The following is a 72,089-nucleotide window of genomic DNA, read 5'->3' as shown; positions in this document are numbered from 1 at the left end:
TCTTACTTTCACAGGAATGGCCATAATCAAAAGATTAAAAAAAATAGATGGCATGGATGTGGCGAAAAGGGAACACTTCTACACTGCTGATGGGAATGTAAACTAGTATAACCACTATGGAAAACAGTATGGAGATTCCTTAAAGAACTAAAAATAGAACTACCATTTGATCTAGCAATCCCACTACTGAGTATCTATCCAGAGGAAAAGAAGTCATTATACAAAAAAAATACTTGCACAGGCATGTTTATAGCAGCACAATTTGCAATTGCAAAAATGTGGAACCAACCCAAATGCCCATCAATCAACAAGTGGATAAAAACTATATATAAACAAGTGGATATATATATATAATCGAATATATATAATAAATATATATAATCAAATATATATATATATAATCGAATACTACTCAGCCATAAAAAGGAATCAGTTAATGGCATTCACAGAAACCTGGATGAGATTGGAGACTATTATTCTAAGTGAAATAACTCAGGAATGGAAAACCAAACTCGTATGTTTTACTCATAAGTGGGAGCTAAGCTATGAGGATGCAAAGGCATAAGAATGACACAACAGACTTTAAAGACTCAGGGGGAAAGGGCGGGAAGAAGGTGAGAGATAAAATACTACACATTGGGTTCAGTGTATACTGCTTGAGTGATGGGTGCACCAAAATCTCACAAATCACCACTGAAGAACTTACTTGGGTAACCAAATACCACCTGCTCCCCAAAAACCTATGGAAATAAAAAATTTTTTAAAAAAGACTGAAAGGAACCTCAGAACTCATCCAGCCTCACCTTCCTCATTTTGCAAATGCAGGAGAGGGACTGAAGACATTGCCAACTTCACATAGCCTTTAAGAGGCCAACTCCAGACCTAAAATCAGGCCTTGTGACCCCAAACCCAAGTCCCCTTCTTGCCTTTTGCTATTACTCTGTCTCTTCAAAGGACAAGATAGAGCCAAGTTGGGATGGGGAGTGGTCACACCCACACCCAGATTCTACCCTCACGGGCACTGCTTTCCCTATGGGACCTATTTCTTTCATTTCCAGTGCTCACGTTATGGTCAAATCCTGGAAAAATGTGCCCTTTAAATCTTCGTGCACCCCTAGAACTAGCAGACATTAAAAGTAATAATAATGGGCTGGGAACACTGGCTTGTGCCTGTGGTCCCAGCTACTTGGGAGGCTGAGGAGGGAGGATTTTTTGAGGCCACAAGTTTGAAGCTGCAGTGAGCTATAATTGCACCACTGCACTCTAGCCTGAGTGACAGGATGAGACCCTTTCTCCCAAATAAAGGAAAAAGAAAAAAGTAATAATAACAAAATAAAAAGAGTAATTTACCAATTACTGAGGGAGTCTAGAAAGGTTAAGTATACCCCCTCTAAATTGGAAATAACAGTTTAAAAAATATTTTATTGGTAAAAAAATAAAATAAAAGCCATTTTTTATCCTGAGAGAGTATGTAGAACTTGAATTTTGGTTTAAAGCACTTATTACTAAGCTTAACGTAAATACTTTGGCAAATTGATTCTAACAAAGATATCCTTCTCATGACTTAAAAGAGCCACTAATTTTACTTTTGAAATATGTTTAATTTTTATATTAAAAGCTAGGATGGCTGGGCACAGTGGCTCACGCCAGTAATCCCAACACTTTGGGAGGCGGAGGTGGGTGAATCACCCGAGGTCAGGAGTTCGAGACCAGCCTGACCAACATGGTGAAACTCCGTCTGTACTAAAAATACAAAAATTAGCTGGGCTTGATGGAACGTGCCTGTAATCCCAGCTACTTGGGTGGCTGAGGCAGGAGAATCACTTGAACCCGGGAGGTGGAGGTTGCCATGAGCTGAGACCGTGCCATCGCACTCCAGTCTGGACATCGCAGGGAGACTCTGTCTCAAAAAAAAAAAAAAAAAAAAAAAAAAAAGAAGAAGCTAGGATGAGCCTATTATATAGAAAATTTGTGATCTGTATGTGCCTCCTCATCTATTGAGTGGTCAACAGTTTCTGAAACTTTCAGAAACACTACTATAAGAATACTTTTTCCAACTGAAGAATTTACAGATATTAAGTTTTCTCAGTGATTAAAATGAAATATATTGGAATAATCAGTCACTTACAATGGGGTTTTAAATGTTATTTAATGAACACATGTGAAGTTTCTTTTAAACTCATTTTAACAAGTTATTTCTATTGATTTTTCACTTTCATTAGAAAAAATATTAACATTTCTGTTACTACAAAGCTATGAATTTTACCTAAACACAGTGCTAATCTTAAAAGATCTGTATGCTTAGGATTATAGAAAGTCTATTCTCTGTTTACATTTAGAAGATAAATAACTGCTTTCCAGTAAACCAAATGGGGCAACTGTGACTCACAATCATAAGATATTAAAATACTAATACTATTTTTTTTCAGATAGAATTTCGCTCTTGTTGCCCTGGCTGGAGTTCAATGGTGCCATCTCCACTCACTGCAACCTCTGCTTCCTGGGTTCAAGCGATTCTCCTGCCTCAGCCTCCCAAATTGCTGGGATTACAGGCATGCGACGCCATGCCCGACTGATTTTGTATTTTTAGTAAAGACAGGGTTTCTTCATGTTGGTCAGTCTTGTCTTGAACTCTCGAACTCAGGTGATCCGCCCGCCTCGGCCTCCCAAAGTGCTGGGATTACAGGTGCAAGCCACCGTGCCTGGCCAAAATATTAATACTATTATCTAGGTAAAAATTTTAGGTATCTGCATGTTCAAGTTGTTTAAATTATACAATTCAGAAACTAAAAATTTTTATAAACTAAAAAAAGTAAAAATATAAAGTATCAATTTTTTTCAGTTATGAAATACTGTCAATATTTCTAGTTGACATAACGTGAGAATTCAGATGCTGTGGTTGTAGAAACTAGATATGTCATGGTTGACTGTTTTGCTTCTTGTCTTCCTATTTTACATAAACAAAGAAGCACAAGAAAGGCCAGAAATGCTATACCTTGATTCCAAACACACCAAGGCCCTTCTAGGGAGAATATGTGTGTGAGCATATTAACTTGAAATTTATGGCAACTTTTGTTGAAGTACAGTATTGTTTTTCTTTTTTTTGAAACGGAGTCTCACTCTGTCACCATCCTGTTTGAGCCCAGCCTGACCAACATGAAGAAACCCCGTCTCTACTAAAAATACAAAATTAGCGGGGCGTGGTGGCACAGGCCTGTAATCCCAGCTACTCGGGAGGCTGAGGGAGGAGAATCACTTGAACTCGGGAGGGGGAGTTTGCAGTGAGCGGAGATCGCGCCGTTGCACTCCAGCCTGAGCAACAACAACAAAATGTGATTGAACAACTTAACATTTTTCTCCCCAAAAAAGTAGAGTAACAAATTAACTCTATAGTCTAGTGTACAGTAAATAAATGAAAAACAAAGATATCGAGTCATTTATTTTAGCTGCACAATTGGGATTAAAACACTTCTTGGGCTACAGGCCAAGAGCTTTCAAATATGTTAGCTTATAGAATGTGGGGAGACCTGGTATAGAAACATTCACCCCTCGTGCCAGGCATGGTGGCTCATGCCTGTAATCCCAGCACTTTTGGAGGCCAAGACAGGCGTTATAACTTGAGGTTAGGAGTTTGAGACCAGCCTGGCTAACATAGTGAAACCCTGTCTCTACTAAAAATACAAAAATTAGCCGGGTGTGGTGGCAGGTGCCTGTAATCCCAGCTACTCGAGAGGTTGAGGCAGGAGAACCACTTGAACCCGGGAGGTGGAGGTTGCAGTGAGCCAGGATTGCACCACTGTACTCCAGTCTGGGCGACAGAGTGAGAATCTGTCCCCCGACCAAAAAAAAAAAAAAAAAACCAGAAACATCTGCCCCTATGCCCAAAGTGAGCATAATTCTCTTTCACTCCTAATTCCAACTATTAACTTAGAACTGGAGAAATGTAATATGTCATTATTCCACAAAGTGTTTTATTACTTTTATTTTAGATTCAAGGGGTACACATACATATTTGTAACATAGGTATACTGCATGATTTTGAGGTTTGGGTATTTAATAATCTCGTTGCCCAAGTAGAGTACATCATACCTGATAAGTAGTTTTTTCAAAGCTTATCTCCTTTTTTTTCTTTTTTAGAATTCCCAGTGTTTATTGTTTTTATTTTTGTTTCCAGGTTCACCCAAGGTTTAGCACCCACTTATAAATAAGAACATGTGGTATTTGAGATACTTATACACATGCAATACTATGGAGCCATAGAAAGAAAAAGTAATGTTCTTTGCAGCAACGTGGCTACAGCAGGCCTTTAATCTAAGCAAATGAACGTGAAACATCAATCTAAGATTCATATGTACCTGGTTTAAATCCATGCCTTTGCTATTGCGAATACTGCTGCAGTAAACATCTGAGTGCAGGTGTCTTTTTGGTAAAATAATTTATTTTTCTTTAAGCATATACCCAGTAACAAGGTTGATGGGTCAAATGGCAATTGTATCTTTAGTTCTTTGAGAAATCTCCAAACTGTGTTCCACAGGGGCTGAATTAATTTGCATTGCCACCAACAGTGTGTAAAGATTCCCTTTTCTCCACAACTACAACATGTGTTATTTTTTGACTTTTTAATAACAGCCACTTTAACTGTTGTGAGATGGTATCATATTGTCATTTTGATTGACATCTCTCTGATAATTTGAGATGTTGAGCAATTTTCTTGCATGTTTATTGCCAGTTTTTATGTCTTCCTTTGAGAAGTATCTATTCATATCATTTGTCTGCTTTTTCCTATTAAATTTCTTATAGATTCTATATATTAATTTTTATTGTACACAGTTTGCAAATACTTTATTCCATACTGTAGGTTGTCCATTTACTTTGTCAATAGTTTATTTTCCTGTGCAGAAGCTCTAGATTAGATGTCAATTTTCAATTTTTTTTTTTTTAAGACAAAGGACTCACCCTGTCACCCAGGAAGGAGGGCAATGGCATGATATCAGCTCACTGCAACCTCCACCTCCTGGATTCAAGCAATTCTCCTGCCTCAGCCTCCCGAGTAGCTGGGATTACAGGTGTGCACCACCACACCCAGCTGTTTTTTTGTATCTTTAGTAGAGACAGGGTTTCACTGTGTTGGCCAGGCTGGTCTCAAACTCCTGACCTCATGATCTGCCCACCTAAGCCTCTCAAAGTGCTGGCATTACAGGCATGAACCACTGCACCCGGCCTGTTGCATTTATTTTTAAGGTGTTAAATTCCTTCCAGAGGCCAGTGTCTAGAAGAGTACTTTCTAGGTGTTCATCTAGGATTTTTATAGCTTGAAGCTTCACAACTAAGTCTTTAAACTATCTTATGTTTTTTATATGGTGAGAGGTACAGGTTCAGTTTTTTTCTTCTGCATATGACTCACCAGGTTTCCGAGTACCATTTATTAGATAGTGAGTTACTTTCCCTTTGTTTATTTCTATTGACTTTGCCAAAAATAAGTTGTTTGTAGAAGTGTAGCTTTATTTCAGGGCTTTCTCTTCTGTTCCATTGGTCTATATGTATTTTTTGGGGTTTTTTTTTGTTTGTTTATTTTATTTTATTTTTTTATTGATCATTCTTGGGTGTTTCTCGCAGAGGGGGATTTGGCAGGGTCATAGGACAATAGTGGAGGGAAGGTCAGCAGATACACAAGTGAACAAAGGTCTCTGGTTTTCCTAGGCAGAGGACCCTGCGGCCTTCCGCAGTGTTTGTGTCCCTGGGTACTTGAGATTAGGGAGTGGTAATGACTCTTAAGGAGCATGTTGCCTTCAAGCATCTGTTTAACAAAGCACATCTTGCACCGCCCTTAATCCATTTAACCCTGAGTGGACACAGCACATGTTTCAGAGAGCACAGGGTTGGGGGTAAGGTCATAGATCAACATGATCCCAAGGCAGAAGAATTTTTCTTAGTACAGAACAAAATGAAAAGTCTCCCAAGTCTACTTCTTTCTACACAGACACAGCAACCATCCGATTTCTCAATCTTTTCCCCCTTTCCCCCTTTTCTATTCCACAAAACCACCATGGTCATCATGGACCGTTCTCAATGAGCTGTTGGGTACACCTCCCAGACGGGGTGGTGGCCGGGCAGAGGGGCTCCTCACTTCCCAGTAGGGGCGGCCGGGCAGAGGCGCCCCTCACCTCCCGGACGGGGCGGCTGGCCTGGCGGGGGCTGACCCCCACCTCCCTCCTGGACGGGGTGGCTGCCTGGCGGAGACGCTCCTCACTTCCCAGATGGGGCGGCTGCTGGGCGGAGGGGCTCCTCACTTCTCAGTCAGGGCGGCCGGGCAGAGACGCTCCTCACCTCCCAGACGGGGTTGCGGCCAGGCAGAAGCGCTCCTCACATCCCAGACGGGGCGGCGGGGCAGAGGCGCTCCCCACATCTCAGACGATGGGCGGCCGGGCAGAGACGCTCCTCACTTCCTAGATGGGATGGCGGCCAGGAAGAGGCGCTCCTCACTTCCTAGATGGGATGGCAGCCGGGCAGAGACGCTCCTCACTTTCCAGACTGGGCAGCCAGGCAGAGGGGCTCCTCACATCCCAGACAATGGGCGGCCAGGCAGAGACGCTCCTCACCTTCCCAGACAGGGTGGCGGCCGGGCAGAGGCTGCAATCTTGGCACTTTGGGAGGCCAAGGCAGGCGGCTGAGAGGTGGAGGTTGTAGCGAGCCGAGATCACGCCACTGCACTCCAGCCTGGGCAACATTGAGCACTGAGTGAACGAGACTCTGTCTGCAATCCCGGCACCTCGGGAGGCCGAGGCTGGCGGATCACTCGCGGTTAGGAGCTGGAGACCAGCCCGGCCAACACAGCGAAACCCCGTCTCCACCAAAAAAATATGAAAACCAGTCAGGCGTGGCAGCGCACGCCTGCAATCGCAGGCACTTGGCAGGCTGAGGCAGGAGAATCAGGCAGGGAGGTTGCAGTGAGCCGAGATGGCAGCAGTACAGTCCAGCTTCAGCTCGGCATCAGAGGGAGACCGTGGAAAGAGAGGGAGAGGGAGACTATGGGGAGACGGGAGAGGGAGAGGGAGAGGGAGAGGATGTATTTTTTTGTATCAGAACCATGTTATATTGGTTACTGTAGCATGTAGTACAGTTTGAAGTCATGTAATATTAGGCTTCCAGGTTTATTCTTTTTAAGAATACCTTGGCTATATGGGCTCTTTTATTCTTTAATATGAATTTCAAAGTTTTTTTTTTCTAGGTTCACCAAAAATGGCATTGATAGTTTGATAGAAATAACATTTAATCTGTGGGTTGCTTTAGGGAGCATGGACACTTTAATTATATTGATTCTTCAAATTCATGAGGATGGAATGTTTTCCCTTTTTTTTTTTTTTTGAGACAGAGTCTCGCTCTGTTGCCAGGCTGGAGTGCAGTGGCGCAATCTCGGCTCACTGCAACCTCTGCCTCCTGGGTTCAAGCGATTCTCCTCCCTCAGCCTCCCAAGTAGCTGGGATTACAGGCACGCGCCACCATGCCCAGCTAATTTTTGTATTTTTAGTAGAGATGGGGTTTCACCATGTTAGCCAGGCTGGTCTTGAACTCTTGACCTCATGATCCACACACCTCGGCCTCCCAAAGTGCTGGGATTACAGGCATGAGCCACCGCGCCCAGCCATGTTTTCCATTTCTATGTGTTATCTCTGATTTGTTTCAGTAGTGTTTTGTAGTTCTCCCTGTGGAGATATTTTACCTCCATGACTTAATGCATTCCTAGGTATGTTAATTTTTTGGCGTGGCTATTTTAAATAAAGCTGTGCTCTTGATTTTATTGTCAGCTTGAATGTTATTGGTGTACAGAAATGCTACTCATTTGTGTATGTTAATTTTGTATCTTGAAACTTTGCTGAAGTCATTTTTTAGACTTAGGAGTCTTTTGGTGAAATCTCTAAAGTTTCCCTGGTAGAGAATTAAATTGACTTTCTTTTCTCCTATTTGGATGACTTTTATTTCTTTATCTTGTTGGATTGCTCTGGCTAGGACTTTCAAAACTATGTTGAATAGGAGTGTTTAGAGTGGATATTTTTATTTTTATTCTTATGACGAATGCATCCAGCTTTCACCTGTTCAGTATGATATTGGCTGAGAATTTGTCATAGATGGCTCTTATTATTGTGAGATATGTTTCTTCAATGCCCAGTTTGTTGAGGATTTTTGAACGAATATTGGATTTTCTTGAGTGCTTTTTCTGCATCTATTGTTATAATCATCTGATCTTATGAGTTTAATTATCTTCACATGGTGAATGACACTTATTGACTTGCATATGATGAAATATCTTTGCAGTCATAAAATAATACTCACATGATTGTGGCAAAATAACTTTTTGATTTGCTTATGAACTCAGCTTGCTAGTATTTCAGGAAGGATTTCTGTTTCAATGTTCACCAGGAATATTGGCCTGTAGATTTTTTTTGTTGTGTCTTAAGCAGATTTTGGTATCAAGATGATACTGATTTCATATAACAAGTTAGGAAGGAAACCCACTTTCATTTTTGGAATACATTCAGTAGAATTAGTACCAGATCATATTTGTATTTGTGGTAAAATTAGGCTGCAAATTCATCTGATCCAGGGCTTGTTTTATTTTGTAGGGTTTTTTTTATTACAAATTCAATTTTATTATACATTTAATACATTTTTGCTCTGTTTAAGACTTCTCTTTTTTCCTGATTAAATCATGGGAAGTTGTGTATATTGACACATAGGCCAATGGAGCAGAAAAGAGAGACCAGAAGTATATTCATGTATTTACAGTTAACTAATTTTAGATGTAGGTGAACATTTTCTAGGGAAAAAATAGTATCTTCAACAAATGGTGTCAAGAAAACTTTATATCCACATGCAGAGAAATAAAATGAGACCATATTACACTATATATAAAAATCAACTCAAAATAAATTAGATACTTAAATGTAAGGCCTGAAACTCTGAAACTACTATGAAAAATATAGAGTGAAATCCCCATAACATTGGTCTAGGCAGTGACTTTTTTAACTTAACCTCAAAATCTCAGGGAATCAAAGAAAAAATAGATGAGTCAGACTATTTCAAATTAGAAAGCTGCTGCACAGAATCTGATACGACCAACAGGATAAGACAACTAAAAAATGAGAGAAAATGCTTGCAAATCACATGTGACAAGGGGTTAATATTAAAAAAAAGCTTAAATGACTGTACAACAAAAGACAAATAACCATTAAAAATGAGCAAAAGGCTTAAATATTTTTCAAGGAAAGACATACATATGGCTAAGAGATATATAAAAAATGCTCAACATCAATTATCAGAAAAAAGAAACCAAAACTCTTTGAGGTATCAACTCATTCCTGTGAGAATTACTCTTATTACAAAGAAAATAGGTTGTGAAGAAAAGGGAATGCTTGCACACTGGTTTGAATGTGAATGAGGACAGTCATTATAAAAAACTAAATAAGATTTCTCAAAAAAATAAAATTTAACTACCATATAATACAGCAATTTCAGCCAGGCGCAGTGGCTCATGCCTGTAATCCTAGCACTTTGGGAGACCGAGGTGGGTGGATCACGAGGTCAGGAGATCGAGACCATCCTGGCCAATGTCATGAAACCCTGTCTCTACTAAAAATACAAAAATTAGCTGGGCGTGGTGGTGCATGCCTGTAATCCCAGCTACTCGGGAGGCTGAGGCAGAAGAATCACTTGAACCGGGGAGGTGGAGATTGCAGTGAGCCAAGATCGCGCCACTGCACTCCAGCCTGGCAACAGACCTAGACTCTGTCTCAAAAAAAAAAAAAAAAAATTTCACTATTGTTTATATATCCCAAACAAATGAAATCAGAATGAAGAAATAATTGCACTTCTACACTGCTTGCAACACTCTTCACAATTCCCAAAATATGGAATCAACAGTTCAACATTTAACGAATAAAGACAATGTAGTACATATTATGGAATACTATTCATCTTCAAAAAAGAAAATTCTATTATTTTCCATCACATAAATTAAACTGGAGAACATTATATTTGTTGAAATGAGCCAGGTACAGAAAGATGACCATTTCATGATTTCACGTACACATGGATTCTAAAAAACATAATCTCGGCCAGGTGCGGCGGCTCATGCCTGTAATCCTAGCACTTTGGGAAGCCAAGAGGGGTGGATTGCCTAAGCTCAGGAGTTCGAGACCAGTCTGGGCAATGTGGCAAATCCCTGTCTCTACTAAAAATACAAAAATTTAGCCAGAGGTGGTGGTGAATGCCTGTAATCTCAACTACTCAGGAGGCTGAGGCAGGAGAACCACTTGAACCTGGGAGGCGGAGGCTGCAGTGAGCTGAGCTCGCACCATTGCGCTCTAGCCTGGGTGACAGAGTGAGACTCTGTCTCATAAATAAATAAATACATAAATAAACAAAATGTAATCTCATTGAAGTAGAGAGTAAACTGGTGACCACCAGAAGCCAGCGTATTTAGAAAAAAGGGAGGGTGGAAAGATGTCAAAGAATACATAATTATAGTTGGATAGAAAGAAGTTCAGGAGGCTTTTTTTTTAAAGTATGATGACTATAGATTATAATAATATATTAGTATTTTTGGAAAATGCTGACAATGTCATCTGCTCTCACCACAAAAATGTTAACTCTGTGAGGTAAAATTTTAATGACCTAAAATTAAGCATTTGACAATGTATATATACTTCCAAACATAATGTTTTACAGAACAAATACACATTTATTTATTGCAGACAGTAATGGTATGAAAGACACTGAAAAAGAGGTGTTTCTTATGGTCTCATGACTAACTACTCTGTTAACACAGTAAACAAGTTTGTATGCAAAATAACAGAAAACGTTTTAATCCAAAAGCTGCCATTATCTCCAAAAGTTTTCCATAGAAAATAAGAAGTTGGCTAGTTAGGTGACTAAGAATAAAAACTGTAGACTAAACTTCACTTATTAAAATAATTATATAAAGTAAGAGTGAGAAATTTTTCTGAATTGTACCTATCAATATAGAAAAGACATAGTATTCCAAATATTGAATCAACAGAGGTCATATTACTTTGCAACCTTGAATATTCACACTTTAAAATAGAAGATTCTGAAAAAAAAAAGTATGCTGTGCTATATCATGGAAAATTAAATTTAAAATTCTTCACTTACCATTAGCTCTCTTAAAAATTTAATTTCTAAGATCTATTTTCTAGTAAATTTAATATTTGCCACACTTTATGTAAGAATTTAATAAGATGCTTCTTTTAAAAACAGGGGAAAACAATGCTGATTTAATCCTCTCACCTGTGGACATTACACGCCTTTTATCTTAACTAATCTGAAAGTTACATTGATAAGCAAACTCTCTAGTTATAACCAATTTTTCAGTGCATTAAAAAATAACAACTTTCTCATCAAAGCCTACAAAGTACCATGTGAATTGATATGGCATGAAGACAACAGTGAGAAAACGGTGGCAATAACACAGAAAAAGAAGGACTGTGTTGAATACACTGAAGACACATAAGATAAACAAAACTGAAGATAATTAGGAAATTAAAAAAAAAAAACAGAGCAAGATTCAGCTTTGCAGCCTGAAAAAAAAGTTCTCTCCACATAAAAAATCAATGTTAGTTCTTCACTATTAATATTTTCCATCTCTGATTTGAAGTTAGTTACAAACTAACACCAGCAGAAATACATATGGCTCATTATGGAGCATCTGTTACACCATAAGCAATGTCATGTTTGTTTGCTACATCTATATATAAAAACATTTTCATGACTTATGAAGTCTTTCTAGTTCTTACCTGAACTGGCTCAATAAATAAATTTACTTATGTCATCTATAACAAGACAAGAGAATACTAACTAAAGAAAAGTAGGCTTATATAGGATTCTGCAATGGAAAGAAGAAATAGAATGTTCTAACTAAATAAAATATAATACACAAATTTTGGAAACACATCTAGAAGTTATTTTGTGTGTACTCCTAAACTTTATAAAAATCATTCTTATAATCCATGACCAGCTCACATGATGAATACCTGATAAATTATAAAAGAAAAAAGCATAAGTAACAAGAAAATTAAAGGTGTAGCATGAGTATCACGCAAGTATAAACAAAAACTTTGCATGGGGAGATTCTAAATCGTAAGCCAGATTTTACAGAAATGAATTCAATGCAAAGCAGAGGGTATAGATTTGCTTTCAGCATTTTTGAGGTTTTCAGTTGTCTAGTAAATTAGTCACCTTTTAAAAATTATTAGTTTTGGCCGGGCGCGGTGGCTCACGCCTGTAATCCCAGCACTTTGGGTGGCCGAGGCGGGCGGATCACGAGGTCAGGAGATGAAGACCATCCTGGCTAATGCGGTGAAACCCTGTCTCTACTAAAAAATACAAAAAAATGAGCCGGGCGTAGTGCTGGGCTCCTGTAGTCCCAGCAACTCGGGAGGCTGAGGCAGGAGAATGGCGTGAACCCGGGAAGCGGAGCTTGCAGTGAGCCGAGATCGCACCACTGCACTCCAAGCCTGGGCGACAGAGCAAGACTCCGTCTCAAAAAACAAAAAGATTAGTTTTGTTCCAATACTGCTCTTGTCTTCTGAAAATAGGTACAAGCTAATACACAAACACACTTACTTGCTCCATAATTTTCTCATACCTAAGGTTCATTTTTAGAGTAATATATGTGTATAGTTAAGTGTATGTAAATCAAAACTAAAATGCTGTATGTTTGCAGGCAGAGAGGTCACGTTCAAAGAAAAATATATAACATTTTTAAAATGTTTATTCAGAACTCAGAATTTTCTCATGATTTATTTATACTTGTATATAATTTTTATTATAACCATAAAATGACCCTGTAGTAATGACTGTACATTCTAAAGTATCTAAAAGTGCAGAATTGGTTTGTAATACAAAGGAGAAATGCTGGAGTTGATGGATATACATCTTTTGCCCTGATGTGATTAATACATAAAATTATATGCCTGTATCAAAATATGCCATACATGGTATAAAGATATACACATACTATGTATCCACAAAAATTAAGAGAAATAAGTTTAAATTTTAAAAAGAATAAAAATCTAACCTATGGGAACAATATTCTTTATTAGCAGTTTAAAGCCACTAGCAAAAATAATTATTAGAGATGTTAGCCCATTATGTTATCAAGTAGTATACTGTTACCCTCTTTTACCTAAACCCTTGAGTAATGTGGGATAGGTAAAGTCAGTGGCATGAAAACACTTCATTGAATGCACAATAGTTTTAACATGTTTAAAAAAGTTTAATTAAAAAACTAAGTTCACGCATAATCCAAAAATTTTTAAACACACTGCATTTTATTACATAAAAGTACAAATAGTAAAATGATATACTACTAATTCACTTTAATTTTAACTAAGATTAAAAATGGTTTTCTCTTACTATAATGCAGAAGAATATCGCTCTGAAAACCTACTTCATGGATCACTCAATATTATAAGTTAAACACAAACAGCCTCTTCACTCAGGTTTTCATCATGCATCTTACATTTTAATGTCCTTATTCTTTCATAGAAAGTGTCATAAATAATACCGACCTAACAGAAATGATTTCTCATATCTTTGATGCATGAAAAATTAATCACATGCTTTCACATGTGAATACAATAGGAATGAAGAGCATGAAGTAATTTGAGAGTTGAATTACATCATTATTTGCTTTTCAAAAACTAATTTTTCAAGAAAAAATATAATTTGAATGTAATTATACATCTACAAAAAAATTCTACTTCTTTTAAAGTTATATACACATTATTTACCTACCAACTTTAGTTTTAAATTATTTTCTATACTCAGCATTCTGATTTAGTGCAATGTCTGAAGTGTCAGTACCTTAGATATTTCTACTGTGAATTCTCTGATATTTATATAGACTTAATTTTGGATTAAATTAGTTTTATATTTACTGCACTTGCAAAAATATATTTTAGTATGAGGCCTCTGGTATTTTCTAAGCTGTAGTTTTTTTAAAAATGTTTTCACAAATGCATTACATTTACAGTGTTTTTCTCCAATATAAATTTTCTGGTGTTGAACAACATTTGAGCAACTGCTTCATGATTTTCCTCTAGTGCAAAATGGGTACAAAAGTATCTGTGATACAAGTAAAGGTACTACAACCCTCTTCGTATTTGTATTGTTTGTCCTCAAAATGAATACTCTTTTTTTGTTTTGTTTTTGAGACGAAGTTTTTGCTCTTGTTGCCTTGGCTGGAGTGTAGTGGTATGATTTCAGCTCACTGCAATCTTCGCCTCCCAGGTTTGAGCAATTCTCCTGCTTCAGCCTCCCAAGTAGCTGGGATTACAGGGGCCTGCCACCACACGCAGCTAATTTTTGTAAAATTTTTAATAGAGATGGGGTTTTGCTATGTTGGCCAGGCTGGTCTCAGACTCCTGCCCTCAGATGATCCACCCACCTTGGCCTCCCAAAGTGCTGGCATTACAGATGTGAGCCAGCACACCTGGCTCCTCTTCTTCACTTTAAAGGCTTATATTTTCTGAAAGATCTCTTGACAAAAATTGCATTTATAATGCTTTTATTACGTACTAACTCTCTAATGTTGAGTAAAATCTGAGCAGATAATAATGGCTTTTCCACATTCCTTGTATTTGTACAATCTTTCTGAAGTATAAATGCTTTCCTGTGCAATAAGGGGTGAGCATTTATTAAAAGTGTTGCCCCATTTTTTACACTTCCAGGAGTTTTCTTCAGTATGGATTATCTTACCTACAATCAAGTGTGACAACCATTTAAAGGCTTTGTGATATTTTTCACATTTCTAGGATTTTTCATCAGTATGATTTATGTTAGAAAGTTCGAGGTGTTGTCAAAATTATTGTCACATCATTCAGGTTTGTAAAGTTTTCAGTATTATCTTATGTTTAGTGAGGTTTGAGGATTGGTTTAAAGTATTGCCACATTATTCACATTTGCAGGGTTTCTCTCAAAGTATAAACTGTCTTATGTGTAGCAAGGTGTGAGGACCAGTTAAAGGCATTGCCACGTTTTTTACATTTGTAGGGTTTCTTTCCAGTATAAATACTCTTACATATAGTAAGAGTTGAGAATCAGTTAAAAGCTTTGCCACAGACTTCATATTTGTAGGGTTTCTTTCCAGTATGAATTTTCTTATCTACAGTTAAGGGTTAAGGAAGGTTAAAAGCTTTGCCACATTCTTCACAATTGTAGGCTTTCTCTCCAGTATGAATTTCTGTATAGTAAGGTATGAGCATTGGTTAAAAGCTTTGCCACATTCTTCACAACTATAGAGTTCCTCTCCAGTATAAATTATCTTATGTGTAAAAAGGTGTGAGGACTGATTAAAGGCATTGCCACATTCTTCTCATTTGTATGGCTTTTCTCCAGTATGAATTACCTTATGTTTAGTAAAAGTTGAGGACCAGTTAAAGGCTTTGCCACATTTTTCACATTTGTAGGATTCTCTCCAGTACGAATTTTCTCAACGTTCAGTAAGGTTTGAAGATTAGTTAAAAGCTTTGCCACATTCTTTACATTGTAAGGTTTCTCACCAGTATAAAATACCTTGTGTGTGTAGAAAAAGTTGAAGACTTGTTAAAGGCTTTAACACATTCTTCACATTTGTAGAGTTTCTCTCCAGTATGAATTTTCTTATGTGTAGTAAGCTTGTAGGATCAATTAAGTTTTGCCATATTCTTCACATTTGTAGGGTTTCTCTCCAGTATGAATTTTCTTATGTGTAGTAAGATTTGAGGATAGGTTGAAAGCTCTGCCATAATCGCCACATTTGTAGGGTTTCTCTCCAGTATGAATTATCTTATGTATATTAAGAGATGAGAACTGGTTAAAGCATTTGCCACATTCTTCACATTTGTAGGGTTTCTCTGAAGTATGAATTTTCTTATGTGTAGTAAGATTTGAGGATTGGTTAAAAGCTTTGCCACATTCTTCACATTTATAGGGTTTCTCTCCGGTATGAATTTTCTTATGTGCAGTAAGGGTTGAGGATAGGTTAAAAGCTTTGCCACATTCTTTACATTTGTAAGGTTTCTCTCCAGTATGAATTATCTTATGTCTATTAAGGGTTGAGGAGCAGTTAAAGGCTTTGCCACATTCTGCACATTGGTAAGGTTTCTCTCCCGTATGAATTCTCTTATGTATAGTTAGGTTTGAGAATCGGTTATAAGCTTTTCCACATTCTTCACATTTGTGGGGTTTCTCTCCAGTATAAATTATCTTATGGTTAGTAATGTTTGAGAATAGGTTAAAAGCTTTTCCGTGTTCTTCAAATTTGTAGAGGTTCTCTCCAGTATGAATTATCTTTTGTGTAGTAAGGTGTGAGGACTGGTTAAAAACTTTGCCATGTTCTTCACATTTGTAGGGTTTCTCTCCAGTATGAATTATTTTATGTATAGTACGGTGTGAGGACTGTTTAAAGGCCTTGCCAAATTCTTCACATTTGTTGAGTTTCTCTTTAGTATGAACTATCTTATGTCTAGTAAGTTGATAGGATTGATTAAAGGCTTTTCCACATTCTTCACATTTATAGGGTTTTTCTCCAGTATGAATTCTCTTATGTTTAGTAAGGGTTGAGAATCGGTTAAAAGCTTTGCCACATTCCTCACATTTATAGGGTTTCTCTCCAGTATGAATTTTCTTATGTTCAGTAAGGTTTGAAGACTGGCTAAAAGCTCTGCCACATTCTTCACATTTGTAGGGTTTCTCTCCAGTATGAATTTTCTTATGTCTAGTAAGGGTTGAGGATCGATTAAAAGCTTTTCCACATTCTTCACATTTGTATGGTTTCTCTCCAGAATAAATTTTCCTATGGTTAATTAGGTTTGAGTGTTGGTTAAAAGCTTTGCCACATTCTTCACATTTATAGGATTTCTCTGCAGTATGAATTTTCTTATGTTCAGTAAGGTTTGAAGATTGGTTAAAAGCTTTGCCACATTCTTTACATTTGTAGGGTTTCTCTCCAGTATGAATTATCTTATGTCTAGTAAGAGTTGAGAACTGGTTAAAGACTTTGCCACATTCTTCACATTTGTAGGGTTTCTCTTCCATTAGAATTTTCTTATGTGCAGTAAGTCTTAAAGATCGGTTAAAAGCTTTGTCACATTCTTCACATTTGTCGAGTTTCCCTCCAGTATGAATTTTCTCCTGTTTATTAAGGTTTGAGGATATGTTAAAAGCTCTGCCACATTCTTTACATTTGTAGGGTTTCTCCCCAGCATGAATTCTCTTATGGTTAGTAAGATTTGAGAATAGGTTAAAAGCTTTTCCACATTCTTTACATTTGTAGAGGTTCTCTCCAGTGTGAAGTATCTTTTGTGTAGTAAGGTGTGAGGACTGGCTAAAGACTTTGCCACATTCTTCATATTTGTAAGGTTTTTCTCCAGTATGAATTATTTTATGTATAGTAAGGTGTGAGGCCTGTTTAAAGGCCTTGCCACATTCTTCACATTTGTTGGGTTTCTCTTCAGTATGAATTATCTTATGCCTAGTAAGTTGTGAGGACTGGTTAAAGGCTTTGCCACATTCTTCACATTTGTAGGGCTCTTCTCCAGTATGAATTCTCTTATGTTTAGTAAGAGTTGAGAACCAGTTAAAGGCTTTTCCACATTCTTCACATTTGTAGGAATTCACTCTAGTATGAATTCTTCTATGCTGAGTTAGTTGTGAAAGCACGCAAAATGATTTGCTACATTCTTTACATTTGAAGTGTTTGTTTCCTGTATGTCTTCTCTTATATCTATTTGAATTTGAAAATTTATCAAAGACTTTCACATATTTATTACACTGGAATATTTTGCTTGGGGTAGCTGTCAAACATTGGTTAACTGTATTATGACCTCCTTTGTGCCCCGTACACTCATCCACATGTTTACAGCCTTTTCTTAACTGTAAATTCTCATATTCACATTTTCCATATCTTCTCAGTGTCACTTTCTGGAAAGAATCTTTTATGTTCTGCTCTGGCCAAAGGTCTTGGGCAAAATGAAAAGACATTACTGAAAGAAATAAAAATAATAAATTACTCCACTTGCTAGACTCAGATAAATGTACTTTACAAATCTAATCTATAAAATTATACAAACTACATAAGCCAGATTGCATAGCAAAATACCACAGGCTCTAATTTCTTCACAGACATATAAATGTAACAAAAACATAATGATCAAAATACATTTGTGGAAAATTTATAAATGAGTTCAGTGTGTGCAGTGCCCTAGGTGAGCACAATGCAAAGAGCCACACAGAAGAAAGAGACAAGTCTGTTTTATTTACCCAACAAAGCTCTTTCTGTTCCCCAATATAACATAGTGCCTTTAGAAGTAAATTGCCAACTCTTAGTGTTTTTTTTTTTTAAAGACAAGAAAAATAATAACAAACATATACATCTTTATTTCTGGCTTCTATGTGCCTTTGCAGATATTGGTTTCGGTCTCCCATGACATAGAGGGCTGAAAGAAATGGTGGTATACTTTGGAATGACATTTTGAGTTGCTGAGATCAAAGGTAAATGTTACAGCAGTGAAGAGACTGCAGTACTACAGACAGTTAACAGTTGTAGCAAGCGATTACCGACTATCAAGAAGAAACATGAACAAACTCTTAACTGAAAAAAAAAAAAGCTAGAAAATTTCAGACAAGACACATCCTAAGAACATGTCTGAAAGACTCTCAGAATCACTACTCAAGACAAATGGTTTCCAACTATGCCAGGACAAAGCTACATTATAAAGATTGTGACGGACAACTTGTTTTTAATTTCCAAATTTCAATTAAAGATTACAACGTATAAAAAATATTAGGGCAATACAGCCCCGCAAAAATTATAAAATTTTCAGAAAGCAACCATTAAAAAATAAAAATGTACAAATTAATTTTAAAATTTTAAAGTAAACTGAATAACACTCCATGAGTGAATAGGAACACAAACAACTATTGAAAATCAGAAAAATGAGAATACCAACAAAAATATTAAAAATAGCAAAAAACAGAAATTGTGGAGGTAAAAATACAAAAAAAACTTAAAAATATAAAAGAAAAATTAATGTAAAAATAAAGACAACAAACTAGAATACACACGAAGATATTTATAAAACATATATAAGCAAAATTTCAAAAGTCACAGACAACAGAATCTTGCGAACTGCAAGATGAAAGTGATATGTCATTTATAATAATAGGCTTATAAGATAGCCAGTGAATACATCAAGAAAATTTTGCAGGTCAGAAGGGAAGTATGATATAGTCTAAGTGCTGAAAACAATAGCTGTCAAGTGAGAATAATACCAACAACTGTCCTGCCAAATAAAAGAAAAACACCTTCCAAAATAACAAAATTTGGCTGGGTGCGATGGCTCACGTCTGTAATCCCAGCACATTGGGAGACCAAGGCGAGTGGATCACTTGTGGCAGGAGTTCAAGACCAGCCTGATCAACATGGTGAAACCCCATCTGTACTAAAAATATAAAAAATAATTAGTGAGGCATGGTGGTGCACTCCTGTACTCCCAGCTACTTGGGAAGCTGAGGCAGAAGAATCGCTTGAACCCTGGAGGTGGAGGCTGCAGTGAGCCGAGGTCACACCACTACACTCCAGCCTGGACAACAAGAGTGAAACTCCATCTCGAAATAAATAAACAAAAAACAAAATTCTGAAAATGTATTTTGGCGCTGCCTATGCCCTACATATCAAAGATACTGAAAGGAGTTCCTTCCACTGAAAATAACATGATGCAAGAAAACAGCACATAATCATATGAAAATATATGACTTTCAGCCAGGCGCGGTGTCTCGTGGTTTTGTGTATCTACACAGATATATTCTTTGTGGTTCCTTGGGGATTACATAAAACCTCTACAAGATAAAACAGGTGTGAGGTGGCACATCCTAAAATATATAACACAAAAATATTAAATTGCAAAACAAAATTAAAGCATGGAATGTAAAACTTATCGAATGCCATCAAGTATGTCAATATATTCAAGAAAGAAATATTAGAAGAAGAATATAGAAAAAAAGTAATAGAAAGGTTACTTGAAGACATAAAAGGCGGATAACTTCCCAAATTTTGATGTAATAAAAAAATTTTAACCAGTAAGACTTGATTCAAAATTATTCTACTTCAAACACAAAATATAAATAAAGACTTCCCAAAAAATGAGGTAGGCTGGGCACGGTGGCTCACGCCTATAATCCCAGCACTTTGGGAGGCTGAGGCAGACAAATCACCTGAGGTCGGGAGAGTTCGAGAACAGCCTGACCAACATGGAGAAACCCCGTCTCTACTAAAAATACAAAATTAGCTGGGTGTAGTGGCACATGTCTGTAATCCCGGCTACTCCGGAGGCTGAGGCAGGAGAATCGCTTGAATCTGGGAGGCAGAGGTTGTGGTGAGCCGAGATCGCACCACTGCACTTCAGCCTGAACAAGAGCGAAACTTTGTCTCAAGAAAAAAAAAAAGTACATGAAAAATGAAATACTAATCTGTTAACAAATACACAATATAAAATAATTTGTAATATCAACAACTGAAAAATATAGAGGTTTAGTTTTTGTATTTAATTGAAGTTGTTAAGAGTTTAAAAATATTGGCCGGGCGCAGTGGCTCACGCCTGTAATCCCAGCACTTTGGGAGGTTGAGGCGGGTGGATCATGAGGTCAGGAGTTCAAGACCAGCCTGGCCAAGATGGTGAAACCCTGTCTCTACTAAAAGTACAAAAATTACAGTGTGCCTGTAATCCCAGCTACTTGGGAGGCTGAGGCAGGAGAATCACTTGAACCTAGGGAGGCGGAGGTTGCAGTGAGCCGAGATCATGCCACTGCACTCCAGCCTGGGCGACAGAGTGAGACTCCGTCTCAAAAAAAAAAATAAAACTGTTTTAACTTTAAGATGTTTTATGTAATCTCCATTTTTCGTGACCATTATGAAAATATTTATAGAATGTATGAAAAACATTTTAAAAATAAAGTATGTCACTACACAATTAAAATTTAAATTGAAGAAAACAGAAGAAAAAACATATCTACAGGAAACACATAAAACAATAATAATAAAATGATAATAGTAGCTTCATTTATTTAAACAATCATTTTAAATATAAATTAACTAAACTACTTAATAAGAAGAAATGTAATCCCAATATTTTGGGAGGCCAAGGTGGGCTGAACACTTGATCCTAGGATTACAAGACCAGCCTAGGCAACATAACAAAACCCTGTCTCTACAAAAAATACAAAAAATCTAGCTGGGTGTGATGGCACTTACTTGTAGTAGAGATACTTGAGAGGCTGAAATAAGAAGATTATCTGAGTTTGGGAGGTTAAGGCTGCAGCGAGTTGTGATTACACCACTACAAGCCAGCCTGATTGACAGAGTGAAACCCTATCTTAAATATGAATGAGTAAGTAAATATGTTAAAAAAAAAAAAAGAAAATACCTGAATGACTTAAGAAAAAAGCATACAATATGCTGCCTATAAGAGACTAATTTGAGGCCTGGCACAGTGGCTAACACTTGTAATCCCAGTACTTTGGGAGGCTAAGACCAGCCTGGCCAACATGGTAAACCCTGTCTCTACTAGAAAAAAAAAATACAAAAATTAGCCAGGCATGGTGGCACACCCTTGTAATCCCAGCTACTCAGGAGGCTAAGGCAGGAGATCACGTGAACCTGGGAGGCAGGGGTTGCAGTGAGCCAGCCTGGGTGACAGAGCAAGACTGCATCTCAAAAAGAAAAAAAAATGAAACTCATATTAGCATTGAGTCAAATAGGTTGAAAATATCAGAATGGGGAAAATATCTTTATTCTATGCAAATAGTAACCACAATTGGGTGAGGTAGTCATAATTATATTAGACATAATATGCTTTAAGTGAAGTATTAGCATGAGACAAAGATTGATATTATATAATAGTAAAATGGGTTAATTCACCAGGAACATGTAACTATTATATTTATCTATATGTACATGTATATATAACAATAGGGCTTCAAAATATATAAAGAAAATACTGACAAAAATGAAGCAAGAAATACATAGCAACATAATTGTAGACATCAAGACCCTATTTTCAATAACAGTTCAGATAAAAGATCAATAACAGCAAACTTAGAAAACATTATAGACTGTATTAATTTTTTTACATATAGAATAATACCTGAGAGCAGATAACTTATAAAGAAAAAAATGGCCAGGCATGGTGGCTCATGCCCGTAATCCCAACACTTTGGGAGGCAAAGGCGGGTGGATCACCTGAGGTCAGGAGTTCGAGACCAGCCTGGCCAACATGGCAAAACCCCATTTCTACTAAAAATACAAAAATTAGCCAGGCATGGTGGCAGGCACCTGTAATCCCAGCTACTCCAGAGGCTGAGGCAGAAGAATCACTTGAACCCAGGAGGTGGAGGTTGCAGTGAGCTGGGATCACGCCACTGCACTCCAGCCTATGCCACTGCACTCCAGCCTGGGCAACAGAGGAAGACTCAGTCTCAAAAAAAAAAAAAAAAAAAAGGTTTATTTGGCTTGGTTTGACAGACTGCACCTGTACAAGAAGTGCATGCCAGCATCTGCTTCTCGTGAGGATCTCAGGAAGCTTACGATCATGGTGGAAGGCAAAGAGTAACTGAACATACACATATCACATGGTAATAGAGGAAGTATGAGGTGAAGGAGCTAGTTCATTTTAATGAATCAGCTCTCATTTGAATTAACAGAGTATAAACTTTTTGATTACCAAGAGGATGACGCCAAGCTGTTCACGAGGAATTTGGCCCCATGGCCCAAATACCTGCCACCAGGTTTTACATCCAACATTGAGGAGTACATTGCAGCATGAGGTTTGCAGAACATGGACATGCAAACCATATTACAGACCAACTAAGCTTAACAGACATGTATAAAACTTTTCAGTCAAAAGCAAGAGATGTACAATATTCTTTTTTTTTTTGAGATGGAGTCTCACTCTGTCGCCCAGCCGCGGTGGCATGATCTCGGCTCACTGCAAGCTCCGCCTCCTGAGTTCACACCATTCTCTTGCCTCAGCCTCCCGAGTAGCTGGGACTACAGGCGCCCGCTACCAAGCCCGGCTAATTTTTGTGTTTTTAGTAGAGACGGGATTTCACCATGTTAGCCAGGATGATCTCGATCTCCTGACCTAGTGATCTGCCCGCCTCGGCCTCCCAAAGTGCTGGGATTACAGGCGTGAGCCACCACGCCCGGCCGAGAATGTACAATATTCTTATTTGCACCTGGCGTATTCTGTTAGGAATCATACCAAGTCTTATGAAATTTAAAAATACCAGTGAACTGCAGGAGCTCATGAGACCAACGTGGGAGGATTACTGGGGCCAGAAGTTTGAGACCAGCATGGACAACTTAGTGAGGCCCTGTTCCTACAAATAATAAAAATATTATCCAGACATGGTGGTCCCATAGTATGTCTGTAGTCCCAGCTACTCAGGAAAATGAGGTGGAAGAATCACTTGAGCCCAGCAAGCTGAGGCTGCAGTGAGCCAGTCATGCCATCATGCCACTGCACTTTAGCCTGGGTGACAGAGTAAGATCCTGTCTCAAAACAATGACAACAACAAATAAATTTAAGAAGACCAAAATCATACATTCCATGTTTTCTGACAAAACTGAATAAACCTACTAATTAAAAGCAAAAGTAAAGCTGGAAAACTCAAAAATATATTAAAATAAAACACACTGTTCAACATAATCTTGCTCAAGGGTAAAAAAATTTAATTTTTAAAAGATGTCAATATAACATACAGTGGTGAACAAATTCAATATAATTTTTATAAAAATCTTAATAGCACAATTTTTTACAGAAATATTATTTAAAATTTTAAATTTTTATTATAAACTATAACACTCATGGAAAAAAACAAAGAGGCATTATACTTCCTGATTTCAAAACAATTAAAAGCTATAATAACAAAAACAATGTGGTACTGACACAGACAGATAAACAGATGAAAGAACAGAAGAGACCAGAAATGAACCCATCTGTATATAATCAAATGATCTTCTACAAAGTTGCCACAAGTACAAAAGAGAGAAAAGATAATCTTTTCAAAAAATAATGTTGAGAACTGGATATCAACACTGATGAAATAAAGTTGGATCATTTCTTTGAACCATTCTCTTTGAAAATACAAAAAATATTTTTAAAAAATACTTAGAAATAAAAAATAACAAATCTCTTAGAAAAGAATATAAAGAAAATACATGACATTGGTCTTGGCATTACTTTCTTAAATACAACATTAAATGCAAGAGCAACAAGCCAGGCATGGTAGCTCACACCTGTAATTCCAGCACTTTGGGAGGCTGAGGTGGGCAGATCACCTGAGGTCAGAAGTTCAAGACCAGCCTGGGCAACATGGTGAAACCCTGTCCCTACCAAAAACACAAAAATTAGCTGGGCATGGTGGCAGGAGCCTGTAATCCCAGCTACTGGAGAGGCTGAGGCAGGAGAATGCTTGAACCTGGGAGGCAGAGGTTGGAGTGAGCTGAGATCACACCACTGCACTCTAGCCTGGGCAACAAGAGCAAGACAGTCTCAAAGAAAAAAAAAAAAAAAAACAGAAAAATTCAACTATACTATATTTAAAATTAATGCACATCACAGACAACATTCAATAGAGTGACAACACCTCTTAGGAAATGAGTGAAAATATTTGCAAATCACATGTGATAGAAGTTAATATTACGAATACACAAACAACTCTTAAAACTGAACAATAAAGTTGAATTACTTCATTTAGAAATGGACAAATAATTGAATTAAATTTTCATCAAAAAAGATACACAAATTAGAAAACGCAACTGAAAGAACACAGTAAATTATCATTTGTAGAGAAATGCATAAAAATCACAATGAAAAACAAAATCACCTCACACCAATTAGAATGGCCATTATCAATTTTTTAAAGACACCAAATCTGTTGATGATGCAATAAAAATGAAACCCATATTAACTTCTGGTGAAAAACAAGAATGCAGCCATTGTTTTAAAATGTTATGTTTTACCGGCCAGGCGCGGTGGCTCACGCTTGTAATCCCAGCACTTTGGGAGGCCGAGGCAGGCGGATCACGAGGTCAGGAGTTCGAGACCACGGTGAAACCCTGTCTCTAATAAAAAATACAAAAAATTAGCCGGGCGTGGTGGCGGGCGCCTGTAGTCCCAGCTACTCGGAGAGGCTGAGGCAGGAGAATGGCGTGAACCCGGGAGGCGGAGCTTGCAGTGAGCCGAGGTCGAGCCACTGCACTCCAGCCTGGGTGACAAAGCGAGACTCCGTCTCAAAAAAAAAAAAAAATGTTATGTTTCTAAAATAATTAAAAATAAAATACTGTATCAAATAATAAATCCTATTTCTTAATCTGTATCCAAAATATGCAAAACAGGACCTGAAAGCCATATTTGAACATCTATGTTTATTGTACCAGTATTCACAAAAGCCAAAAGGCTGAAGGAACCCAGGTGTTCCTTTACTTATAAACACATCAAAAAATTTAACATATACATACAACAGGTGCTGGAGAGGATGTGGAGAAATAAGAACGCTTTTACACTGTTGGTGGGACTGTGAACTAGTTCAACCACTGTGGAAGTCGGTGTGGCGATTCCTCAGGGATCTAGAACTAGAAATACCATTTGACCCAGCCATCCCATTACTGGGTATATACCCAAAGGATTATAAATCATGCTGCTATAAAGACACATGCACATGTATGTTTATTGTGGCACTATTCACAATAGCAAAGACTTGGAACCAACCCAAATGTCCAACAATGATAGACTGGACTAAGAAAATGTGGCACATATACACCATGGAATACTATGCAGCCATAAAAAAGGATGAGTTCATGTCCTTTGTAGGGACATGGATGAAGCTGGAAACCATCATTCTCAGCAAACTATCGCAAGGACAAAAAACCAAACACTGCATGTTCTCACTCATAGGTGGGAACTGAACAATGAGAACACATGGACACAGGAAGGGGAACATCACACACCAGGGACTGTTGTGGGGTGGGGGCAGTGGGGAGGGATAGCATTAGGAGATATACCTAATGTAAATGACGAGTTACTGGGTGCAGCACACCAACATGGCACATGTACACATATGTAACAAACCTGCATGTTGTGCACATGTACCCTAAAACAAAGTATAATAAAAAATAAAAAATAAATAAATAAAAAAATCTTGTCACATTTTAAGATAAACTTTGAGAATATTATGTCACTAAAATAAGCTAGTAAAAAACTGATGGATACTACATGATTCCACTTACATGAGATAACTTAAGTAGTCACACTCACAAAAACCAAAAGTGGAAGGGTGTTTGTCAAGAGCTGGAAAAGGGGTAAAATGGGCAGTTGTTACTTAACGGGTATTGAATTTTAGTTTCACAAGATGTAAAATTTCTAGAAGTCTGTTAAATAACAATGTGAATATACTTAACATGCCTGAAATGAACAGTATATTTTTTTGAGACCAGGTCTCACTCTGTCACCCAAGCTGGAGTGCAGTGGCACAATTATCACTCACTGTAGCCACTAACTCCCAGGCTCAAGTAATCCTCCTCTCTCAATCTCCCAAAGAGCTGGGAAAACAGGTGCACACTACCATGCCTGGCTATTTTTTTAAAAAAAACTGTAGGCTGGATGCGGTGGCTCATGCCTGTAATCCCAGCACTTTGAAAGGCCGAGGCGGGTGGATCAGGTCAGGAGTTCGAGACCAGCCTGGCCAGCATGGTGAAACCCCGTCTCTACTAAAAACACAAAAATTAGCCAGCCATGGTGGTGCACACCTGTAATCCCAGCTACTTGGGAGGCTGAGGCAGGAGAATCACTTGAACCTGGGAGGCGGAGGTTGCAGTGAGCCAAGATCATGTTTAGCTGGGCAACAGAGCGAGACTCCATCTAAAAAAAAAAAAAAATTGTAGAGAGGGAATCTCCATATGTTTTCCAAGCTGGTCTCAAACTTTTGGGCTCAAGCGATCCTTTTGTCTTGGCTTTCCAAAATCCTGGGATTATAGATGTGAGCCACCACCATGCCTGGCCTTGAAATGTACACTTCAATAGATTTAAAACTGTATATTTTATGTAATGAGTTTTTACAACAATATTTTAAAGAAAAACTGAAAAAAAATAGAATTATAAATCTTTTCAAAAATTTCCTCAAATCACAAAACTGTTTCTCTCACACAAAGGAAATATAAATTCATCGTTAAACACACAGTGAAAAGATGATTTCCATGACTACTTAGACAAGCTAAAACCACCATTTAAAATCAGCTAAGAAAGAATATAAACAAGATAAGCCATAACCAAAATTTGGGTCATATTTATATATAAAACACGCACATATATAATCTGATTGTAATAGACATATGGCTAATTTATTTTTTAAACCCCACATTGACTTAAAAGTGTACAAACAGAATTGCAAATTATCTAAAATTACATAAATAAAACAAAACACAATAATCTGATGTTAAGAAACCTACACTGAAAAACCACACTAATATGGAACTACAAAACAATAAGAAAAATGTTTATTCATGAAATCTTTTTTGCAATATTGATGTACCATTAAGAAAGAATTTGTCTAGATAACTGCAATATTTAAGTGTGTACTCATGGAAGACAGGTATTTTGAATCACTGGCATGTGTTGTGTGGCAGTAAAAGTTCAGAGAAAATGCAGTATAATCATAAATAGAAGATGCTAATGAGAAAATTTTAATAAATGAGTATTTAAAAGGAAGTGGAGATAATTCTGATATTTAAAATATATGCTATTCTTACACAAAATAAAACTTCTGTAACCTTACTTTAGAAGCAAAGAATACCCTTACATTGCTAAAGAGAAAATATATGTGTATGTATATATATATTTATTTGTGTATGTAATATATATTTATATGTGTAAGTATGTGTGTGTGTGTGCGCACAGAATATGGTTAGAGTCTCTAATATATAAAAGTATTTGAGAATAAGTTATATTATTATTTAGATATAGGCTGAAAAAGTGGGTGAAAATCCTATAATTTGTTTATAACGACAGCTAGCTCAAATTTGTAAGTAACTATTTTAGTAAATATAGAATGCCTACTAATTATCTAATTTATTTTAGGTATAACTTGTAAATTCTAGTACATTGCCCTAAATGTCTGAATCTGAAGTTATAGACAAATTTGAAGTAGAAAATAAAAAACAAAAATGTATACAGAGTGACATCAGTAAGATGGAAAAATAAAAGGTGCCCTATTTTCTTATATTCCAACAGCAAAAACATTTATCAGCCATCCCTGACCAAAAAAAATGTGTTTATGAGAGAGCCAGGCATCATGTATCACACCTGCGATGACAGCTAAATGGTATATTCAGGTTGAAGAATTGCTTCAGACCAAGATTTAAAGACCAGCCTCAGTTATAAAGCAAGAACCCATCTAAAAAATAAGTGCCTTTAAAAACAAAAAACAAAAAAAAACAAAAAAAAAGAAAAAAAATAAATAAATAAAAAATAAGTGCCTTTAAGAGAGCTCCGAGATCCAGGAAGGGAGTTGTGAAACTCTGCTAGAGCCAAAGATTGAGAAGTGTTCCTTTTCAGAAGGCGGGTCCTTATTCAGGAGGCAAACTACAAGACCCCTGTACTTGGCTACAGACCAGGAAATGGCCCTCCCAACTTGGTCCCACTAAATCTGAACTCTGTCATCACCTCAAACTTCTCCCAGCCACAGTCTGCGAGAGGTCCTGTCTTTCCAGAGGCCTGGAGGAGAACACCCATTTGTAGCCATGCAGGCAGGCCTGCAGACCTTGGCCTCTACTGTGGTCCCTGAAACAGTTCAATGACTCAGTTCCAGCTCCCTGATCCACAGTTCGTGGTCAGTTCTGCCTACATAGAAACCCACACAGTGGCTGGGTGTGGTGGCTCACGCCTGTAATCCCAGCACTTTGGGAGGCAGAGATGGGTGGATCACCTAAGGTCAGGAGTTCGAGACCAGCCAGACCAACATGGTAAAACTCCGTCTCTACTAAAAATACAAAATTAGCCAGGCGTGGTGGCACACATCTGTAATCCCAGCTACTTGGGAGACTGAAGCACGAGAATCGCTTGAACCCGGGAGGCAAAGGTTGCAGTGAGCCAACATCACGCCACTGCACTCCAGCCTGGGCAAGAAAAGCGAAACTCCATCTCAAAAAAAAACAAACAAAAAACCCACACAGTGACCTGGAAAAATTCTCTCTGGTATTCAGTGAAAACCATACTCATCCACATCCTGATATAAGGCCTACCATATGCAGACCCGACTGCAAAAACATGCCCTAATATCTGCCCTGCAGAGCAACATCCTGAAGGACATTCAGTCTATCCAAAACTAAAATGGGAATTAAAACTACCCAAGCTTCTAGTAACAAGCCAATAAAGGTGGACCCTAGTGCAGACCTAGCATCCTTGTGACTAAGCTACAACCCCTCTCCACTACAAACCCAGAGGGCATCCCATCACCTGGGGGCTCAACAAAAGATCTTTACCTCCTAAAATTAGTTTATAAAAACTTAAAGAGGTTTTTGCTCTTTCAAATTCACAGACACCAGTGCAAAACTATATTGTGCCCATTGTCAATGCTTTTATCATAGCACTGAAAGTATGTGGCAAAAGAATTAGTTAAGAAAAAAAAAAAAAAACTGGCCAGGCGCGGTGGCTCACGCCTGTAATCCCAGCACTTTGGGAGGCCGAGACGGGCAGATCATGAGGTCAGGAGATCGAGACCATCCTGGCTAACATGGTGAAACCCCATCTCTACTAAAAATACAAAAAAAAAAAAAAAAAAAAAAAATTAGCTGAGTGTGGTAGAGGGCACCTGTAGTCCCAGCTACTCAGGAGGCTGAGGCAGGAGAATGGTGTGAACCCGGGAGGCGGAGTTTGCAGTGAGCCGAGATCACGCCACTGCACTCCAGCCTGGGCGACAGAGCAAGACTCTGTCTCACAAATAAATAAATAAAGAAAAATAAAATAAAATAAAACAACACTGAAATTGAAGACAAGTAAAAAGTTGCTGGTTGCAGATCATATACTCTTACATATACAAAACCATAAACAGTACATTAAAACCCATCAAAACTGATAAATATACTTAGCAAATTACCAAAATATAAAATTAACATACAAGTATAAATTATGGTTCCATCCACTCAAAACAAACTATCTGATAAAACAGAGGAAGAACACAATCCTATTTATAATACCATTAAGATAATATATTCTTGAGAACAAATTAAACCAAGGAGGTAAAAAAAATTTACAATGAAAGAAATTAGAGAAGACACAAATAAATTTTAAAATATTTTATGAATATGGATTGAAATAATAAATATTGATAAAGTGCCATGTTTTCCAAAGTGATCTATAGATTCAATAAACTCCCTATTGAAATTCCAGTGGCATTATTTTCACAGTAATGAAAAATACAATTCTAAAATCTACATGAAACTACAATAAACTTTGAAGAGCCAAAGCAATTTTGTGAAAAAAGAACAAAGCAGAAGAACATCATAGTTTATAATTTCAAACTATATTTCAAGACTATAGTAATAACAACAGAATGGAATGTGCAGAAAAATGAACAAACAAATAAAAGAAAACCCAATGGAACAGAAACCACTACTCACACATTTCAGATATGATGCAAAAAATAACTTTAAAAAGTTTAACATAGAGGTTTTCAAAATTATGCAGATGTATGTGTGTCCCCCAAAACAATAAAAAAGAGTCAGATTGTGCAGTCTCTTATATGCCATGAAAAGAACTTTGGCTGTCCCTGTGAACTTGAAGGAAGATCACTGAAGGGAAAGTAGAATCCTTAGAGAATTTAAAAGCATAAGACAGAAGATGCCCTATGTGACAGCAAAAGAAAAAAAAACTCAGGCTTTCCAGAAACTATTTCCTTTGGAACACAGCTTCCCAAATCATATTTTAAGGACTGGCTTTTTCTTTGACCTTTGACCTTTCATCTTTGTCATCTGTTGTATTCACTTTCACTCTCACCTACCTGGGGGTTTGGCTACCATCTCATGTCTTTTTATATTCCAGGGCTCTTTTTTTTGCTCCAGACAGGTGATCAGATATGGCTTAGAGACAGCAATACCTGTTTTATTGAAAATAAATATATAACATGAATCTTAATCATATTCTCCAATTACTAATCCAGTAAGGTGCTCAGTAAAGAGGATGTAATAGAATAAATACTAATTTATAACATATATTTCTAAATATTTAGAAAAATTTTAAATGTGTAGGTTTTAAATTTTACTATCTGGTACTATTGAATCAAAAATTGGTGTTGGAAATTAGATTTTAAGGCGTGGGCAACAATATTTCATGCCACTAAATTTCTGGAATTATCACTAATCTAGAGTGAAAAATACAGATTAGCTCACTAATGTGAAAAGTTCAGGTCAAGATGAAATATCTTGAAGGAATTATTTTCTACACAAAGAAATCTCAAGGATTTTCTTGAAAACAGAGATCTGAAACTCATTTATGCAAAGCATAAATTACCAGAAAACAGTCTACAGAAATAGAGAAATAAAACTTTAAGGGTATTTTAGGAATTGTGTATTGAAGTTATCCTCACCCAAAAAGACCAGGTTTCTGTAGTTCTCTAACAACACATTCCTATATAAATCCCGCTGTGCAGTATCCAGGCATTGCCACTCCTCCAGAGAGAATTCTATGGCGACATCTTTAAATGTCAGTGGTTCCTGAAAAACACAAACACACACACATTTACCAAGCAGCCATAAGCTGTCATTGAATTTTTAAAAAAATGTATAGGATAGTCGGGTACTATGGTTCATGCCTGTAATCCCAGCACTTTGGGAGGCCAAGGCAGGCAAATCACGAGGTCAAGAGATTGAGACCATCCTGGCCAACATGGTGAAACCCCGTCTCTACTAAAAATACAAAAATTAGGCCGAGCGCGGTGGCTCACGCCTGTAATCCCAGCACTTTAGGAGGCAGAGGCGGATCACCTGAGGTTGAAGAGTTCGAGACCAGCCTGACCAACATGGTGAAACCCCGTCTCTACTAAAAATACAAAATTAGCAGGGTGCAGTGGCACATGTCTGTAATCCCAGCTACTAGGGAGGCTAAGGCAGGAGAATTGCTGGAACCCGGGAGGCAAAAGTTGCAGTGAGCTGAGATTGCTCCACTGCACGCCAGCCTGACAACAGAGTGAGACTCCGTCTCAAAAAGAAAAGAATAAAAAAATGTATAGGATAAAAGCTAAATATAGACAGATGAGAGGGATACAGAAAAGAACAGTTTAATGTGGTTTAGAGAAATTTTCACTGTGTTTTTTTGTGACTTGTGGGAAACTACTGGATCTGCAGGAATAGAAAACACATTGCTAAATGGAATGTCTCTGCAAATACTGGTTTTAATAAAAAATTTTAAAAATTAGGACCCTAAAATGCATACTTTTCCCATTTATCTCCTTGTGGAATTCGGGAATTGTTAGCAACCACTCCAGAAAGGCACCAGCCAAAACTCTGATCTCTTCTAATCAGTTCTGTGAGGCAAGACTCCAGGGTGGGGCCAGACCTAAATAAAGCCTCCAAAAAGGGTGAATCTGAACAGAACTGCAGCTGGGAGTAAACCCTATATATTACTCTGCTCAACCCATTAACTGTGTAAATATACTAATTAGCCATTTAAACAAATCTCCTGGGATTTTCTAGGGTAATTTTATTATAAGATAAATATGTATTCTTAGCAAAGTAAAAGAAATAAAAATATTTAAAACTCTTGTGGTCATAAACATTCATTCAAATGATGACCTCAGAAGTCACAACGATATAAAGAAAGTGGCCCAAATAAAGCCCACACGTTTTCCCACACATCTATTCACTTTGCCAACCATATGATGCTTAATTCAACCACGTATTCAGTTGCTAGTCTAGACTAACAGTTCCTAGATGGTAGGGACCATGACTGCTTTATCTATTTTTCTAAGGGCCATATGAAATGGTAGCAATTAGTTTATCTGCTTGAGTCTCCAGACCTCCTCCTTGTTTTTCACCCAACTACTAGGAAACTGGGAAACTCTCAACTGGATACCAACCAAAGACATCTCTTGTATGAGGGGAGGAGCAAACACAGGATGTCTCATTTCTCTTACACTGAGACAGAGGCAGAATTAACCACTCTTGTCAACCTGACACAATTCTGCTCTGGACATCCTCAAATATCTCAAAGATGCCTAGGTGATTGTGAGAGAGTTCCCAGTGACCCTGGGCTGATGGCCCAAGGATAAGGCAGGCAGGAGAGACTCAGGCTGATTCTAAATAGAAAGTGGAACTGCCACAGTGGAGCTCCAGATTACGGGTCCTGATTAGCTAGCTCTTGGGCAAAAGGAAAGACAAAAATACTCTAGTCCAGTATTACATTTTACGGGTAGGTATAATTGTGGTCATGACTCTCGATACTTTGTGGCCTTCATCTCTCACCCCTAAGATGCTTGTTTACGCTTACAGAATCTGTCATCAGATTCTATTTACACCTGGATCCTCTCACATAACTGTAGCAGGTCACTGAACAAGATCTGAAAAGTTCTAAGAGCAACACTCTCAAAGGGAAGCTTTAAGATGTCTATGTTGACATCTCACAATGCAGAAAATGTCTCCTGTTGGTTTTCTGTACATTCTCAAACCAGAGTCTGGCCCTGTCTTGTAAATTCCGGGAGAGGCCAGACCTTATGTACAGATTCTAGGTGGGAGCAGCCTGCCTCTGCATTTTTGGGTGTTACAGCAAGTGGAGCACAACCAAAGGAGAGATCGCCTCATAGAGGCTGCTCTAGCACATTCTAAATAATATGTCTACTTGAAAGGAAAAAGCTGAAGCTACATGAATATAAGTAGAGAGTTTATTTGAGCCAAGATTGGGAATTGTAACCTGGGATCAAAGATTCATGTTGCCAGGAATCTACACTTTGATTAGCGCAGCTGCAAGTGGATTTGTAAAGGCAAAAAGAGAGGGAAAGAGGGTGGGCTGATACAAAGTTGTTTGTCAGAAACTCTCATTTGTTTACAAAAAAATAACATTGATTATTGATTGGATAAACATTGTTAAGCTATAGGGTGTGGGTTACAGGATCCAGTGTGTCATTATTAGTTTAATTTATACCTACTTGTGGCAATAGCAAGCAGTTTCAAGAGATAAATTCTTAGCTCAAAGAACAGAGAAATACATAACTGTGGTATTATTTTAATGTCTCTGAACCTTATAACTAAAAGAATTTGCATTTCTCAGATAAAAGGTTTTATTTTTTCCCAAATCTTAAGACCCTGATTCAGAATTTGGAGCTGCAAATTTAGTTCCTGGATGGGTGCAGTAGCAGTAGGTGTCATCCACACATTTGTGGGTATTTTAAGAAGAGGAAGGGGTTGGGTGTGGTGGCTCATACCTGTAACACCAGCACTTTGGGAGGCCGAGGCAGGCAGATCACCTGAGGTCATGAGTTTGAGACCAGCCTGGCCAACATGGTGAAACCCCCCCTTCCACTAAACATACAAAAATTAGCTGTACGTCTTGGTGCGCGCTTGTTAATCCCAGCTACTCAGGAGGCTGAGGCAGAAGAATCATTTGAACCCAGAAGGTGGAGGTTGCAGTGAGCCAACATCATGCCACTGCACTCCAGCCTGGGCAACAGAGTGAGAACCCATGTCAAAAAAAAAAAAAAAGAGGAGGAAGGGAAAAAATATGGAGATTCTCATGTCTACTTAATGCACACGTTACTCTGGGTTTCTGGGTCCCATGATCTCTGAAGCAGTTTCTGGTCTAAAGATACAAGAGTCATTGAAAGAGGTAAAACGGTTAACTGCTGCCCTGTGAAGTATGGAGAAATCTGGCCTAGCTCTCTAGAGGTGACTGTAGAGGACTATAACACCAAATAGACAGAGACACAATTCTGCCTGCATATTTAGGGGACAGCATGCATTTTGCAGCACAATTGTGAGTTGACTGGAAGCCTGAAAGGAAAAGCCTCCTCTGGATTAAAGCTTGGTTGGCACCTTATATGTTTATATCATGTGTGGTAATTCTAGACAGTGTTTGGAAAATATAAATAAAAGAAAAATTTTCTCCAGCTCCAGAGTAACTCCACAATGATAGAACAGAAAGAAAACCGTTTTATTACACAATTCAACCAGAATGTGACATGCATCACAGTCAATCTGCTTAAGAGACTGCAAAGACAGAAAGACGGTCACAATAATTAGTCCACAAGTAGAAAAATTTACAGCACATGTCATACATAGTTCATCATAAATTCACCTGGTAATTTGGGAGGTCATCCATATATGCTAATTGGTTATAATCAATGACAAAATACACTTTTCACATCTTCATGACAAAAGGTAATTTTGCAACTTAAAGCCAGGTGCCTCCTGCTTGCCGTCTCCTGGTAGCTTGTGTCCTCTCTTGACTCCTACCATCTGCCACTGAGGCAGAGCCCCCAGCACACAGCTCACACCTGGCACCCTATATATAACCCCAACTGCCACAGCAGCATTTCAATGCCACATCAGAGAATGAAGCCTGAGTTGCAGGAGGAGAGCCTGCAGGCCTCCTGGGTAGAATTGCACCTTCACAATAATGGGAATGGGTGCAGTGTTTAAGCCTCAGTTTTTTATTTATAATGGTGACATGGAAATCACTCTGCTGGATTTCCAGCATGAGTCCATATAGAGATAGCTCCAAGAGTTCTCACTATGACAGCCCACCTCATTAACAGACACCATGGGATAGTAATAGGACTTCCAAAACAGACACCCAATGCATTCAAGAGAAAAACAGCTCACTCTGAAAATGATTATATTGAGAGGGAAAAAAAAAGCAAATAAAAGCATCTTAAGAAAAAAACTCAGATTAGATATGATTGAACAAGTCAGCCAGAAAAACTTCCCCTAAAACACATTTCTCTGTAAAAACCCAAAGTGCACAGCTACCCTCAGTATGAAAAACATGAGCATTATGAATAACGGGGGGCATATTCTCAGCAGAATTTTGTAAGTGTGTGTTACAGCGTGGTCTGGATTGAAGACCCAAGCAGACTTTGTGTGAGCAACAAGGCCGTTTATTCACTTGGGTGTTAGTGGGCTGAATCGGAAAAGGGAGTCAGCCCGGAGGTGTGAGGGAGAGCAGTCTTTACAGGGCAAAGTGGCGGGTGGAAAATTACAACATGGTTTTGGGACTTGTTGACTCAAGAAGTTGATCAACCAGTTGGAACAGAAACCCATTGTTCTTCTTTTGTGGTTTTTGGTTGTTGCAGGTTTTCTGGTTCCAGGAAGTCTGGAGGCATATGTGCCGGTCACAGAGTTCTTAATGGCCCACCGTCAATAATGGCCTGCTGGCAATAATGCAGCCATATTTGTGGGATATGACATTCCTGTCTTTTTGTTTTAATAAGAAAAGAAGTGGACGGGGTGATGTTTCTCAGGGATTCTTCGAGCGGGACTTGGGGCGGCATGGACTCCTAATTGGGAGAGAGATCTTGGGGTGGGGGTGACATTGAGGGGCAGTTAGGAGTAGCATTTGTCGCATAGATTGATTGGTAATAGCTTGAATGAGATTTTGTAGGAACTGAGAGGCTAGATGGAAGAGGCAGGGTCCAAACAGGAGAAGGAGAATGATGGAAATGAGGGGCCCAGCTATAGGGAGAAGCCACAACGCCCAGCTCCAAAGATTGGTGTTAAGAGTCTGAAAGACGTTGTCTGATTTTAGAAGCCTTTTCATTTAACTGCGAGGCAGCATCTCGTACTAGTCCAGACTGGTTGGTGGAAAAACAATCTTCCCCTAAAAAGGTGCATAGCCCACCTTTTTCGGCGGTTAGGAGGTCTAAGCCACGGTGGTTCTGGAGAGTTACTGCTGCTAAGGAGTTGATTTGGGATTGGAGAGTAAGGGTGGATTTTGCTATGTCTTGTAGGCTGTCTGAGAGATCCTTTGAGAGTGTATGATAGTAGGACAGGGAAGGGGACAAACCTGCTATTCCGGTTCCTGTGGCATTGGTAATTCCTAGTCCTATAAGCAAGGGTATTATCTGCACAGCCCTATGCTGATGGACTTGGGCTCTGACAGGGACTGGTAAGGTTTGGTTTCCAGGGGCAATGTCAATTTTGGGGCTTAGGAAGATTAGGGTACAGGTGCTTGTCCAGTTAGTGGGGAGGCAGACATAGGTTGAAGTTCCACACAAGAAGAATATGCCTTGGCTGGGTAGGCAGAACTGGCTGTGTATGTTAAAAAGGTGTGTGAATTTGTTTTCATTTTCCCACACCCCTAGGGTACTTGCCAAGGCGGCCCCGGTGAGCGGCTGAAAAGGGATGTTTGGGATAAGCTGAGTGGCTCCCTGTGTTTTATTTTCCCATTGGAGGAAAAATCATTTTGTATCTACTAGGAGCCACTCAGAAGGGTAATCGAAAGAGGGGATAAGGAGGCATTCGTCAGTGGTGGGAGTGCTGCTGCAGGAGGTCCAGGGGTGAATGGTCATGCAGTGCGTATGCCTGCCATTACAAAACCCGGATTGTTTGTTAAGCAGAGAGGTGCTGATGACTTCTGGGAGCTTTGAGAAGCGGACAGGCTGTTTGAATGTAGCTGTTTGGGAGACCTGGAAGTTAATATAGTCAGTTGGGGCTTGAAGCTGCAAGGCGTAGTTGCACTGATGGAACAGTAGGTGACCTAGAGGTAGGCCTGATGACAGGTTGTGTTGGATGTATAAAGGGGCTTGGAAAGTTAAGACAGCGTTTGTAGTCACAGGGCCGTGTATGGGCTTTTCATTACTTGTGTAATGGGTGAGGCTGGACATGTAGGAGCGTAAAAGTTGAACTGCACGTCCTGTCAGGGTATTTTCGGTCATTTCATTGATGGAGAAGTTGGCCAATGACTGCATATGTAGGAGTTAGAAGGGGCTTTTTCCTTCATTACGAGGGTGGTAGGTTAAGCTAGTAACTACCCAGTTTTTTGTGGGAATGAGAGTGGCAACGTAAGTGGTAGCTGATAGAGAAATGCAAAGCCAGCGTCCTTTGCCAAAGAAGGGTTGGACTGGTTTAACAGAGAGTGGGTTAAGTTGAGAGTTTTGTAGAGGTAATTAGGCATTACTGGAAGTGGGAGTGCGGCCATGTCAGGTAGCCAAAGGAGCAGAAGGGATAGATAAAGAGTGAGTAGGAAGGTAAACAGAGGCGTCTCATCTGGGAAGAAGTTATACAGAGTGCCCTAAAAGATAAGATCATCTAACCAGTTTAAGAGAGAATCTAAGGTGGGAGTTTGGGGATGAAACCAGGAGATGTCTTGGCAAATAGAGTGGAGGAAGAGGGTGAAGAAGCAGGGCGGACAGGAGCAGGACATTTAAGTTTCTTCAGAGATTTGGGTGAGTTTTAACGAGGTCAGGGAGAGTACTTGCGACTTCCAAGAGGAGGAAGAAGGGTCAGGCTGAGTGTCAGATGGACCCAGCTTTACTCTGGAAGGGTGAATCCACTGAGGAGGATCTTGTAAGCGGACAGCTGTTGGGGTACCATAAACGACCAGGAAGGGTCCTGTCCACTGAGGTTGTAGAGATCAGGGGGTTAAGCTCTTTATCAGGATGGGCTGTCTGGCCAGAGTGTCCTCATATGGCTGGGTATCTGAGGTGGGTAAAAGAAGGTTAGCAGCCTGACAGATTTCATTCCTAGCCTGTTGGAGGACTGGTGTCTGGGATGAGGTTGGGCCCCAGTAGAAAAGTACTACCATGTAAGAGTTCGAATGGGCTATACCTGGTAGGTTCATGGGCGGTGGCTCAGATCCTGAGAAGCACAAGTGGTAGGAGAACAGTCCAGTCCTTTCGGAGTTGGAGGGCGAGTTTTTAAGAGGCCGTTGGCTCTTTCAACCTTTCCTGAGGAATGAGGATGGTATGGGGTGTGGAGATTCCACTGGATGCCAAGGGCCTGGGAAACTGCCTGGGTGATTTGGCTAATGAAGGCTGGACCACTGTCAGATTGGATGGAAGTAGGGAGGCCGAAACAGGTAATAATATCTGTTAGAAGAGAGGTAAAAACTGCTGCGGCCTTTTCAGATCCAGTAGGGAAGGCCTCGACCCATCTGGTGAAGGTATCAACCCAAACTAGGAGGTACTTATATTTTTTGACACGAGGCATATGAGTGAAGTCAATTTGCCAATCTTGTGTAGTAGTAAACCCTCAGGCCTGATGTGCTGGGGAAGGAGGGGGCCTAAGAAAACCTTGGAGTGGCAGACAGAACATTGAGAAGTGATTGCTTTAAGGACGGACTTCCACGATGAGAAAGAAATAAGGGGCTCTAGGAGGCGAGCCAAAGGCTTGTATCCTACATGGAAGCGGTCATGGAGGGATGAGAGAATAGATTGCGCTTGTGAGGCAGGAAGAAGGAACTTTCTATGATCTAAGAACCACTTGCCTTGTGAGTTGGAAAGGACTAGCAGAGCAGGTTTTCAGAAGAAGAGTAGTAGGTAGGGATAATAGATGAGAAAGAAACATACCGGTCTTTTGGAGCAGAGACTGGAACGTCTGCAGACACTGAGGTGTTTGCCACCTCTTTTGCTGTTTTGCTGGCATGGGCATTTCCTTTAGTGATAGGGTCTGTTGGTTTTTGGCATCCTCTGCAGTGGACAACTCCAGCCTTGGCTGGCAGAAGAGCAGCCTTAAGGAGGGCCTTTATGAGAAAGGCATTGATAATGGAAGACCCTTGTGTGGTTAGAAAACCTCTTTCCACCCAGATGGCAGCACTGTGATGAAGGATGTGGAAAGCATACTTGGAATCAGTATAAATATTGACGTGCATTCCCTTAGAGAGAGACAGCGTGAGTTAAAGCAATTAGTTCAGCTTACTGAGAGGTGGTGGAGGGTGGAAGTGCAGCAGCCTCGATAACAGATGTGTGGGACACAACAAACAGCATAACCTGCCTTGGCTGGTGAAAATTGGTTGGGCCTTGAAGAACTACCATCGATAAACCAAGTGTGGTCTGGGTTTGGGACTGGAAAAACAGAAATGTGAGGAGAGGGGGAGGATGCCATGTGTATTAAGGAGATGCAGTCATGTGGCTTAGGACATGTGTTGGGTGCTAAGTGAGAGGCTGGGTTGAAACTGGGTCCAAGAGCAATGGTTAGCATGGGGTTTAAAATAAAGAGCGAATAAAGCTGGAGGAGATGGGAGGAGAGTAGGTGTGTGAGGTGAGAGGAAGAAATGAGACTCTGGAGGTTGTGAGTGTTATAGAGGGTAACTGGGGTGTAACCAGTGATTTTGAGGGATTCTAGGAGTATTAGGGCAGTGGCCGCTGCAGCATGTAAACAGGGCAGCCAGCCTAGGACTGTGAGGTCAAGTTTAGATAAGTAGGCCACTGGTCGTGGGCCTGGCCCTTGTGTTAGGACCCCAACTGCACATCCCTTTACCTCTGCCATGTAGAGAGAGAAGGGCTGGGTGGAGTTGAGGAACGCCAGTGAGGAGGCTGTCTCAAGGGCTTTTTTCAGGGAGTGAAAGGATGAATGAGGGAAGGTTTGGGGTCTATGGGGTCAGCTAGGTTGCCTTTTGTAAGCTTATAAAGGGGTTTTGTTAAGAGGGCAAAACCAGGTACCTAGAGGTGGAAGTACCCAATGATGCCTAGGAAGGAGAGAAGCTGCTGTTTTTGAAGGGACTGGGGTCTAGGAGATTAGGTGAATACGGTCAGCGGGGGGAGTGCGGGTGTGCTGATGGAGAATTATGCTGAGATAAATAACAGAAGGGGAAGAAATTTGAGCTTTAGAAGGGGACATTCGGTACCCTTTAGAGTCTAAATGCTGAAGGAGTAGGAGGATATTCTGTTGGGAGGATTCCTAGGAGGGACTGCAGAGAAGATCATCGACATACTGGATGAGGTAGGAAAAGGAAGGCTGAAAAGAGAGTAGGTCGCAGGCAAGGGCTTGGCTAAAATAATGAGGGCTATTCCGGAAGCCCTGGGAAGAATGGTCCAGGTTAGTTGTTGGGACTGATGGGTGTCAGCGTCAGTCCAGGTGAAGGCAAAAAGAGGTTGAGAGGAGGGATGTAGGGGAATGGTGTAGAAGGCATCTTTTAGGCTGAGAACGGAATAATAGGTAGTGGTGGGAGGTATTCTGGACAAGAGAGTATATGGGTTTGGCACTATAGAATGGATGAAAAGTACAATCTGATTGATGAGACGAAGGTCTTGAACTAATCTGTAGGACTTGTCTGGTTTTTGAAAGGGAAGGATGGGAGAGTTAATGGGTACTAAGAGGCCATGTTGTAAAAAGTGGGTAAAAAGGCTTTAGGCCTTTTAGGGGTGGCATAGGGATAGGATACTGGCATTGGGCAGGGTAAGGATGGTTTGGCCTTAAAGGGATGATGAGGGGGGAGTGATCTGTAGCAAGGGAGGGAGAGATGATATCCCATACCCTGGGGTTGAGGAACGGAGACGTTAGAGGAGCTTGTGGGGATGGCGAAGGGTTGGGGAGAAGGGTGGCAAGGAGGTGTGGCTGTAGCCTAGGAATAGTGAGGGAGGCAGACAGTTTTGTTAGGATGCCTCGGCCGAGGAGAGGGACTGGACAAGCGGGGATGACTAAAAGGAGTGCAAAAAGGAGTGCTGATCTAGTTGACACACGAGTGGAGTCTGGAGAGGTCTGGAGGCTTTGCCGTCAATTCCCACAACAGTCATGGAGGCTAGGGAGACAGGTCCCTGAAAGGAGGGCAGGGTGGAGTGGGTGGCCCCCATATCGATCAAAAAGGGGATGGACTTACCCTCCACCTTAAGAGTTACCCGAGGTCCATGATGGTCCATGGGGCCTCCGAGGTGTTCGGGCAGTGTCATTCCTCAGCCGCCAAGCCGAGGAGATCAGAGAAGGAGTCAGCCAGGGGGCTGTGAGGTTAAGCTCCAGGAGCTCTAGGGATGGCAGCTTGAGTTGGACAGTCTGACTTCCAGTGAGGGCCTGCACAAACAGGGCATGGCTTAGGAGGAACCCCAGGCTGCAGGCATTCCTTGGCCCAGTGACTATTTTTATGGCACTTGAAGCATGGCCCTGGAGGGGCTGCTGGGCGCTGCGGTCTGGACGCCTTGAAATCCCTACAGGCCATTGGTGTGGCTGGGGTTCGTCTTATGGCGGAGGCAAGCATCTGTAATTCAGAAACACGCTGCCACCAGGTAGCCTCTTCCCTGTTACTGAACACCTTAAAGGCAAGGTTAATTAAATCCTGTTGTGGGGTTTGAGGGCCAGACTCTAATTTTTGAAGTTTTTTTCTAATGTCGGGAGCTGACTGGGTAATAAAATGCATGAGTCGGCCTTCTGGCCCTTGGCCCTTCAGGGTCTAAAGCTGGATTTATGGCCAGACGGGCCACAAACTGGGCTGGATTTTCGTCCTTGCCCTGAGTGATTTCTTTTAACTTATCATAATTGACAGCCTTATACGCAGCTTTTTGGAGTCCCTCTACTAAGCAAGTGATCATATAATCTCGCCCGGCCATACCAGGAGATCCTGTTTGATAGTTCCACTGGGGGTCCTCACGGGGGACCTCCCTGGCACCTTCCTGGAGACCTGGCTCAAGGCGCCAGTGGTCACCTGCATAGGACTGAGCTAGGGCCCAAACACCTTCCCATTCTTCAGGAGTGAGTGTAGAAGTGAGGATGACATTTAAGTCACTCCAGGTGAGGTTATCAGACTGAGTTAAATATTGAAATTCCTGGATATATTTAGTGGAGTCTTATGGAAAAGAACCTAAACACTGGCTGACCTGAGACAGGTCAGACAGGGAGAAAGAAATATGAACTTGGACTATCCCTTCAGCTCCAGCCACCTCTCAAAGGGGAAATAGTGGGGTGGGAGGAGGGGGATTTGAAGTGGGACCAAATTGTCAGCCAGTTCGGGTACGGGGCAGAGTAGGGACAGAAGGGATATAGGGAGGCATGGTATGGGTAGAAGGGGGACTGGGGTCTGGAGAAGGGTTGGGACCGGAGTCGGACGGGCAGGGAGGAGAAATATCGGAAGGGTCTGTGGACAAGAAGGACTCGCTGTCGCCAGAGGGTGGTAGGGGAGCAGATGGGAGGGACAGAAGGAGAATTTGAGACAAATTGCATTGGGAACAAGGGCTGGGGAGGGACCGAAGTGTAAAACATGCCTGGATGTATGGAACCTCAAACCATTTGCCCATTTTGTGACAAAAGTTGTCTAAGTCCCACAAAATAGAGAAATTGAAAGTGCCATTTTCTGGCCACTGAGAGCCACTGTCTAATTTATATTGGGGCCAGGCCATATTACAGAAGAAAATGAGATGTTTAGGTTCCAAATCAGGTGAAAGATGGAGGGGTTTTAGATTCCTAAGGACACAGTCCAAAGGACAAGGAGGAGGAATGGAGGGTGGAAGGGTGCCCATAATGAACAGCGGAGGACTGAAGAAACAGAGAGACAGGGAGAGAGAAACGAGAAGGAGAGCAACCACAAGGACCTTCAGCAGGTGTCCCCATCTGGGTTGTGCAGTGGATGAGTGGCCAAGGCACATGTCCCTGTGGTTGACCAGTCACCTAGGGAAGCCTGTCTTCCCAGAGATAATCCATGACCAATGTTAGATTTAGGAAACACGGACAGTGAGTGTCCTCTCCTCTCTAAGAAAAGGAAAGTTTGAGAAAGGATGGAGGTCTCTTACCTATCCGAAGGCAGAGGTGGGGCTTTTACAGAGCTGGTCCGAGGTACCGAGGTCGCGGGTGGGTCTCTTCAAGAAGTCAGGGAAAGGGGCTAGGGGACACGACTCCCAAAGGAGTTCCCCTATCCCGGATTTCAGCATCAAATGTGTGTTATGGCACAGTCTGGATTGAAGAGAAAACCCAAGCAGGCTTTGTGTGAGCTCGCACCCAAGTGAATAAATAGCCTCACTGCTCACACAAAGCCTGCTTGGGTCGTCTCTTCAATCCAGACTACACCATAACACAAAGTAAGGTTCCTCTTTCATCTCTGCTGCTCTCTTATCTTCTAGCCATTGAATGGGAGATCTATACTGGAATATGCCTGACAATTTCCACCAAAACATTTTGATGAACAATTGGAATATGACTTTGTTAATATAGTGGAATATATTTGAGCTTGCATCATGGGTAAGTGAAGAGCTATTATGGTTTTTGAGTGGCCACATCACCCTTATTTGTCTTGTAATAGCAGCATTCCAATTTAGTGAAATAAAAGACACTAAAATCATGCTTCCCTAATATTATCTCTATTGAATAAACTAGTAAGCATATCATACTAATATCTACTATAATAATTTGGTAGTAAATTTTCTTTCACATTGGATAAAATACCTAAGTATAAATAATTTTAGTGTACTAGTCATAATGTACGTAGGATTTTAAAATATTGTCTGTAACCATAATTCAATTAAAACACTTTATGTTTTGAAAGTATGAATAACAATATTAAAATGACTAAGGGATTCATTCAAAGTAAATATTGTGGCCTTATATTTATACTAGTGTAGAAAATACTGTTCAATTGATATGAATGCAGTTTGTCTACAAATGCTACACCCAACTATGCTAATTGTGCTGAAGTAATAAATAGAAACCAAAGAACAACTACATACTCCACTGTTCAGTTCACACACTGAACCTCGCTTTTGCAATGTAAGTATTTTAGCCTGCAAATAGTAGATAATTATGTTGGATAATCCATTTTCTGTCAAAGGAATTTACTCAGCATTTTTTAGTCCTCATTATTCAGTACTGCTAAATTTAATACTATCTTTGTGCTCAACTTTTGTGTGCTCTTAAAATGAGTTTTGATTTAAACAAATCTGTGTCTACTTTAAAAGATTAAAAAATTTTAAAAAATTTGCCAAAGCAAAAACAAAGCAATAAACCTGAGGTCTCAGATAAAGACAATCCCAAATCAAGAACAATGACCAAAAATTTATTTAGCTATTAATATAATTTATGTATCGTTCAAAACAACAAAGACAAAAATCTACGTATAATTTAAATCCTTTAAGAAAAAAGAGATTAGCAAAATATCCTCCCTTATTTTTCACATAGGAGAATAAAGCCTCTTATTTCTAATTTTTATTTTCTCCTACAACAGACAGGTCTCTGGACATGTTTTTGAACTCCTGGACATCCTTTTTTTTTTTTTTTTTTTTTTTTTTTTTGAGACAGAGTCTCGCTCTGTCGCCCAGGCTGGAGTGCAGTGGCTTGATCTTGGCTCACTGCAAGCCCTGCCTCGCGGGTTCACACCATTCTCCTGCCTCAGCCTCCCAAGTAGCTGGGTCTATAGGCACCCACTACCACGCCCGTCTAATTTTTTGTATTTTTAGTAGAGACAGGGTTTCACCGTGTTAGCCAGGATGGTCTCGATCTCCTGATCTCATGATCTGCCCGCCTCGGCCTCCCAAAGTGCTGGGATTACAGGCGTGAGCCACCACACCTAGCCGAACTCTTGGACATCTTAATTTTGCACACTGTATGCAACTGAAAGAATGTTATCAGAAAAAAAAATAGAAGAGAGAAAGGTGTTATAAAAAAAAATCCAGCGAGGTGCGGTGGCTCATGCCTGTAATCCCAGCACTTTGAGAGGCCAAGGCGGGTGGATCACCTAAGGTCATGAGTTCGAGACCAGCCTGACCAACATGGCAAAACCCCGTCTCTACTAAAAATACAAAAATTTGCCAGGCATGGTGATGCATGCCTGTAATCCCAGCTACTTGGGAAGCTGAGGCAGGTGAATGGCTTGAACCTGGGAGACGGAGGTTGCAGTGAGCCAAAATCATGCCACTGCACTCCAGCCTGGGCAACAAGAGTGAAACTCCATCTCAAAAAAAAAAAAAATCCATGGGTATGTTAATCAAGAAAAATGACAAGACAAATCTCAATCATTTTAGGAGGTTTTTTGCCAAAGTTAAGGATGTGTGCCCTGGAGACAAGTCTATGTCTTTCTTCCAAGATCATTTTGAGGACTTCATATTTAAAAGGAAAAGGGTGGGATGTTGGTAAGTATACAATTTTCATGTAAGAAGAGGATAGAAAAATACAGTCATTCATGCCTTTGTCTGGCTCAGTGAATCTGCATTTTTTTTAACATAAGATGACACAGACAAATAGGGCAGAAGAAAAATGCAGGGAACCTGAATTTTTACATAAGATAACATAGACAAAATGGGGCAGAGGAACAGATAGGCATCTGTGTCCGATGGAAAGGGGAGTGACTGAACCTATAAACTATCAATTTACATTTCTATGATAAAATTTTAACAGAAACACCTTGGGGTAAAGATCTGCAGCTCACTAGGAATTTTATTGTGGACACATATGGGGGGAGGTATGCAGCTTTTCATCTTTTAACCATCTTATTTAGGAACCAAAAGGGAAAGGCAGGTTTGTGTGACCCAGTTCTCAGATTAACTTCTCTCTTTGGCTTAATGAGTTTGGAGTCCCAAGATTTAATTTGCTTTCACAGGTGCACATGAATAAAGCAATTTCTTAGAGATTTATAAAGAGACTTAGATTCTGACACAATAATAGTGGGAGACTACAACACCCCACAGACACTAATAAATCACTGAGGCAAAAAATTAACAAAGATATCAGGACCTAAATGTAACACTTGACCAAATAGTCCTAATAGACAGCTACAGAACTCTTCATCTACAAACTACATAATATACATTTTTCTCATCACCATATGGCACATACTGTAAAACTGACCACAATCAGAAATAAAACAATTCTCAGCAAATTCAAACATCCCAAAATTATACCAACCACAAACTTAGATCATAGCCTGATAAAAATATAATTGAATACAAAGAAAACCACTTGAAACCATACAATTACATACAAATTAAATAACCTGGGCTGGGCATGGTGGCTCATGCCTGTAGTCCCAGCACTTTGGGAGGAAGAGGCAGGCAGATCACTTGAGGTCAGGAGTTTGAGACCAGCCTGACCAACATGGTGAAACCCTGCCTCTATTAAATATACAAAAATTAGCCGGGCGTGGTGGTGCATGCCTGTAATCCCAGCTACTCGGGAGGCTGAGGCACAGAATCACTTGGGCCCGGGAGGCAGAGGTTGCGGTGAGCCGAGATTGTGCCACTGCACTCCAGACTGGGTGACAGAGTGAGACTCTGTCTCACAAAACAAACAAACACCTGCACCTGAATGACTTTTTAGTAAATAATAAAATTAAGGGAGAAATCAAGAAATTCTTTGGAACAAATGAGAACAAAGTACTGCAACACAGCTGACACAGTGTTAAGAGGGAAATTTATAGCACCAAATGTTCACATTAAAAAGTTAAAAAGATCTCAATTTAACAAACTAACATTATAAATAAAAGCATGAGAGCAGCAAGAGGAAACCAACTTCTAAACTAGCAGAAGGCAAGAAATAACCAAAATCACATCTGTACCAAAGGAAATTTAGACATGAAAAACTATACAAAAGATCAAGAAACCTAGGAGTTAAATCTTTGAAAAAATTAATAAGTTAAATAAACCACTAGTTAATGACAAAGACAAGATCCAAATAAACACAATTAGAAATGACAAAAGAAGCATTACCACTGACCCCACAAAAACACAAATAACTGTTGAAGTCTGCTATGAACACCTCTATGCACACAAACTAGAAAATCTAAAAGAAATGGATAAATTCCTGAACAAATACATCCTCCCAAGACTGAGCAGAAAAAGAAATTGAATCCCTGAATAGACCAATAACAAGCTCCAAAACTAAATTACTAATAAATAGCCAAGCAACCAAAAAAGGCTCAGGACCAGAGAGATTTACAGCTGAATTTTACCAGATGTACAAAGAAGAGCTGGTACCATTTCTTCTAAAACTATTCCAGAAAATTGAGAAGGCACCCTTCCCAACTCATTATATAAGAACAGTATCATATGATACCAAAACCTGACAGAGATATAACAAAAAAAGAAAACTTCAGGTCAATATCCTTGATGACCATTTATGCAAAAATCATCAGCAAAATACCGGCAAATTGAATCCAGCAGCACATCATAAAAGCTAATCCACTATGATCAAGTAGACTTTATCCCTGGCATATAAGGTTGGTTCAACATACACAAATCAATAAATGTGATTCATCACATAAACAGAAATACAGACAAAAACCACAAGATCATCGCAATAGATGCAGAAGAAGCTTTCAATAAAATTCAACATCCTTCGCATTAAAGTAATTAAAGGCCCTCAACAAAGTAGGCACTGAAGCTACATACTTCAAAATAATGAGTTATCTATGAGGAATCCACAACCAACATATGGAATGGACAAAGCTAGAAGCATTTCTCCATGAAAACTGGCACAAGACTAGGATGCTTTCTCTCACCACTCCTATTCAACATAGAATTGGTAGTCCTCACTAGAGCAATCAGGCAAGCGACAAAAATAAAAGGCATCCAAATAGTAAGCAATCAAGTGAAACTATCCCTGTTTGCAGACAACATATCTAGAAAAGCCTATAGTCCTCACAGAAAAGCTCTTTAAACTGAAAAATAACTGAAGCAAAATTTCAGAATACAAAATAAATGCACAAAAATCAGTAGCATCCCTCTACATCAACAACATCCAAGATGAAAACCAAATCAAAAACACAATCTCATTCACAATTGCTACAAAAAGAATATTTAGGAATACAGCTAACCAGGAAAGTGAAAGATCTCTACAACAACAATTACAAAACACTGCTTAAAGAAGTTAGATATGACACAAATAAATGGAAAATCATTTTATGCTCTTGGATAGAAAAGATCAAAATTATTAAAATGGCCATACTGCCCAAAGAAATGTACAGATCTAATATTATTCCCATCAAACTCCCAAAAACATTCTTAGCAGAACTTAAAAAAAAAAAACACCTATTTTAAAATTCATATGGAACAACAAAGAGCTCAAATAGCCAAGGCAATTCCAAGCAAAAAGAACAAAGCTGGAGGCACTGCATTACCTGAATTCAAACTATACTTCAGGGCTACAGTAACCAAAGAAGCATGGTAGTGGTAAAAAATAAATAAATAAAAAACAACAACAACAACAACAACAAAAAACAGACCAATAGACCAGTGCAACACAATAGAGCCCAGAAATAATGCCACACACCTACAGCCATTTGGTCTTCTCACAAAGCTGACATGAGGAATGCGGGAAGAATTCCGTATTTAATAAACGATGCTAGAATAACTAGCTAACACTATGTAGAACATTGAAAGTGGATACCTTTCCTACACCATATATAAAAATCACTCAACATGAGTTATAGATTTAAATGTAAAACTTAAAATTATAAAATACCCTGGAAGACTAACCTAGGAAATACCATTCTAACATAGAAACTGACAGAGATTTCATGATGAAGATGCCAAAAGCAATTGCAACAAAAGCTAAAACTGACAAATAGGATGTAATTAAACTAGCTATTTCACAGCAATGGAAACTATCAACAGACAAACTACAGAATAAAATAAAATATTTGCAAACTATGCTTCTGACAAAGGTCTAATATCCAGCATCCATAAGAAACAAACAAATTTGTAAGAAAAACACAAACAACCTTATTAAAAAGTAGGCAAAAAACATGAACAGATGCTTTTCAAAAGAAGACATACATGTGGCTAAAAAGTAAATTTTAAAAATGCTCTGTCAGGCGCGGTGGCTCATGCCTATAATCCCAGCACTTTGGGAGGCCAAGGCGGGTGGATCACGAGGTCAGGAGTTTGAGACCAGCCTGACCAAGATGGTGAAACCCCATCTCTACTAAAAATACAAAAATTAGCCAGGCACGGTGGCAGGCACCTGTAATCCCAGCTACTCGGGAGGCTGAGGCAGAAGAATCGCTTGAACTCAGGCGGGAGAGGTTGCAGTGAGTCAAGATCATGCCACTGCACTCCAGCCTGGGCGACAGAGTGTGACTCCATCTCAAATAAATAAATAAATAAATAAATGCTCATCACTAATCATTAGAGAAATGCAGAGAAAAACTACAATGAGATACCATCTCATACCAGTCAGAATGGCTGTTAATAACAGATGCTGGCAAGGTTGAAGGGAAAAGGGAATGCTTGTACACTGCCTGTGGGAGTGTAAATTAGTTCAACCATTGTGAAAAGCAGTGTGGTGATTCCTCACAGAACTAGAAACAGAATTACCATTTGACCCAGACACCTCATAATTGGGTTTATACCCAAAGAAATATAAATTATTCTACCACAGAGACACATGCACATGCATGTTCACTGCAGCACTATTCACATAGCAAAGATATGGAATCAACCAAATACCTATCGATGGTAGACTGGATAAAGAAAATATGGTATGGTAGGGCACGGTGGCTCACACCTGTAACCACAGCACTTTCGTAAGCTGAGGCATGCAGATTTGCGGAACTCAAAAGTTCAAAACCAGACTGAGCAATGTGGAAGAACCACGTCTTTACAAAAAATACAAAAAGAAAAATTAGCCGGGCATAATGATACACATCTGTAGTTCCAGCTACTTGGAGGGCTTAGGTAGGAGGATTGCTTGAGCCAGGGAGGTTGAGGCTGCAGTGAGCCAAGATCACACCACTGCACTTCAGCCTGTGCGACAAGATGAGACCCTGTCTCCAAAAATAATTATAATAAAAATAAAATAAAACAAAATATTTAATACAAACAAAATATGATACATAAACATCATGGAATACCATGTGGCCATAAAAAAGAACAAGAGCACGTCCTTTGCAGCAACATGGATAAAGCTGGAGACCATTAGCCATAGAAAACTAATGCAGAATAGAAAACCAAATATATTTTCTCATGTATAAGAGCTAAATAATAAGAACACGTGGACACAAAGAGGGGAACAACAGAGGCTTAGCTGAGGGTGGACGGTGAAAGAACAAAAAGGGTCGCCAGCCGGCGCGGTGGCTCACTCCTGTAATCCCAGCACTTTGAGAGGCCGAGGCGGGTGGATCACAAGGTCAGGAGATCGAGACCATCCTGGTTAACACGGTGAAACCCCATCTCTACTAAAAAATACAAAAAAAAATTTAGCTGGGCTTGGTGGCGGGCACCTGTAGTCCCAGCTACTCGGGAGGCTGAGGAAGGAGAATGGCCTGAACCCGGGAGGCGGAGCTTGCAGTGAGCAGAGATCGCGCAGCTGCACTCCAGCCTGGGCAACAGAGCGAGACTCTGCCTCAACAACAACAAAAAAAAAAGAACAAAAAGGATCAAAAAAATACTTGTTTGGTGCTATGCTTAGTATCTCAGCGATAAAATAATCTGCACAAGAAACCACCGACACAATTTTACCTATATAACAAACTGCACGTGTACCCCAAAACAGAAATAAAAGTTAAAAGGAAAAAAATCCATGGGTGGGGGAGAATGCCATGTAGGTGGGAGGAATGGTCTGTGCTACAGATAGTGGCCCAGATGGGGCTGTCCTCTGATTTATTTGCGTCCATGCAGGCAGATGAGATTATGAACAGGTGGTCCAGAATCCTTGGCTGGTGGAGAGAGCAGGCTGCTGCTGCAGATTCAGTGTCTGGGAATAGGAATATGTCAGGAGACTTGTAGACACTTTGGTGGGTTTTTGGCAAAAAACACTAGAATAAAAAAATGCTGTAGTGAAATTCCTAAGGGCGGTGCCTAGTCCTGGGAGGGGTGTGGACACATCAATGTATAATGGGTATGTTTGTGAGTGGGTGGAAATTCTGGGATGGCAGCTGCGAGAAAAGGGGGTCTATAATCAGACCTCCTTTCCTCTAAGTTTTCAGTCCTCTCTCACCACGGAAGGAGACCTGGAATCACAGGACAATGGGCAGTGTGACAGTCTGTGTACAGGAGAGTAGAGCGTCGCATTCCCAGACACCCAGAGTTCCACTCCAGGCCAGACCTCTGTGATATCTTTCTTTTGGCACCAAATCTGTAAAGTTTGCTTAACACCAAGCAATTCTCCAAAACTAACACATTGTTTAACATTTGAATTCTGACCCCAGAGTCAGCAGACCCTGATTCAGGGCTCAGTCCCACAACACTGTCCTCACTGCAGATGCCAGTCAAAAACCATATGGGCCCATCTGTGCTTCTAAACTACTGTTTGAAAATTTAGAATTCCCATAACTCCCTCAAGTTCAATAATTTGATAAAGCTACTCACAGAACTCTGCAAAACACTGTGGTTATGTCGACCAGTTTACTATACAAGATACAACCCAGGAAAATTCAAATGGAAAAAATGTATAGGACAAAGAAAAGAGATGGGGAAAGATGAAGCACATAGATAATCCTGGTAAATAGCTGTGATTAATAAAAGTCCCCATCCTTTGTGTTCTCCAGGAACAGTTTATGAAAAGAAACACCCTTCCCATTATGACTTAGATGGTACTCTTTTTCTTAACTGTTTAATAACCAAACACTCACTCTGCATATTTTCTTTTTCATATTAAAAAATTAGCTGAATTTTTCTTCAGTGGTCAAAAGAAAGTTCTTCTTAATCAAACTTCACTTAAGTTTATCTCCTTTCCACAGGCTCCTGAACTTTGAGGTACCCTCAGTCTGAGCCAACATACAACCCCATTTTTTGTCCCTCCTAAAGACTTGATGACTTCAGGATAAAAGTGTTCTAATCTAGTATTTGATTTTTTTCACCCTCCATTTGCCATTCCCCTGTGACCTTCTTTCTAAACTTCTTTGCTCCTCCCTAAAAAAAAAAGTCTTTGTCTGCCTTAAACTTTGCAATTCTTAAAGATCTTTTAGTTGGTATTTCCTTCTGTTGCAATACTCCTTTAAAATTCAGAATTTTTTTTTACAGAAACCTCATTCTGTTTTTACAAAAAGTAAAATACTGCCTCAAAACGATAACAACTTCATCTTTAGTAAGACTCTCTCATTCCCCTTCCATCTTAACGTTAACTGCATCTGCCTGTGGGTCCCCCGACGTCCAGGGCTCTGAAGCTTCTCTCAGAATAAAGGCTTCTTCCATGGCTGGGGTGAGCAGGGGAGGCTTCCAAGAAAGAACTAACTGGGCCTTTAATAACCTCCCTTCCCTTTGCAGGCTCAATATTAGCCTTAGCTTGGAATCACTGGGCACAAGCTTTAATTTCCATGTCAAGGTTATTCACTTGGGTTTTGAAACTGCTTTAAAAATTTGGCAAAATTATGCACAGTATTTATATATGGGAAGGAAATTTTTTTTTTCTTTTTTTTTGAGACAGAGTCTCGCTCTGTTGCCCAGCCTGGAGTGCAGTGGTACACTCTTGGCTCACTGCAACCTCTGCCTCCCAGATTCAAGTGATTCTCCTGCCTCAGCCTACCGAGTAGCTAAGACTACAGGTGCCTGTCACCCACACCTGGCTAATTTTTCAGTAGAGACGGGGCTTCACCATGTTGGCCAGGCTGGTCTTGAACTCTTGACCTCAGGTGATCCGCCTGCCTCAGCCTCCCAAAGTGCTGGGATTACAGGCGTGAGCCACTGCACCCAACCAAGGGAAGGAAATTTTAAGGTGCTTACATTTCATACCTCAGTAAGAAATGCAAAGTATTTATTTCTTTCAGATGATAAATGTATTATTCTATTATTTTCATTAAAAATTAGGTAGTAATCAATTAGTCATATGGGATTAGTAATCAAGAAGTCATACTTCTAGGAGGTACCAACTTTCATCTCATAAAATTTAGCATTAACCAGCTGGGTGCAGTGGCTCATGCCTGTAATCCCTTGGGAGACCAAGGCGGGCGGATCACTTGAGGTCAGGAGTTCAAGGCCAGCCTGCCCAACATGGTGAAACCCCGTGTCTAATAAAACTACAAAAATTACCTGGGCATGGTGGTGCATGCCTGTAATCCCAGCTACTTGGGAGGTTGAGGCAGGAGAATTGCTTGAGCCCGGAAGGCAGAGGTTTCAGTGAGCCGAGATCGCACCACTGCCCTTCAGCCTGGGCAACATCTCAAAAAAAAAAAAAAATTAGCGTTATCCTCACAAATCAAGATGATAGGATATAGAACAGAGGTATTCACTGTAACAAAAGTACCCTGCAAAAAGAGGAACTGATGCTTTCATAAATCTATGTAACTCATCAATTATCTACCACATTTTCTTGTAAAAATGTATTCATTTTCTACAGTCAAAATGGAAGAGAGGTTTTTTTCCTTTTTGTTTCCCTGCTAGCACTCTAAAAACTAAGCCTTGGAATACCGTTGGACATCACCCAGCCATAAAAAACACACCTGAGTAAATTCCTAAACTAAGTCTGGGAAAGAAAAAGGTAAATGAGAATTCTTAATAAATGGAATATATGATTAGATATTATTTTTCTCTGAAACTCACCTCTTTTATGCTCTGTAAATATTTTCTTAACTTTTAAATCATACTAATAAAATGCAAGTTATAGTTATAAAACTGAAATCAAAATAAGTGAACAAATCTTTTCAAGGTGACAAACCCAGGGAGTGGCGGGGCTGATTAGAAAACAGATGGGTCTGATGAGTTCATGTCCTTTGCAGGGACATGGACAAAGCTGGAAACCATCATTCTCAGCAAGGACAAAAAACCAAACACCGCATGTTCTCACTTATAGGTGGGAATTGAACAATGAGAACACATGGACACAGGAAGGGGAACATCACACACTGGGGCCTGCTGTGGGGTGGGGGGAGCGGGGGAGGGATAGCATTAGGAGATATACCTAATGCTAAATGACGAGTTACTGGGTGCAGCACACCAACATGGCACATGTGTACATATGTAACAAACCTGCACGTTATGCACATGTACCCTAAAACTTAAAGTATAATAAAAAAAAAAAAAAAAAAAGATGTGTCTGACTCATGTGTCAAGTCAGGCCACCCAAACACTAGATTCTCCTACCCCATCCTGCTCACTTAAGTGCTCAATGACCACCCTCTCTGTAGACACTGCCCTATGCCTCAGTGACTACTCCAAGTGCATTTCATTTTGCAAGTTCTTGTACCATCTCACTGGGGTCAAGTTTGATTTTTTTTTTTTTTTTTTGTCTTCTGGAATACTATTTTTTCTTTCGCAAATCTTAGAGAATCCAGGGGGCAGAAATTATTTCTGAGTTTTCCTCTCAATACCAGCATCTGATTGGCTGACCAGCAATGTACCTCTGAGAAATGGAAGTCGGGTTGAGTGAACACAATCTTAATGCCTCAAAGGGTTAGCTTTCCAAAGGAAGGGTATACCAGGAGATTCCTCTCAGCCCCAGGGCATCCACCTGCTCCCTTGAGAGGCTACACTCCAACCTCAGATTGTCCTATGTCTCCCATTCCCAGCTACCCAGAGTTCCATTCCAGGCCAGGAGCTGAAATTTACTAGAGATTCTAGCATACACAGCCACAGTTGATATCTTGATTTATCCCCAGACAGTACTGAAACCCAAGACCAGGAGAAAACTGAAAGGTGGCTGAGGACACATCACCCTGTAAAGTTTCCAAAGGGAAACCTTGACCCAAAAACATTCTGATAAGATCTCTGCGCCTAGGGAAGATAAAAGGAAAATAGGCACAGACTTTTTTTTACAATACAGTGTCAGGGGATTATTTTTTGTTTTCTTCTCATTGTAAATATTTTCAAATAGCAAACAATTTGTTTAAAGTGCCACCCAATAATTTGTCAACAATGATTAATTAAAATACAGTATCTAAAATGTACACTAAAGGACAAATAGTTGATAATGTGAATTAGGGAGGGGAAGCTGGCATTTGGGAATGTCAAAGGAAACTGGAAATTTAGCATTTTACTGAAAGTCAGTTAGGCTAAAAGAACGGGGAATAGGGAGTAGTCTTGAGACCCTGCTTGAGACACGTGAAAGTTGCAGGGGAAAATCTGTCCCCTGTGGAGTGTGAAAATAACTAAATGGCAGGCAATTAGACTGAGGTGGCTCTAGTCCCAGGGTTTTTACTTTTTAAAAAATCTAACTCAAATGCTTTTTTTTGTAAATTACTACATTGGGGAAAACAAAATTTAGACTTAATCAACCATGAACTGCCAATTAAGCTCTGATTACGTGACCAGAAAATTTCCACCTTCATCTAAAACTAAGAAACTACGTAACTCTACCTAACCAATTATTGAGTTTGCTTTCCTTCATCATGCACCTTATAAAAGTCTTTTCTTCAAGCCCCTCCCATGGAAAATAAACTACAAACCACAGCTGGGTGCTCTATAATTCTTCAATTACTCTTTGATTAAATTCTTTAATATTTTTGTGGTGACTTCCATAGATTTTTAAGAGAAAAAAGATGGACTAGGAACCCCACAGACTAAAGCTTTTCCCATTCATGAACCCCGCATCCCGAGTCAGGATTCTCCCCTGATGACCCTCCCGGCATCCCTGCACAATCGGGGAGAGATGCCGCGCTGCGGGTGCAAAGCCGCCCGGAGAGGGCTCCAGGCCAGGGCACAGTCACTGCGCAGGGAGGAGACAGGACGCCCAGGGTCCCGGCTGTCAGCCCAGCCGCCATCTTACGGCTGAAGGGGACTGAGGACCGAGCTGCGCCAAGGAGAACTCGGGGCCGCGGGGGACTGAGGGCCGAGCTGCGCCAAGGAGAACTTGGGGCCGCGGACTTTGGAGGCCCGAGTCCAGCCACAGCCACTTCCGATCGGTTCCAACCAGCCCCTCCCCCTCTCTCGGGATGTCGGACCCAGCACTCTCACCATTTCTAGGTTTCCAGGGAGTCCCGGCGTCTTAGCTGTGGATCTCCCAATATCTGCAGGTCACAGGGACACAGAGGCTGGGCCTCTAGGAGCAGAGGACACTGAGCAGTGAAGAGGAGAGCAGGAGCTCCGGCTGCAGCCAGAGACAAAGGCCCCGCCAAATCCCGGAAGCCGTCCTGTCCGCTCCAGCTGCATGCCTGATTGGACGGTTCCCAGCCCAGCAGTCCTGATTGGATAACGTTTGCTGCCCTGCTCCCTCAGGCCCTGAGTGACAGAAGCTGTGCTCAGATGCTGGGCTGGAAGAAGATAAAGTGAAACCTAAGCTGCAGGCTTTTCAGGCAGGGCTCCTCCCTGAGTTGAGCCAGGTCCACCCCAGAAGGCATTTGCATTTAACCTGTATATAAAGTCATATGCATTTATAAATAATATATTATGTGGCTATTCACACATGAAAATAATATAACAATTATTTTAAAATTCCAGATTTTATGCCCTTTCTGAATTCTGGTCCTTTGAGCAGGCCGATTGAGAGTTTAAAAAGGAGGCAATCCTCTGAAATAAAACGTGAGCCACATGTGTATTCTAAATTTTCTAGCAGTCAAACTTCAAGAAGGAAGAAGAAGGCCAGGCGCGGTGGCTCACGCCTGTAATCCCAGCACTTTGGGAGGCCGTGGTGGGCGGATCACGAGGTCAGGAGATCGAGACCATCCTGGCTAACACGGTGAAATCCCGTCTCTACTAAAAATACAAAAAATTAGCCCGGCGCGGTGGCGGGCGCCTGTAGTCCCAGCTACTCGGGAGGCTGAGGCAGGAGAATGGTGTGAACCCAGGAGGCAGAGCTCGCAGTGAACCGAGATAGTGCCACTGCACTCCAGCCTGGACGACGGAGTGAGACTCCGTCTCAAAAAAAAAAAAAAAAAGGAAGGAAGAAGAAACAGGTGGAATTCATTCTAACCATTTAATTAACCCACTATATCAGAAATATTATATTAATATCTGAGCAATATGTAATTATTAATAAAGTGTGTATATTTTTGGAACTAAATCTTTAGCTCTGTATTTTACCTTTCTAGCACATCGCAGTTCTGACCAGCCACATTCCGGACACCCAGTAGCCATACATGGCCAATAGCTGTCACATTAAAATGCAGCTTTGACAACAGGGGTTTGAAGGGCCTGAACATTCCTTTTCTGCCAGAGGTGAGGGAAGAGCCTCTCCCTACCAACATCTCTCTTCAGTTCTGAGGTGGAACAGACCGTGGCCATAAAAAGAGCAGAGGACAGCAGGAATAAAATAACCTAAGGTTGTTAAGAATTAATGTAATTAATATGTATATAATTAAAACTACTAGATGTATGAAAAACAATTCTGCATAGAGAATGTATAAACAAAAGCAAAATATGCTTTTAATGAAGAAAGTTAGAAACATTTTATCTAGTTTGAAATTACTTAATGATTGTTTCAAATTGAAAAAAGAAAAAACCAAAAATATAATATAAAAAGTTGAAAAATTTATTATAATAGACTATAAAATATTTATGAAAATCTACAGTAGCCAAAAATGACACATTTGATGGATTTATTTATAAGGTTTTATTAAAATTAGCTTTAGTATTAATAATACAGTAATACAAAAGTAAAAGTTGATTTTCTTTTGAACAAAAATTTTACATATCAATATGACATAGTACAATATTTTTGTCCACCTTTTGAATAAATTTTAAAATAAAGAAAGTAAAAAAGAGATAGAATTTTTCTCATGCTGTCTTTCTCAGGTTTTTTGACTGGAAAACTGAATCTCCTGTATCAAACAGTAAATGATTTTGTTTTTAAAATCTTTTAATTATCACTTTGGATAAATAAATGACTATTATTTTATGGTGATCTGTGGTCCTATTTTAGTGAAGTGTTTTAACCCTATGACATATTTGACAGGCTTCCCAACATCAAATTTTGCTTTAAAAGTGTCTTTTTTTTTACACCCCAAACTTTTGGATGCTATAGAGTGTCAATGCAGCATGCAAAAGAGTGATAAACAGGCAGGGGGAGGCGGGCAGATCACCAGGTCAAGAGATGGAGACCATCCTGGCCAACATGATGAAACCCTGTCTCTACTAAAAATACAAAAATTAGCTGGGCATGGTGGTGAGCGCCTGTAATCTGAGCTACTCAGGAGGCTGAGGCTGGAGAATGACTTGAACCTGGGAGGCAGAGGTTGCAGTGAGCCAAGATCGCTCCATTGCACTCCAGCCTGGGCAACAAGAGCAAAACTTCGACTGAAAAAAAAAAAAAGTTAACTTACATGGAAGCATTATCAAAATAAAAATAATGTTTGCCAGGCGTGGTAGCTTATGCCTGTAATCCCAGGACTTTGGGAGGCTGAGGCAGATGGATCACCTGAGGTCAGGAATTCAAGATCAGCCTTGCCAACATGGCAAAACCCTGTCTCTACTAAAAATACAAAAATTAAGCCAGACGTGGTGGTGGGTGCCTGTAATCCCAGCAACTCAGGAGTCTGAGGCAGAAGAATCGCTTGAATCCAGGAGGCAGAGGTTCCAGTGAGCTGAGATTGTGACATTACTCTCTAGCCTGGGTGACAGAGCGAGATTCTGTCTTAAAACTATATATATATATTTGACCTCCTTCGACTTATATTTTAATAAATATGTTATTAATATTTTTGTCAAAATTGTATGAAATTTCTAAAACTCTAATGTATCTGAGTATATGCTCTTATTCATAATTATGGTTATTATGATAAATTATTGTAGGTAACAGATATAATCAATTTCTTTTAATTTGTTTCTTTATAACCATGTAAAGTCATTTCCACAGTTAATGGCTTAATTCTGATGTAGTTTCTAAAAACTTTAAAAGCATGAAAAATCCTAGAGTACTGTGTATTCAAGGAGGTTCATGAAAAGATGGAAAAGGCCCAGATGAGTTGAGCACAGATTTCTGATAACGTTAGAATTATATTGTTTGAATTAGGTAAAGATTGTGAGAATTTGGCCAGGCACGGTGGCTCATGCCTGTAGTTCCGGCACCTTGCATTTCTGTGGGATCAGTCGTGATATCCCCTTTATCATTTTTTATTTCAACTATTTGATTCTTCTCTCTTTTCTTCTTTATTAGTCTGGCTAGCAGCCTATCGATTTTGTTGGTCTTTTCAAAAACACCAGTTCCTGGATTCATTGATTTTTTGAAGGGTTTTTTGTGTCTCTATCTCCTTCAGTTCTACTCTGATCTTAATTATTTCTTGTCTTCTGCTAGCTTTTGAATTTGTTTGCTCTTGCTTCTCTAGTACTTTTAATTTTGAGGTTAGGGTGTTGATTTTAGATCTTTCCTGCTTTCTCTTGTGGGCATTTAGTGCTATAAATTTCCCTCTACACACTGCTTTAAATGTGTTCCAGAGATTCTGGTACATCGTGTCTTTGTTCTCACTGGTTTCAAAGAACATCTTTATTTCTGCCTTCATTTCGTTATTTACCCAGTAGTCATTTAGGAGCAGGTTGTTCAGTTTCCATGTAGTTGAGCGGTTTTGAGTGAGTTTCTTAATCCTGAGTTCTAATTTGATTGCACTGTGGTCTGAGAGACTGTTTGTTGTGATTTCCATTCTTTTGTATTTGCTGAGGAGTGCTTTACTTCCAATAATGTGGTCAATTTTAGAATAAGTGCAATGAGGTGCTGAGAAGAATGTATATTCTGTTGGTTTAGGGTGGAGAGTTCTGTAGATGTCTTTTAGGTCCACTTGGTCCAGAGCTGAGTTCAAGGCCTGAATATCCTTGTTAATTTTCTGTCTCGTTGACCTGTCTAATATTGACAGCGGGGTGTTAAAGTCTCCCACTATTATTGTGTGGAAGTCTAAATCTCTTTGTAGGTCTCTAAGAACTTGCTTTATGAATCTGGGTGCTCCTGTATTGGGTGCATTTATATTTGGGATAGTTAGCTCTTCTTGATGCATCGATCCCTTTACCATTACATAATGGCCTTCTTTGTCTCTTTTGATCTTTATTGGTTTCAAGTCTGTTTTATCAGAGATTAGGATTGCAACTCCTGCTTTTTTTTGCTTTCCATTTGCTTGGTAAATATTCCTCCATCCCTTTATTTTGAGCCTACGTGTGTCTTTGCACGTGAGATGGGCCTCCTGAATACAGCACACTGATGGGTCTTGACTCTTTATCCAATTTGCCAGTCTGTGTCTTTTAATTGGGGCATTTAGCCCATTCACATTTAAGGTTAATATTGTTATATGTGAATTTGATTCTGTCATTATGATGCTAGCTGGTTATTTTGCCCATTAGTTGATGCAATTTCTTCATAGTGTCGATGGTCTTTACAATTTGGTATGTTTTTGCAGTGGCTGGTGCCTGTTGTTCCTTTCCATATTTAGTGCTTCCTTCAGGAGCTCTTGTAAGGCAGGCCTGGTGGTGACAAAATCTCTTAGCCTTTGTTTGTCTGTAAAGGATTTTCTTTCTCTTTCACTTATGAAGCTTAGTTTGGCTGGATATGAAATTCTGGGTCGAAAATTCTTTTCTTTAAGAATGTTGAATATTGACCCCCATTCTCTTTTGGCTTGTAGGGTTTCTGCAGAGAGATCCACTGTTAGTCTGATGGGCTTCCCTGTGTGGGTAACCCGACCTTTCTCTCTGGCTGCCCTTAACATTTTTTCCTTCATTTCAACCTTGGTGAATCTAACGATTATGCGTCTTCGGGTTGCTCTTCTCGAGGAGTATCTTTCTGGTGTTTTCCGTATTTCCTGAATTTGAATATTGGCCTATTTTGCTAGGTTGAGGAAGTTCTGGATAATCTCCTGAAAACTGTTTTCCAACTTGGTTCCATTCTCCCCGTTGCTTTCAGGTACACCAGTCAAATGTAGATTTGGTGTTTTCACATAGTCCCATATTTCTTAGAGGCTTTGTTCATTCCTTTTTTATTCTTTTTTCTCTAATCTTGTCTACTTGCTCTATTTCAGTAAGTTGAACTTCAATCTCTGATATCCTTTCTTCTCATTGATTGATTCGGCTATTGATACTTGTGTATGCTTCATGAAGTTCTTGTGCTGTGTTTTTCAGCTCCATCAGGTCATTTATGTTCTCTAAACTGGTTATTCTAGTTAGCAAATTGGCTAACATTTTTTCAAGGTTCTTAGCTTCCTTCCATTGGGTTAGAACATGCTCCTTTAGCTCAAAGGAGTTTGTTATTACCCACTTTTTGAAGCCTACTTCTGTCAATTCATCAAACTCATTCTCTGTCCAGTTTTGTTCCCTTGCTGGTGAGGAGTTGTGATCCTTTGGAGGAGAAGAGGCGTTACGGTTTTTGGAATTTTCAGTCTTTTTACGCTAGTTTCTCCCCATCTTTGTGGATTTATCTACCTTTGGTCTTTGATGTTGGTGACCTTCGGATGGGGTCTCTGTGTGGACGTGCTAGTCCTTTCTGTTTGTTAGTTTTCCTTCTAACAGTCAGGCCCCTCTGCTGCAGGTCTACTGGAGTTTGCTGGAGGGTCCACTCCAGACCCTGTTTGCCTGGGTATCGCTAGAGGAGGCTACAGAACAGCAAAGATTGCTGCCTGTTCTTTCCTCTGGAAGCACCCAGAGGGGCAACTGCCAGATGCCAGCCAGAGCTCTCCTGTATGAGGTGTCTGTCAGCCCCTACTGGGAGGTGTCTCCCAGTCAGGATACATGGGGGTCAGGGACCCACATGAGGAGGCAGTCTGACTCTTAGCAGAGCTCAAACGCTGAGCTGGGAGGTCCGCTGCACCCTTCAAAGCTGTCAGGCAGGGATGTTTAAGTCTGCTGAAGCTGCGCTAAAATTTTTTAGTATGCCATTTGAATAAACTCTGTGGTCCAAGTCAAATCACCTATAAGAACCCCTCATTTATCTGTCCTATGCACCTAATTTGGAGACACAAACTTCGTACTTAAGAGGACATAAATTTAATGTTCAGTGTGGACCCATGAAGAACCTAGACAGCCAACAGCCAGTTGTTCATTCCTGAGTTCTTAAAGCTTCTATTATTAAAAAGTTGTGCATTCCATTATCATTATAGAAGAGATAAAATAATCTACATAAAATATAAATTAGGCCGGGTGCAGTGGCTTACGCCTGTATTCCCAGTACTTTGGGAGGCTGAGGTAGGTGGATCACGTGGTCAAAAGATCAAGACCATCCTGGCCAACATGCCGAAACCCCATCTCTACTAAAAATACAAAATTAGCCGGGTATAGTGGCACACGTCTGTAATCCCAGCTATTCAGGAGGCTGAGGCAGAAGAATCACTTGAACCTGGGAGGTAGAGGTTGCAGTGAGCCAAGATCACACCATTGCACTCCAGCCTGGGCAACAAGAGCGAAACTCCATCTCAAAAAAAAAAAAAAAGAAAGAAAAAGAAAAGAAAATAGTCACATCATCTACATGTTGAGGCCACAGATATGTATATATATTGATATGTATCAATAACCCTTGTGGGCAGGGACCAGACAGAAGAACCACATCACCTGTGTGCTGGGCTCTGTGATAAGTCACCCTTTATCTGTGGGTATGGCCCAGGCAGAAAGGGCAAGCCAAATCACCTGGTGCAGGGCCCAGAGATATGTCACAATGTCTTCTATAGGCAAAGGCCAGGGAACAGAGGAGAGTCACATCAAATAGTTGATGGACCCAGAGATATGTCACAATGTCCCTGTAATCAGGGTCTAGGTAAGAGACTCAAATCACCTTTGTTCTGGGCCCAGCAATATGTCACAATGCTTTCTCCATAGCTGTCATACAAAGAGGAGACCCAGGCTCTTACCTAATTCACTAAGCCTAGCTATGACAGTATCTCTTACATTGGCTGGCTTGTAGGAAGAGGGTCGTCAGCTCTCCTGTGAGCTGGACCAAGATATATGTCATAATCCAGTAGAGAGCAAGCATGAGAGTCACATAACCTGGGTGCTGGGCAAGGGATATGTTACAATCTTCCCTGAGGACAGGGACCAGACAGGAGAGTCACATTAGCAGGAGAGTCACATTACCTGGGTGCTCAGGGAGGGATCTTATTTGACAATCCCCTCCTGAAAGCAAGGCACAGAATGCATAGTCACGTCACATGGGTTCTGGGCCCAGTAATATCTTACGATGCTCAGTATGAGCAACACCCTCTCAGGAGAGGCAGATTACCTTAATGGTGGACCCAGCAATATGTCACAATCTTCTTTGTGGGCAGGATGCAGGAAGAACAAAAGTCACATCTTCTAGGTGATGGATGCAGGGAGATGTAAACAGTCCCTCTGTGGAAAGGGCCAAGGCAGAAGCCTCCAATTCTATAAATGTAGGGCCCAGTGATTTGTTACAATACCTAACATATGCAAAGCCCAGGCAAATAGGAGAGTTATATCACTTAGCTCCTGGGTCAAGTAATATGTCCCAATCCTCCCTTTTGACGTGGCCCAGGCAGCAGAAGAAAGTGACATCATCTAGGTAATGAATAAAGAGATATGTCATAATACACCTGTGGACAGGGCCAAGGCAAGAGTCACATCACTTAGATGTTGGTCCCAGCCATATGTCAAAATACACAAAGTATACTGGACCCAGGAAGGAGAGGAGAGTCATGTCACCTAGGTTCTGGGCCCAGGCATACATCACAATCCCTACTTGGGCAGAGCCCAAGCAGTAGAAGGGAATTACATCACCTAGATACCGGGTCAAGAAATATGTCATGATACTTTCTGAGGGAAAGAATGAGGCAGGAGATTCACATCACCTAGGTGAGGGGCCCAGAGATATGTCACAATGACCTTTGTTAGTAGAGCTCAGGGAAAAAAAGTTACATAACACAGGTGCTGGGCCAAATGATATGTCACAATTCTAACCATAGATAGATCCCAGTAAGAAGAAAGTCAAATCATCTATAAGATGGGCCCAAAGATAAGTCAAAATTACCTCTGTGGGCAGGGACCAGGCAGAAGAATCACGTCACCTGTGTACTGGTGATAAGCCACTTTATTTTGTAGGCATGGCCCAGGTAAGAGAAGAGAGTCACATCACCTAGGTTCTCAGCCTAAAAATATGTCACAATCTCTTTTATGAGCAAAGCCAAGGTAAGAGAGGAGAATGACATCAAATAGTTGATGGGCTAGAAGACATGCCGCAATGCCACCTGTGGGCAGGGTTTACAGCGAGACTCACATCACCTTGGTGCTAGGTTCAGCAATATGTCACAATGCCTTTTGAGGGCAGGGCTGAGCAAAAGAGTAACTTCAGCTCTTTTTTTTTTTTTGAGACGGAGTCTTGCTCTGTTGCCCAGGCTAAAGTGCAGTGGCGCAATCTCAGCTTACACAAGCACCACCTCCCAGGTTCAAGCAATTCTCCTGCCTCAGCCTCCCAAGTAGCTGAGATTACAGGCACCTGCCACTGCGCCTGGCTAATTTTGTATTTTTGTAATTTTTAATTTTGTATTTTTAGTAGAGACAGGGTTTCACCATCTTGGCCAGGCTGGTCTAGAACTCCTGACTTCATGATCCACCCTCCTCAGCCTCCCAAAATGCTGGGATTACAGGCATGGGTCACCACGCCCAGCCAGTAATGTCAGCTTTTTGTTGGGCCCAGCAATATGACACAATCTCCTCTCTTGGCAGGACCTAGGAAGACAAAAAGAGTCACATCAACTAAGTACTGGGCCCAGTGAAAGATCACAATCACCTCTGTTAGAAGGCATAGTCACAACACCTGGGTAATGGGTGCAGAGATACATCACAATGCCCCCTGTAGGAAGAGCCCAGCAGCAACATAACACTGGTAATGGACCCAGCAGTATGTTACAATGGCCAAGGTGGCCAGGGCATGGCAGAAGAGTCACATAACTTGGGTGAAGGGCCAAGTTATATGTCACAACATTCTTCTGTGACCAGCACCAAGGCAGGAGAGGAGACTCAAATCCCCTGTGTGCAGAGCCCAGCAATGTTTCAAAATGCCTCCTGTGAGCAGCATCAAATGCAGGAGAATAGTGTCACATTAAGTAGATGGTGGGTCCAGCCATATGTCACTATTCCGTCTCCAGGCTGGGCCTAGGCAGAAGAGTCATTCACTCAGGTGCTGAGCAGAGGTATATTTCACAATCACACCTGCAGGAAAGTCCAGGGACGAGACTAACAATTCCACACATGTCGTGGTTGTAGGTGTGAGTATTAACACTTTCTGTGCTTTTTGTCTAACTACACGAGTTACAATCTCATTGGTAAACTGTATCTGCGCATGACAGCCTCAATCCCTTCTGCAGATTTGTGTTGCTTTAGTGGAGTCACAGCCTCACGGGTGTGCTGAATTTGTTTCTGACAGTACCAACTAACCTGGAGATCAGATCCAGGTATGAGAAGAAATTTTAAAACTTTTAACTGCTTAAGGGTCTGAAATTTAGAACCTCAATAGTGGGCTGTGTTCATGTGAAAGATGACAAGTTTTACTGTCAACTTAGTGTGCATACCAGTGTCACAATCTCACCTGTGTGCTGGGCCTTGTTAGGACACTCTCTATACCACTCGAGGGCTTTATATAACATACACATGAGTCACAATATGCTCTGATACCTTCATGCTGGTACAGACCAATGATTGTAGCTGTGATCCTAGGCCCAGGTATGAGAGTCAGCATCTTTTCAATTGGCTGTGTGAAAATAATAGAGTCATCACCTGCCCATGTGGTAAGTTTAGAAGTGAGTCACCATTCAAACTGTGGCCAGATGTTAACAAATGACAATCACAATTCCAATTGTGAACTATGTCTCCGTGTAAGATTCAGGACCTCACTAGTGGGATCTGTCCATGTTTGAGGGTGACAATCCTTATGGTTGGTGGTGTGTGCATATGAGAAACACAATCTCACCTGTGTGCTGGGCTCTGGAATGTCACACTCTACCACCCAAGGGCTTTATGTGATATGCAAGAGAGCAGTAGTCTTGAATAACCTTCATACAAAGAGAAGACCGAGGATCTTACCCGTTTTTCTAAGCTAGCTATGAGTAATAGTATCTCTCCTATTGGCTGATTTGAGAGTCATCACTGTACTTGTGACCTGGCCCCAGATATATGTCACAATCCCACCTGTAGGAAGTGAGCAAAATAAGAGTGTCGCATTACTTGGGTGCTGGGCTAGGCCTATGTCACTATCTCCCCTGAGGACAGGGACAAAACCCAGAAAACATCTGGGTTTTTGGCCAGGGATATTTTGCAATCCCCTCCTGAAAGCAGGACACAGGCCAGCAGTGTCACATCACCTGGGTGCTGGGCCCAGTGATATTTCACAAAGTTCCCTGTGAGAAAGATCAAGGCAGGAGAGACACACCACCTGGTTATTGGGTCTAGTGACATGTCACAATCTTTCTTGTGGACAGGGTACATGCAGAAAAGGAGAGTCAGATTCTCTGGGTGACAGATGCAGAGATATTTCACAAGGTTCTAGGTCAGCAGAACACAGGCAGGAGTCTTTTATTCCCTACATGTTGGGTCCAGTGATATGTCATAATTCCCAATATATGCATTGCCTGGGGAAAAAGGCAAGTCATGGCACCTAGGTGCTGAGTATAGTGATATGTCATCATTTCCTCTTTTGGCAAGATTCAAGCAGAAGGGGGGGTCACATCGCCTAGGCGATGAATGAAAAGTTGTGTCATAATACCCCGGTGGGCAGAGCCAATGCAAGAGAGTAGCATTACCTAGGTTTATGATCGAGCCCCATGTCACAATACACAATTTATGCCGGGCCCAGGCAAGAGAAGAGAGTTACATTACCTAGGTGCTGGGTTCAGCAATCCATCACAATTTTCTCATGAGCAGAGCCCAAGCAGTAGAGAAGAGTCACATCACCTATTTGCTGGGCCCAGAGATATTTCATAGTCTCTTCTGTGAGCAAAGTCCATGTAAGAGAAGAGAGTTACATCAAATAGTTGATGGGCCCAGAGATATGTCACAATGCCCCATGTTGGCAGAGTCTACTAAGAAGACACATCGTTTTGATGCTGAGCTAAGAAATATGTCACAATGTCTTCAAGGGTGGGTGCAAGGCAAAAGTGTCACATCACCTTCATTTTGAGGACAGCAATAAGTCAAAATCTCCCTTGTGGGCAGAACCTAAGAAGAAGAAAAAAGTCACAATAGCTAGGTGCAGGGTTCAGCAATAGGTAAAAAGCCCCTTGTGAGCAGAAACCAGGCAGGAAAAGGGAGTCAGAACACCTGAGTGATGAGTGCTGAGATATGTCACAACGCTCCCTGTAAAAAGGGCCCAGGCAGAGGAGTCACATCACCTGGGTCTTGGACACTGCAATATGTCAAAATGGTCAATGTGGGCAGGGCACAGGCAGAAGAGTCACATAACCTGGGCTCAGAGGCCAAGCAATATGTCACAAATGTCCTCTCTGTGGGCAGCTCCAAGGCAGGAGTATAGATCACATCACCTGAGTTTTGGGCCCAGAGAAATATTAAAATTCCATCTGTGGGCGTGCCCTAGGAAGGGAAGTCAAATCAGTCAGATACTAGGCACAGGCATGTGTCAGAACCACACCTGTAGGAAAGTCCAGGGATGAGATGAACAATCCCACACATGTTCCAGCTTTAGGTGTGAGAGTCAACACCTTGTGTGTGATTGGTCTAAGCACATGAGTAAAAATCTTTAAAAAATTTTTTTTATTTTAGTTTTATTTATTTATTTATTGAGATGGAGTCTTACTCTGTCACCCAGGCTGAAGTGCAATGGCACGATCTCGGCTCACTGCAACCTCCGCCTCCCAGGTTCAAGTGATTCTCCCGCCTCAGCCTCCTGAGTAGCTGGGATTACAGGCACTCACCACTACGTCCGGCTAATTTTTGTATTCTTAGTAGAGACAGGGTTTCACCATGTTAGTCAGGCTGGTCTCGAACTCCTGACCTCAGGTGATCTGCCCGCCTCTGCCTCCCAAAGTGTTGGTTTACAGGCGTGAGCCACTGCATCCGGCTATGAGTAAGAATCTTAATGGTAAACTTAATCTCTGCATGAGAGTCTCAATTCCTCCTGTGACCTCCTTAGTAGAGTCACAGCCTCACACGTGCTGAATCTTGGTCTGAGGGTCACCGACTCACATGTGGACCAAATCCATGTGTGAGTCAATTTTCAGCTGGACATGGTGGCTCATGTCTATAATCCAAGCACTTTGAGAGGCCAAGGTGGGTGGATCATTTGAGGCCAGGAGTTTGAGACCAGCCTGGCCAACATGGTAAACCTCCCTCTCTACTAAAAATACAGAAATTAGCCGGGTGTGGTGGCATATGCTTGTAATCACAGCTACTTGGGTGGCTAAGGCACAAGAATCGCTTGACCCTGGGAGGCAGAGTTCGCACTGAGCTGAGACCGTGCCAGTGCACTCCAGCCTGGATGAGAGAACAAGACTCTGTCTCAAAAAGAGAGAGAGAGAGAGAGTCAATTCTCCAGATTTTGACTGTTTCTGGGTGGAAGATTCAGAACCTCAAAAATGGGTTGTGTTCATGTGGAAGGATGCCAGTTTTTACTACAGTGTAGCTGTACAGGAGTGTCACAGTCTCAACTCTGTGCTGAGCTCTGTGAGAACACTCCCTTTATCACCCAAGAGCTTTATACAGAATGCATGAGAGTTGTAATTTGGTCTGAGATCTTTGTGCAGGCCCCATGATCATACCTGTGGCTCTAAGCCCATGTATAAGAGTAAATACCTTTCCAATTGGCTAGTTTCTTTTTCTTTGTTTCTTTGTTTCTTTCTTTCTTTTTTTTTCTGGGTTGGGGGGTGGTGGGGATAGAGTCTTACTCTATCACCCAGGCTGGAGTACATCTCAGCTCACTGCAACCTCCGTCTCCTGGGTTCAAGCAACTCTCCAGCCTCAGCCTCCTGAGTAGCTGTGATTACAGGCACATGCCACTATGCCCAGCTAATTTTTGTGTTTTTAGTAGAGATGGGTTTTTGCCACATTAGCCTGGCTGGTCTCAAACTCCTGACCTCTGGTGATCTGCCCACCTCGGCCTCTCAAAGTGCTGGGATTACAGGTGTGAGCCACCATGCCCAGCCTAATTAGCTAGCTTCTGATAAAAGAGTTCACACTTACCTATGACCTGGATTTAAAAATAAGTTGCCATTTCAACTGTGGCTGGATGTTCACATGTGAGAGTCAAAAATTCAGCTGCATACTGCATCTATGTGTGAGATTCAAGACTTAACCAATTTGTTCTTTTCATGTGTGAGGGTGACAATCCTAATATTCAGCTGGGTGTGCATGCAAAAAAGACAATCTCACCTTTGTGCTTGGCCCTGTGATGACACTCTCTGTATCGCTGAAGGGCATTATGTAACATGTGAGAGTGGTAATCCCGTATAACTTTTTTTTTTTTAAAGATGAAGTTTCACTCTGTTGCCAGGCTGGAGTGCAGTGGCGCGATCTTGGCTCCCTGCAATCTCCACCTCCCAGGTCCAAGCGATTCTGCTGCCTCAGCTTCCCAAGTAGCTGGGACTACAGGCATGTGCCACCATGCCCAGCTAATTTTTATATTTTTAGTAGAGACGGGGTTTCACCATTTTGGCCAGGACGGTTTTGATCTCTTGACCTCAGGAGATTGCCCGTATCGGTCTCCCAAAGTACTGGGATTACAAGCGTGAGCCACTGCGCCCAGCTCCCATAACCTTTTTTTTTTTTCTTGAGATGGAGTCTCGCTCTGTCGCCCAGGCGGGAGTGCAGTGGTGCAATCTCAGCTCACTGCAACCTCCGCCTTCCGGGTTCAAGAAATTCTCTGCCTCAACCTCCCAAATAGCTGGGATTACATGCGCCCGCCACCACGCCCAGCTAATTTTTGTATTTTTATTAGAGATGGGGTTTCACCATCTTGGCCAGGCTGGTTTTGAACTCCTGACCTCATGATCCACCCGCCTTGGCCTCCCAAAGTGCTGGGATTACAGACCTGAGCCACCGCGCCAGGCTGCCCATAACTTTTATATAAAGAGGAGACCCAGGGTCTTACCCGTTACACTAAGCCTCAGTACAAGAGACAGCATTGCTCATATTGGCAGGCTCAAGGAACAAAAGTCATCATCATACCTCTGAGCTTGGACAAGATATATATCAGAATTCCAGCTGTGGGTAGAGAGTAAGCAGGAGAGTAAGTTTACCTGGGTGCTGGGAAAAAGACGTGTTACAATATTCCCTGAGGACTGGCACCAGGAGAGTCACATCATCTGGGTACCAGGCCAGGGAAATGTCACAATTCCTTCTGGAAATCAGGGCAAAGAAAGCAGAGTCACAATACCTGCATGCTGGGCCCAGTGATATGTCACAATGCTCCCTGTAGGCAATACCCAGGCAGGAAAGACACATTGTCTCAATCGTGGACCCAGCAATATGTCACAATCTTCCTTATAGGCAGGATGCAGGCAGAACAGGAGAGTCACATCTCAGTGACAGATGCAGGGATACTTTACAATGCCCCCTGTTGGCAGGGCCAAGGCAGGAGTCTTAAATCCCATTCATGTAGGGCTCAGCCATAGGACTCAATACCCGATATATGCAAGGTGCAGGCAAATAAGACAGTCACATCACCCCTAGGTGTTGGATCAAGTGACACGCTCCAATCCCCTTTTTTGTCAGGGCCCAGGCAGAAGGAAAGAGTCACATCACCTAGGTGATGAACAAAATAACATGTCATAATACCCTTGCGGGCAAAGCACAGGCAAAAGAGTTGCATCACCTAGGTTTTGATCCCAGCCATATGTCACAATGTAAAATGTATGCAGGGCCCAGGCAGGAGAGGAGAGTCACATCACCTAGCCTCTTGGCCCAGTGATACATCACAATCCCTTGGACAGAACCCAAGCAGTAGAAGAGAGTCACATCATCACCTAGGTGCTGGGTCCAGCAATATGTCACAATACACCCTAAGGGGAGGGCCCAGGCAGGAGAGTCACATCACCTAGGTGAGAGGCCCAGAGGTATATCACAATGCATCCTGCATTAAGGCTAAGGAAGAAGAAAAAGAAAGTCATAAAGCCTATGGGATAGGCCAAGTTATATTTCACAATCACCCTAGTGAGCATGGTTGAGGCATGAGTGGACAGTCACATGATGTAGGTGCTGAGCCAAGTAATTTGTCACAATCCCCTCTGTGATTAGGGACCAGGTAGGAGAAAAAAGTCAAATCACCTGGGTGATGGATGCAGAGATATGTCACAATATGCCCTGTAGGCAGGGCTCTGACAAGAGAGTAACATCACTTTCGTGTTGGATTCAGAAATATGTCACAATGCCCCATGTAAGCACGGCACAAGCAGGAGAGTCAGAAAAATTGAATGCGAGGC

At 40.7% G+C, this 72,089-nt stretch overlaps 1 protein-coding gene across 3 annotated transcripts; it reads right to left on the bottom strand.

Annotated features, from left to right (window-relative positions):
- Nucleotides 1-13,270: 13,270 nt before the first annotated feature.
- Nucleotides 13,271-57,135, bottom strand: LOC100974636 (zinc finger protein 107). 3 transcript variants are annotated; one of them, XM_008967727.5, is made up of 4 exons: nt 56,767-57,131; nt 31,696-31,822; nt 31,111-31,206; nt 13,271-18,041 (listed from the first exon to the last, which is right to left on the bottom strand). In XM_008967727.5, the coding sequence occupies exons 1-4, from the start codon at nt 56,767-56,769 to the stop codon at nt 15,706-15,708; spliced, it is 2,562 nt and encodes an 853-aa protein (XP_008965975.3). In that variant the 5' UTR covers nt 56,770-57,131; the 3' UTR covers nt 13,271-15,705. The 3 variants fall into 3 exon arrangements, with proteins under 3 accessions (XP_008965975.3, XP_054970958.1, XP_063461820.1); XM_055114983.1 differs by lacking the exon at nt 56,767-57,131 and adding an exon at nt 43,750-43,904; XM_063605750.1 differs by lacking the exon at nt 31,111-31,206 and having other exon boundaries at nt 56,767-57,135.
- Between the last annotated feature and the right edge of the window lie 14,954 nt (nt 57,136-72,089).

This window comes from Pan paniscus, chromosome 6 (genome assembly GCF_029289425.2).
Source record: "Pan paniscus chromosome 6, NHGRI_mPanPan1-v2.0_pri, whole genome shotgun sequence".
Taxonomy (NCBI): Eukaryota; Metazoa; Chordata; class Mammalia; order Primates; family Hominidae; genus Pan; species Pan paniscus.
This window is presented reverse-complemented; position numbering and strand designations above follow the sequence as displayed.

Bases quoted from the DNA above. Each gene is read 5' to 3' on its own strand.
- LOC100974636 (XM_008967727.5), bottom strand. The intron at 31,207-31,695 runs GTGAGGATAACT...TCAATAAAACAG, and splicing joins CAGAAACCTGGTCTTTTTGG to GTATTGCTGTCTCTAAGCCA. The intron at 18,042-31,110 runs GTAGGTGAGAGT...TATTTCTTTCAG, and splicing joins GATGGTAGCCAAACCCCCAG to TAATGTCTTTTCATTTTGCC.